Source organism: Thamnophis sirtalis, unplaced genomic scaffold (genome assembly GCF_051295495.1).
Source record: "Thamnophis sirtalis isolate CommonGarterSnake01/CBP01778 unplaced genomic scaffold, rThaSir2_p1.2 scaffold_2, whole genome shotgun sequence".
NCBI classification, from domain to species: domain Eukaryota; kingdom Metazoa; phylum Chordata; class Lepidosauria; order Squamata; family Natricidae; genus Thamnophis; species Thamnophis sirtalis.
In genome coordinates this window covers 4,189,623-4,242,744 of record NW_028261382.1, presented here as the reverse complement: position 1 = coordinate 4,242,744, position 53,122 = coordinate 4,189,623, and the positions used below count along the sequence as shown (strand labels likewise).

The following is a 53,122-nucleotide window of genomic DNA, read 5'->3' as shown; positions in this document are numbered from 1 at the left end:
AAAGAAAGAAAGAGAAAGGGAAGGAAGAAAGAAAAAAGGAAGGAAGGAAAGAAAGAAAACTAGAAAGTCCACTTGTCTCTTGACCTTTGATGAGACTTCAATGGCAAAGAAAGAAAGAAAGAAAGAAAGAAAGAAAGAGAAAGGGAAGGAAGGAGGAAGAAAAAAGGAAGGAAAGAAAGAAAACTAGAAAGTCCAGTTGTCTCTTGACCTTTGAGACTTCAATGTCGTAGAAAGAAAGAAAGAAAGAAAGAAAGAAAGAAAGAAAGAAAGAAAGAAAGAAAGAAAGGAAGGAAGGAAGGAAGGAAGGAAGAACGAAAGAAAGGGAAAGAAAGCACCCCCTTTAGGCTTCCAAGGTTGTGGGGGGAAAACCCCAGGTATTTTTATCAGGGTCTTTCTTTCGCCACTCTAACCCTGGCAATGCTCAGTCATCTACAAAAACGCTTTGCCTCTCCAGAGAATCCCTGATTGAAACACGCCTCGTGTCCCTTCCCCTCCCCTCCCCTCCCCTCCCCACCCACCCCTCATCTTCACTGAGGACACAGCAAGACCTGAAAGAAAAGGCTTAAAAAGCCAGCGAGGTCCATCCGGAGGGGAGACTCGCCAGCGCAGAGACGGCGCCTCCTCTCCTCTCCGTGTGCGGCTCTGGGCCCGGGGGACAGGAGGAGCTCCTCAGGGCCAGGTCGACGGAGGGGGGGACGGGACTTCTCCTGGGGACAGAGGAGCCGCTCGAGGCTGGAGAGCGAGCCCCGCCGAGACCCTCAAAGAGACCAGCTGGTGGAGGGCTCGGCGGTGCTGGGGGTGCCTCTGGAGGAGGTGGGGCTGGGAGAGCTACTGCTTGCCCCGCCACTGGTGCTCTGGGCGTTGGAGCCGGCAAGGAGGTGGACGACGGGCTTTTGAGCAAAGAGGACTCCTGTCGGGTGGGAAGAGAGGAGGAGAGGTTAGTAGACCGCCTGAAGCAGCTCGGCCGAGGGAACCAAACTTTCTCCTTTGGGGAGAATTGCGGAGGAGGAGGAGGACGAGTCCCTAAGGGGCTTTTTCAAAAGGCAACTGAACTTCCTTGGGCGAGTTTTGTTCCTCCTCCTCCCCCTCTTGAAAATCTTTCCCTTCTCATCCATGATGAGACTTTTAGTTCACAGACTTTTTTAGATGTACAATTTGGGATGAAGACCCTTTGAGTGGCGTGGGAGGAGGAAGGGGTTTCCAGAGAAGAAGAAAAATTGCAGACTACAGGAGCCAGGAGCACCACTCAGGTGACCCTGAGGACGCAGGTAAAACTCTTCAAAGTGCCTCAAAGACCCTCTAAAGGTAAAGGTTCCCCTTGCAGATATGTGCTAATCGTTCCAGACTCTAGGGGGCGGTGCTCACCTCCGTTTCAAAGCCAAAGAGCCAGCGCTGCCCGAAGACGTCTCCGTGGTCATGTGGCCGGCATGACTCAACGCCAAAGGCGCACGGAACGCTGTTCCCTTCCCACCAAAGGTGGTTCCTGTTTTTCTACTTGCATTTTTTTAACGTGTTTTCGAACTGCTAGGCTGGCAGAAGCCGGGACAAGTCATGGAGCTCACTCCGTTAGGCAGCGCTGGGGGTTCGAACCGTTGAACTGCCGACCTTTCTGATCGACAAGCTCAGCCTCTTAGCCCCCGAGCCACCCCGCCCCTCAATGACTCTCTAAAAGGATGCGAATGACCAGCTGCCTGCAAGGAGCATAAATCCTTCCCTTCCCCACCGACCAGCCAGAGCCGAAGAAGCTTCTTGGATGAGAAGGGAAACGTCTTTGAAGAAGAAGGAGAAGGAGAAGAAGAAGAAGACAAAGAAGAAGAAAAGAAGAAGAAGAAGAAAAGAAGAAGAAGCAGAAGAAGAAAAGAAGAAGAAGCAGAAGAAGAAAAAGAAAAGGAGAAGGAGAAGAAGAAGAAGAAGAAAAGAAGGAGGAGAAGAAGGAGAAGAAGAAGAAGAAGAGAAGAAGAAGAAAAGAAGTAGAAGGAGAAGAAGGAGAAGAAGAAGAAGCAGAAGAAGAAAAGAAAAAGGAGAAGGAGAAGAAGCGGAAGAAGAAGAAAAGAAGGAGGAGAAGAAGGAGAAGAAGAAGAAGAAGAGAAGAAGAAGAAAAAGAAGTAGAAGGAGAAGAAGGAGAAGAAGAAGAAGCAGAAGAAAGAAAAGAAAAGGAGAAGGAGAAGAAGCGGAAGAAGAAGAAAAGAAGGAGGAGAAGGAGAAGAAGAAGAAGAAGAGAAGAAGAAGAAAAGAAGTAGAAGGAGAAGAAGGAGAAGAAGAAGAAGCAGAAGAAAGAAAAGAAAGGAGAGAAGGAGAAGAAGCGGAAGAAGAAGAAGAAGAAGAAAAAGAAAGAAGGAGAAGGAGAAGGAGAAGAAGAAGAAGAAAAGAAGTAGAAGGAGAAGAAGAAGAAGAAGAAGGAGAAGAAGAAGAAGAAAAAGAAAGAAGGAGAAGGAGAAGAAGGAGAAGGAGAAGAAGAAGAAGGAGAAGGAGAAGAAGAAGAAGAAAAGAAGGAGGAGGAGGAGGAGGAGGAGAAGGAGAGGAGGAGGAGGAGGAGGAGGGAGGAGGAGGAGGAGGAGGAGGAGGAGGGAGGAGGAGGAAGGAAGAAGAGGAAGAGGAAGAAACCTTTGGGACAACCATGAGCTGTCAACTCCAGAGAGGTGGTTTGAGGATGCCTCTCTGCCCCCGCACCTCCCATGTCAGCCCCTGGCCTTACTCCCAAATGCTCTCACCAGCATAGATTGTGCCGTTGATTTCCACTGACATATTGATGCTGCCGAAGCCAGAAGGACTCCAGTTTAATGCTGCGGATGCGGCTGCTGCATCTGATTTATCTTCTGAAGAGAAAAAGAAAAGCAGAAAAATTAAGGAGGCTGTAAAAGCACTATAAAGTGGTATATAAGTCTATTGCTTGCTTGCTTGCTTGTTTCCTTCCTTCCCTCCCTCCCTCTCTCCCTCCCAGTGCTTAGAATGCAGTATTGTAGGCTAACTCTGCCTCACTGTCAGCAGTTTGATCCCGACCAGTTCAAGGTTGAAGGTTGATTCGGCAGATAGAATCTCACCAGGCTCAAGGTTGACTCAGCCTTCCATCCTTCCTCAGTCACTAAAATAAGGACCCAGATTGTTGGGGGCCAAGAGGCTGACTCTGTAAACCGCTGAGAGAGGGCTGGAAAGCACTGTAAGGTGGTATATAAGTCTATTGCTTGCTTGCTTGCTTGCTTGTTTCCTTCTTTCCCTCCCTCCCTCTCTCCCTCCCAGTGCTTAGAATGCAGTATTGTAGGCTAATTCTGCCTCACTGTCAGCAGTTTGATCCCGACCAGTTCAAGGTTGAAGCTTGATTCGGCAGATAGAATCTCACCAGGCTCAAGGTTGACTCAGCCTTCCATCCTTCCTCAGTCACTAAAATAAGGACCCAGATTGTTGGGGGCAAGAGGCTGACTCTGTAAACCGCTGAGAGAGGGCTGGAAGCACTGTAAAGTGGTATATAAGTCTATTGCTTGCTTGCTTGCTTGTTTCCTTCCTTCCCTCCCTCCCTCTCTCCCTCCCTCCCAGTGCTTAGAATGCAGTATTGTAGGCTAACTCTGCCTCATGTCAGCAGTTTGATCCCGACCAGTTCAAGGTTGAAGGTTGATTTGGCAGATAGAATCTCACCAGGCTCAAGGTTGACTCAGCCTTCCGTCCTTCTGAAGTTGGGTAAAATGAGAACCCAGATTGTTGGGGGGCAAGAGGCTGACTCTGTAAACTTGGTACATAAGTCTAATGCTGTGGCTATGATGAAATGGGCGGAGACTCCATGGGGGGGGGGGCGTCCCTGGATTGGGGCCAGTGAGGGGATTAGAGATGGCAACGCTTCCCTAGCCGGCTCACCTCGGCCGTTGATCTTAATCTTCATGGGCAGCTGTCGGGCCATGCTGAAGAGGTTCCTCTGAAAGGCCTGCTGGACGAAGCGCTGCTCTTCCTCCGTCATCCGTGCCATCTTCTCCGCCGGCTCTCCGGATTCCAGCCGTTCTTCAACTGTTCCAAGGTGGCCGTCCTGGTGGCCGCCGCCACGGCTACCGTGGCCTGCTGGTTGGCCAAGCTGACGGGCATGGCGAGGCGATTGGCGCGGAGGCGGTCAAAGACAGGCCATCACCTGCAGCGGGGGGGGGGGGGGGAGAGGTTCTCAGGACCTTCCAGAAGGCATCCTTCCATGGAGAAGCCCCTGGTTCCCTCAAGACACAAGTAGCCACGAAACCAACAGGCCAAGCTTTATCCTAGATACCCTTCAAGGTGCTAGTCGTAACTTATAAAGCCCTTCATGCTATTGGATCTGGGTACTTGAGAGACCGCCTGCTGCCAATTACCTCCCACAGACCCATTAGATCTCACAGGGTTGGCCTCCTCCGGGTGCCATCTACCAGCCAATGCCATCTGGCTACTACCCGGGGAGGGCCTTCTCTGTGGCAGCTCCGGCCCTCTGGAATGAACTCCCCGCAGGGATTCGGACCCTCACCTCTCTCCAGGCCTTCCGAAAAGCCATCAAAACCTGGCTTTGCCGACAGGCCTGGGGGTGATGAGTTCCCCTCCCCTCTCGACTTGTATGGTTGTGAGACTGTTGTCTACTTTTATTATTTGTATTTTGTCTTTTTATGTTCCCCCTTTTTCCCCTTTTGAATTGTTCGCCGCCCTGAGTCCTCCCGGAGAAGGGCGGCATACAAATAATAAAATACAATACAATACAATTATAAAGATGGGCCTGACACGGAAAGCAAAACCAGCCGCAGAGACCGCTGAAGACTCAGGACAGGGACGGCCCACAGGAAGTCTCTAAAATGGCATTCTGCCCATTGGCGGACTTCAACTCCCAGAATTCTCCTGCCAGAATGGAATTCTGGGAGTTGAAGTCCACAAGCCTTAAAGTTGCCAAGGTTAGGCGTGTTCTGACCGAGGCTTCCCGAGAGCATGAAGCAGACTCCTTGTCCCGACAAAAACCCCTTTGATTAATTTGCTGTGAATTCTGTTCATCCACATCTAGCAAAGTCTTTCAAGGGAGGATTTACGGTCACAGACCTTATCTGGCTTGGAGAGCTGCCAGGCCGAGATCTGCAAAACTTGGCAAGGAGTCTCGGAGAGTCACCAACCAATTAAGCGAACTAATTGTCTCCTGCAAACTCCACTCCCCTTTCGCTCCTCTTTTATTCCCCCTGGGAGGGGCCATTCATCGTCCACCTGTGGCCTTACTCCAAGTCGACCCCTGTTCTTTAGCTCTTCCTTTCGTCTGGCAACTCTGCGCATGCGCACACTGGGAACAGGCTCCAGCTGTTCGTCTGTCCACTGATGTCTGAAGGCAGCTGATAACTGTCAGATGGCTCTGGCCCCCTCTCTGCCTCCGACACAGAGCCCTCATCAGAGCCTTCCCTGGACTCCAGGACTGGCCCATCTTCCTCCCCAACCTCCTCACTGTCCGAATCGGCTGCCAGCTCCACTAGCGGGCCACAACAGGATGCCTTTGTTTAGGGTAAACCCCAAGAGAGATATATGTAAGGGGTGCCCAACAGGATAGACTGCTAATAACTACACAGAACAACTACAGGTTTCCTGCCAGGCACCCAAAATCTACTATATTTCCCATGGCAGTTTCTTAAAGGTTTGACTTCTCAGTTTACCATCCTCCCACTTGCCCTAAAATCCTGGATTAACCTCAATCAGAGGCAGTGATGGAGCCTCAAAGGCTCAACCAAGACTGGTTAGCTGCTTTAATAGTCTTAAGAAAATAATAATAGTAATAATAACAACAACAATAATAAGGATGATATTTTAAGCTCATCATCATACATTTTAAGAAGGTACCTGACCGATACCTAGGATGCTGGCAGCAACCCGAATCAACCATCAGTGCCAGTCAATGATATTTGTGATACATTTTTAGATGTTCAGTTGACTGAGTTTCACGTTGAATGAATAACAGAGAGAATAACAACAACAGCAACAACGAAACAACGCTGATAATAACAACAATAACAATAAGGCTGTGCCTGACCTTTCCTGAGAGGGCCCGCCGAAGAGAGGTGTGGGTTGCTAGTTGTGCTGCTGGGGGCGAGGCTAACAAGGGGGAAGCGCATCTTGGTGGGGACACAGGAGCGAAGGCGGTCCCGGGGTGGCGGGGGAGAAGCCGAATAAGGGGAGCTGTAACTGGGCCGCCGGCCTTCCCGCCTGTTGCCGTCGATGGCGGCCTGCAACTCAGCAGGCGAGCTTAAGGACTTCTTCTCACATTCGTAGGCGTAGAGGTACTTCATATACCTGGGGGAAGAGAAACAGGAAAGGCTCAGCTGGGTCAGGAAGTTGCATTTGTGGGCGAGAGAACTAGATGTAGCGGCAACGCATCTTGCTCAATGCAGGACGAGGAGATGGGCAGAGCCTGGGGGGAGGAGTCAAGAGAGGAATCAACCTGGAATCATTACATTGTCACAAACGGTCTAATCCCTTTTGAATTCAGCTAACTCTTAAAGGTAATGGCAAAGGTTCCCCTCGCACACAGGTGCTAGTCGTTCCCGACTCTAGGGGGTGGTGCTCATCGTTTCAAAGCCGAAGAGCCAGCGCTGTCCGAAGACATCTCAGTGGTCATGTGGCCTGACTCAATGCCGAAGATGCACAGATCGCTGTTCCCTTCCCACCAAAGGTGGTGCCTATTTTTCTATTGGCATTTTTTTTAATGTGCTTTCGAACTGCTAGGTTGGCAGAAGCTGGGACAAGTCGCGGGAGCTTACTCCGTTATCTAGCGCTAGGGATTCAAACCGCTGAACTGCCGACCTTTCTGATCGACAAGCTCTGCGTCTAAGATAGCACCAAATAAGTTAACTTATCTGACCAGTTTAATCCCAACTGTTAACTGACGATAGATTTTTGTGTATAGGCCTGAGCAATACATTAGCCTGGCTGAAATTTTAATGTGCTCCTGATCCTTCACACCTGATCATAAATCGGTTCCACCACAAAACCGCGGTAGACGAAAGCGCGCTCGACGAAAGCGCGTACGTGACGTCATCACAGCGCGATGAAAACAGCACGCTGTGAGCGGTAAACTTAAAATTAACACGTAAATCTAAACCTAACCCCCCCAAACCTAACCCTAAACCTAAACCTTAACCTAACCCTAAACCTAACCCTTAACCGAACCCCAAACCTAACCCTAACGCTTAACGTAACCCTAAACCTAACCCTTAACCTAACCCTAAACCTAACCCTTAACCGAACCCCAAACCTAACCCCCTAACGCTTAACGTAACCCTAAACCTAACCCTAACCCTTAACCTAACCCTAACCCGTACCTTTATGTGAATCCGTTTGCTTTAATTTAATTTTAATTTTAATTTAATTTATTTTTAATTTTATTTGTCGCGCTGCTGATGACGTCAGGTACGCGCTTTAATCGGGCGCGCTTTAGTGGACCGCGGTTTTGTCGTGCCACGCATAAATCATTGTTGAACGAGGACTGGCCTAAGGGGTAAACCACGATCCACAAACCACACGCAGACCAGGTGGGACCGAAGGGGCCTGACTCTTCTTCCTGCAATGCCCAGCATCCCACCACCCCCAGCACTTACTGGGTGCGAAGCGTGAATGCTGCACTGGTGATGGAGGTGGGAAGGTTAAGGCCTTTGGTGATCTCCCTCCAGATTTTCTTGTTGATGATCTCCACCAAGCCTCCTTTCTCCGTCACCAGCTTGTAGAGCATGTAAAGGTCCAGGATCTGCTTGGCCATGATGGGGATACGATTGATGGGTGTCCCTGAACGACAACACGGGGGGGGGGGGGGGGGGGAGAAAGAATGAGAAAGACAAGATTAACGAGAGACCTCCTAGTTTTTCTTTAAAAGGTTCTTCATTTTTCTTACTCATGCATGCATACATTTCACAAATATACATTTCTCATAGATATTATTAGTGTTATACATTATCCTTTAACATTTAAAATTCCATTCTTCCCCTAAACGGTTCACTGAGAAATGCGCGATAGACATATGCGCGCCAATAAAACCGTGACGGACAAATGAGCACCGTCAAAATCGCGAATTGATTTTCGACAAAAGCGCGCCGACAAAATCGTGTCATCAACAAACTATAGACAGCCCAGTGAGTGTGCTGGGCCTTTAACATAATGGGACGCGTATACGTACGTTATAACCCTAACCCCAATTTTTTTTCGATTTTATTGTGGTTGTCATCGCGCTTTTGTCGGCACGATTTTGACGTCGCAAATTTGTGGGCGCGATTTTGACGTCGTGTTTTAATTGACGCTATTTTGTGAGCACGCATATGTCTATCGCGCAATTGTCGGGTCACGCCCCCTAAACATATGATAATATATTCGAGATTGCTTTCTTGCCATCCCATACCTCTATCTTATTTTACAATAACTCTAATTCTTCCCTCTCTCTTTCTCCTACCCTCTCTTCTTCTCTACTTCCTTCCTCCTCTCCTTTCTTTCTTCCTTCTTCTCTACTTTCTTCCTCATCTCCTTTCTCTTTCTTCCTTCTTCTCTCCTTTCTTCCTCTCCTTTCTTCCTTCTTCTCTACTTTCTTCCTCCTCTCCTTTCTCTTTCTTCCTTCTTCTCTACTTTCTTCCTCCTTTCTTTCTTCCTTCTTCTCTACTTTCTTCCTCCTTTCTCTTCCTTCCTTCTTCTCTACTTTCTTCCTCCTCTCCTTTCTCTTTCTTCCTTCTTCTCTACTTTCTTCCTCCTCTCCTTTCTCTTTCCTTCTTCCCCTTCCTCTCCCCTACTCCTCCACCCTTCCTTCCCGTCCTACCTTCTAGCTTAAACCTCATCTACAAACCACTGAGAGCTCATTTCCTTCTGTTGGGGCCCGCTGGTGGACAGTGGAGCTGGCAGCAGAGCCAGACAGCGGGGAAGGGTGGGGAGGAACATGGGCCAGTCCTGGGGACTGAGGAAAGCTCAGAAGAGGGCTCTGCATTGGAGGCAGAGAGGGAACCAGGCAGCAGTGAGGCAGAGGAACAGCTGGAGCCTGTTCCCAGTGTGCGCATGTGTAGAGCTGCCAGAAGACAAGAACTACTAAGAAAGCAGAGTCGACTTGGGAGTAATGCATGAAATGACACACCAACAACAGCTTCCTTTGGTCTGAAATAATCCTTGACAACCCAAAGGTTGCCTGTTCCTCTTTCACTAAGCACTACCTATACAACTACCTCCCCATCGATCAAACTCTTTGTCAGGCCTGCAATTATATTCCTTTTAGAATTTGGCCTGCCACTTTTTCTTATTTCATTATGCTGTTTCTCTAGTATAGTTGATGGGAGGGGGAATAGACAGGAGTAGGATTGTGGAATGTATTGTTATCATTCTTTCCTAGAAGACCAAGGTCATCTTTTGTCTCCGCACTTTTACACCTGACCGGAAGCAGCTGGGTGGAGACGCCAGCGTGGAAGAAGAAGATTGGACCATGTGATGGATTGTGGGTGTGGGGACAAGATCATGAACTTTCAACTGGGTGGAATTCTGATGTCATTTCCAGAATTGGGATTAACACAGATGTGCCTAAGATGCCTGCTTTATTAAATTGGAACTTTAAGGATCGTTTGCCTTGGACTCTGATTTAATTCTACACGATACTTGGAACGCTGACACTCTTGAGTTTTCAAAACCAGTTTTCATCGTTGACACAAAATAAATGAGTAGGTTTGATCTGAAGATGTGAGAAACGCGCATCGTCTTCCATGAGACACGCTTTCCTCTGAGAGCCGTTCTTCAAGCAGTAAAGTAGATGATGATGTTGAGGCTTTGGCATTGCGTTAGCATTTTATAAACCATCTAGCCAATGAAAGACATTCTCTGCGGAGAAAAATAGGAAATGCCACAGATAAGAGCTGGCTTGACTGGAAAGGGGGAGAAAACACCAAACTTCTTGCCCACAATACAGATTTCCTGTAAATTGGGCTCAAGGTCCAAAGCAGAAAGCATGGATGTAATGCTCTGCTCGAGATAAAATGGATAACTCTTTATTCTTCTCTAGGATTTTTAAAAAAATGCTTTTCACCACTTTTAATGTCTAAAAGCTTGACAGATTAACATGTAGAATAGAATAGAGCAGTGGTTCCCAACTTGGCAACTTTAAGACTTGTGACTTCAACTCCCAGAATTCTCCAGCTAGCTCTTCTGACTGGAGAACTCTGGGAGTTGAAGTCCACAAGTCTTAAAGTTGCCAAGTTTGGGAACCACTGGAATAGAGAATAGCAGAGTTGGAAGGGACCTTTGAGGTCTTCTAATCCAACCCCCTGCCTAGGCAGGAACCCTACACCACTTCAGACAAAGGGTTGGCCAATTTCTTCTTAAGAACTTCTAGGCTTGGAGCATTCACAATTTCTGGAGGCAAGTAGTTCCACTGATCAATTGTTCTAACTGTTTCTGGGTTACCAATTTCAGAGCTCCTGTTCTCGACCGGAGACTCTGGTAGGTTTGCTGATTCAAAATTCACACACTGTCTCTTTCAAATCTCTTTCAAACTGAGATTTGAAAGAGACACCTATAACAACAGAAAAAGAAAGGGAGAGAGGAGGAGAGAACGAGAGGAAGAGGAGGGAAGGAAGGAAGAAAGGGGGAAGGAGAGGAGGGTGGAAGGGAGAGAAAGAGAAGGAGAGAGGGTAGGAAGGGGAAGAGTAAGAGTAGGGGAGAAGGAAGGGAAGAAGGAAGGGGAAGGAGAGGAGGAAGGAAGTAGAGAAGGGAGAAAAGAAAGGGAAAATAAGGTGGCGTTACAACAGGTGGAAGGGATGGTAATTAAAGCAACCCAAATTGTAAATTATAACCTTTTAAATGGAATAACAAATGCATAAACATACAAGTGTAAAGAAGAATAACAATTATGGGAATGTATACTTAAAATGGTATGCAAGAGAATAATTTTTTTTAAAAAAAATGGCACAAAACCCCCCACCTTCCTATCCTCCCTCCCCCCCCTCTCCTTCCCTCTCTCTCTCTCTCTCTCTTTCTCTCTCCTCCTTTTTATTTTAAAATAAGACTCCAGTGGGAAAAAAAATGGTGAGGAGGAGAAGATGCGGTTCCCTTCTTCTCATTCTGGGGAGGTCTGTGCCCTCAAGAGCTTCACAAGCGAAAGGGAGGAGAAATAAGCACGCGCTCCGCACGCATTAAGTGTGGAAAGGTCCCGTATGGGGTGCCCCTTCTCCCCCCCCCCAACGCCCTCTTTCCCAGGCCCAGGCGCCCACCCCTGCGTGCAAGAGCTCCCGGTCGGAAGAGACTGGTGATAAGTTCTTCCTGGAAGCCTTCCTGGTGCTGAAAAAAAAGGGAGAAAGCTGAAAAACGAGCATCTGGGGATGGAAGGAGGCCCAGCCGATCTTTTCACAGCTGGCTGCAAGGCCTGTCAGGAGCTCATGATGGATGAGTGTCATCTGGCAGGGGTGGGGATTAATGATCTGTGGGTCAGAGGGGAGAATTCCAGCGGGAAAGGTCAGCAACCAGAGCAGAGGCATTAAAAGAATTGTTGCTGGTTTTGATAGAAGGCCCAGGTTTTTTTTTCCTTCTTTTTTTTTTAACTGTACTTTCCAGTCTTTTTTTATTATTAATATTAGAAAGTTCTCTATTTTTCTCTTTCAAATTCATTCACAAAAATACACTCTTATAAATTACTTTTAACATTTATCTATTCATCTTTATCATTACTTTCTTACAAATATATAGATTACAGTTTGGGTCACTTTCTTGGCACCCCATCTCTCCATCTTATTTTGCAACAACCGTGTTCCTTCTCTCTTCTCAACCTCCCTTCTCTGCCTTCTCCTTTCCTCCTCTCCTTCCTCCTTTCTTCTTCCCTTCTCTTTCCCTCGCTCCTCCTCTCGTCCTCCTTCTTTCCTTCTCTCCTTTCCTTATTCCTCTGCTTTACCCTTTCTTCCTTTCCCTCCTCATCCTTCCTCCTTTCTTCTTCCCCTCGTCTTCTCTTCTCCTCCTCCTTACCCTCTCTCCTACTCTTTAATTCCCCTCCTTTACTTCCTCTGCTTTTACCCTTTCTTCCTTTCCCTCCTCCTCCTTCCTTTCTTCTTCCCCTCTATTTCCCCCCTTCCCCTCTCTCCTCCTCCTTCCCCTCCTTTACTTCCTCTGCTTTACCCTTTCTTCCTTTCCCTCCTCATTCTTCCTCCTTTCTTCTTCCCCGCTCTTTCTTCCCCTCATCTGCTGTTCTCCTCCTTCTTACCTTCTCTCCTACTCTTAATTCCCCTCCTTTACTTCATCTGCTTTTATCCTTTCTTCCTTTCCCTCCTCATCCTTCCTTTCTTCTTCCCCTCTATTTCCCTCCTTCCCCTCTCTCCTCCTCCTTCCCCTCTCTCCTCCTCTTAATTCCCCTCCTTTACTTCCTCTGCTTTACCCTTTCTTCCTTTCCAGAGTCTTTCTTTCTCTCCCTATTTCCAAACCTGCGTGGAGGGTGACCTCGAGTTTTGCGACTCTGCAAAAAGTCCACAGTTTGCTTAGAAAGAGAGGTCAGCGCCTCCTTCGCCCTGGGATGTAATCTGTATGTCCCATTCCATTGCTGGATCCTCCCCTCCCCTCGGGCCCTGGTGCCACCAGATCCCAAGCTATGTGGGTAATCAAATTCAGACCGGGTTTAAGGCACACACAAAAAAAACAACACTCGCCCCAAGACTTCGGACGAAAGCCGCTTTTTAACAAAGAACGGCTCGAATCATTTTGCAGCCCAGAAGCACGAGAATGGCTGTTGTTTTCTCTCTCTTTCTCTCCGTAAAAAAAATGACCAAAATACACTATATTGCCAAAAGTATTCGCTCACAACTGCTTCTGATTATGTGGATGGGTGAGCGAATACTTTTGGCAATATAGTGAAACTAAAAGGACATCCTTGAGGCTAAGTGAAACTAGTTAAAGAAACACACTATTTTTTTTTCCCTCTCTCAAATTGTGAAAACTTGAGGTCCCTCCTCAGCGCTAGCTCACCAATTCACCAGCTGGATATCTTTAGAAATGGTTGGGGCAACAATTCCCATCAACTTCACCGAGTCTGAAGTCTACTCAAGATAATAAAAAAAAAACCCAGCTATTCAGTTTTTCCCCCCCAGGGAAAGTTGAGGTTTCTACACCACTTCCTTTCCCCTAAGGTTGTTTCCCTCAATTTCTCCCCAACAATGTTCGCACATGGAGAATGGAGTTAATAAAAAGAGAGGTAGATTATTGATTGATTGATTGATCTTTGATATGAAAGGACCGAGGGCCACAAAGCCAATTTTGGTAGTGTGAAGCCACCAACACACACACACACCCGAGACAGAACAGAATAACGGAGTCGGAAAAGACCTTGGAGATCTTCTAGTCCAACCCTTCTGCTCGAGGAGAGCCTATATCATAGGAGCCCTGAGGGCGCAGCGGTTTGTATGTAACATTGCAGGCTGACTCTGCTCACAGCCAGGAGTTCGATCCTGACTGGCTCAAGGTTGACTCAGCCTTCCATCCTTCCTCAGTTACTAAAATAAGGACCCAGATTGTGGAAGAGGCGGACTCTGTAAACCACTTAGAGAGGGCTGTAAAGCACTATGAAGCATTATATAAATCTAAGTGCTATTGCTAAGTGGGAAGGAAGGAAGGAAGGAAGGAAGGAAGGAAGGAAGGAAGGAAGGAAGGAAGGAAGGAAGGAAGGAAGGGAGGGAGGGAGGATGGATGGACAGTGGTTAGAATGCAATATTACAGGCTAATTCTGCTGACTGCCAGCAGTTCGATCCTGACCAGCTCAAGGTGGGCTCAGCCTTCCATCCTTCCGAGGTGGGTCAAATGAGGACCCAGATTGTTGGGGGCAAGAGGCTGCCTCTGTAAACCACTTAGAGGGGGCTGGAAAGCACTGTGAAGCATTATATAAATCTAAGTGCTATTTGCTAAGTGGGAAGGAAGGAAGGAAGGAAGGAAGGAAGGAAGGAAGGAAGGAAGGAAGGAAGGAAGGAAGGAAGGAAGGGAGGGACAGCAGTTAGAATGCTATATTACAGGTTAATTCTGCTGACTGCCAGCAGTTCGATCCTGACCAGCTCAAGGTGGGCTCAGCCTTCCATCCTTCTGAGGTTGCTCAAATGAGGACCCAGATTGTTGGGGGCAAGAGGCTGACTCTGTAAAGTGCTTAGAGAGTCCTATAAAGCACTGTGAAGCGGTATATAAGTCTAAGGGCTATTTCTATTCTTTTTTTTTTTTGACAAGTGGTTCTCCAGTCTCTTCTTAAAAACCTCCAGTAAGGGAGCACCCACAACTTCGGAAGGAAGGAAGGAAGAAGGAAGGAGGGAGGAAGGAAAGGAAGGAGGGAGAAAAGGAAAGAAAAGGGGAGGAAGGGAGGAAGGAAAGGAAGGAAGGAGGAAAGGAAGGAAGGAGGAAAGAATTTGAAGGCATTAGTCGTGAAGAAATGTTGCTTGCCACTAGCTTCTCTGCCCTTGAAAACAAGTAAGGCAAAAGCTGAGAAGCAGCTTCTGACCCCCCATTTCCCAGGACAGCCAGTTTAATTTACTCTCGTCCCCTGACCACCTTTGTCCACTTCCACAGCAGGTATCTGCACCCCCCCCCAAAAAAAGCAGGGCTCGGTTACCCGATTTCACAAGCCTGCAGACCATCACGCCTGGTTTCCAAAGCCGGAAAGTAATCAATCATGCCTTATTTGACAGGCAGCCGAGAGTTTTATCGGCACCTATGGAAATGCCATCGAGTCCGGGCCAGACTGAGCGATAGATCCCAGCTATTTCGGAACCTGGTTGCCAAGATGAAGGCAGCCTTAACTGACACCCCCCTCCCCCAAAATCTTGCTGCTAAACCTACTTGCTGCCCCATGGAGCTTTCTGGGGAAGTCTTAAGTAGAAGGGGTTCCTGGATCTCTTCAGCCGGAGAAGGATTCCGTCGCTTGACAGCACTCTTGGCCCAGCTGGGTTTAATATCTTTTGCTCTCTTTCAACATCTCTACCAGATGTTCAACTGCTCAGCTACTGCTGGAGTTCTCACCTTCCTGACCCTTGAACCAACTTTCCTCCCCTGGTGAAACTTGGGAGTAGAAATGCAGTTCTTCTGAGAAGGAGGAGGGAGAAGGAGGAGGAGAAAAGGAAGAAGAGGAGGAGGAGGAGGAGGAGGAGGAGGAGGAGGAGAAGAAGAAGAAGAAGGGGAGGAGAAGAAGCAGAAGAAGAGGAAGAAAAGAGGAGAAGAGGAAGAAGAGGAGGAGGAGAAGAAGCAGAGGAAGAAGAAAAAGGAGGAAGAGGAAGAAGCAGCAGAGGAAAAGGAAGAAGAAGAAGAGGAAGAAGAAGAGAAGCAGAGGAAGAAGAGGAAGAAGAGGAAGAAGCAGCAGAGGAAGAGGAAGAGGAAGAAGAGGAGGAGGAGAACAGGCCACCTGGGAAAAGTGAGGTCACGTACAACCTTGGGCAGCAGCAAAGGGATATATATGTATATATACAATCTGAAGCCTTCTTTGAGCCGAGGTGGCGCAGTGGTTAAATGCAGCACTGCAGGCTACTTCAGCTGACTGCAATTCTGCAGTTCAGCGGTTCTAATCTCACCGGCTCAAGGTTGACTCAGCCTTCCATCCTTCCGAGGTGGGTAAAATGAGGACCCGGATTGTTGGGGGCAATATGCTGACTCTGTAAACCGCTTAGAGAGGGCCGAAAGCCCTATAAAGTGGTATATAAGTCTAACTGCTATTGCTATTGCTATTTTGTGTGTGTGTGTGTGTGTGTGTGTGTGATTTTTTTCTGTGGCCGCTCAGGAAATAGTCAGGCACAGGAAGGTTTCTGTGGCTCCCGGTGTTTTCTTGTGTGGGAATTGGGTCCAAATGACTCTATTGAGTGTTTAAGGTTGCCGATGATCTCCGTCTTAGCTCTTGTGAGTTATCACAAAGAAGCACCCAACCAAAGTAAAAGCATAAACACCATAGTTTCTTTTTATGATAAAAGTGGCCCCTGCGTGTGAGCATTCCAGCTACATCAAAGTTTTCTCTCGCCTGAATATTGGTTTTTTTTTTTTTAAACAATCAAGGAGAGGGGATTGATTTTTTTAAAAATCCATTTTTAGTTCAAAGACAGAGGTGTTTGAAAGATAGATAGGCAGGCCATTCGAAGGCATCTCGGCTGACTTCACAACCTTTCAAGCTTTGTGTTCAGCCTTCCACGGGACTTAAAATTGACCTGATTGTGGCAATGTTTCCATCAAGGACGATCTTGATGGCTGGATCCTAAGTAGAATCAGGAGCTCTTCATCCTTGAATGAGGACCACTTTGAAATTCTGTCAGCTGGATTGGAAAATTGAAAAACACCCCAAAGGGCAGAGCAACGGAAAGCAACTTTCATATTATTGTTGCGGGGGGAAAAAACCTACATAAATTAGGTCACCAAACCTGTTGGATTTTACAGGTGTGGTGTCTAATTCCAGCATACAGAACAAGCGGTCACATACCGTATTTTTCAGAGTATAAGATGCATCTCCCCCCCCCAAAAAAAGAGGGTGAAAATCATGGTGCGTCTTATATAAATACAGCATTTTTGGCCTACTAAAACCCCTCCCCCTTTGCAAAAATGGCCATGCATAGCCTTTAGGAGGCTTCCAGAGTGCTCCTGGGGGCTGGGGAGGGCAAAAACAAGCAGAAAACAGGCTGTTTTTGCTCTTTTTTGCCCAGCCCCAGGAGCATACTACAAGCCTCCCAAAGCCTCTACATGCCCCTCCCCCCCTTTTCTTTTGCAAAAAACGAGGCGTGCAGAGGGTTTGGGAGGCCTGCAGAGTGCAAAGTCTTTTTTTTTTTTAAATTAACCTCTTCAAAATCATGGTGCGTCTTATACTCCGATGCGTCTTATAGTCCGAAAAATACAGTATTTATTTCCCTCGTTTCCCCCTAAACACCACTTACCCCTCTTATGCATAAAAATGAAGAGATCGTCCAGGAATTTCTTCCGTTCGGGGTCGCTATCCAATTCATACAACTGTGGAAATGAAGCAAGGACAATTTTAACTTCGCCTGAGAGGGTAGAAAGGGGAAAACAAGATTTCACAGACGTATTTAGTGGGTAGAAAACCACAATTCAATTCAGATTGGAAGTCATATCTCCACCCCCACCCCCCGAACAACAACAATAACAACAGCAGCAGAAAAAGATTTGAAGCTCCTGTTCAATGCAGCCTCGGGTTACAAAATATATATAAAACCAGATTGGTGACGCGGGCAGCTTGCATTCCAGCCACTGATTATATGGCTCTGGAAACCAAGTCCTCGGAGGCTAATGCTGTGGCAGGTATCAATTTTCTAAAATGGATGTGAGGATTGGAGGAAGAGGAGGAGGTAGCTCGAAAGAAAACAAATGTCCTAACTAAACCAGTGTTTCTCAACCTTGGCTTTAAGATGTGTGGACCTCAACTGGGGAACTCTGGGAGTTGAAGTCCACGCATCTTAAAGAGGCCGAGTTTGAGAAACACTTCCCTAAAATATGTCAATTTGTTGCCGAAAAGTCAAATCCAGAAAGCACACACAGATAATCGATCCAGCTGGAGTCACTAACTTCTTTATATACAAAATAACAGACGAATAAATGTACAATACCAATAGTAGATTCTTTTAACGTGGTAGAAGTTATGAGCAGAACACAAGCAGGAGAGAACAGTTTGTTTCATTTCAGAGTTTAGAGCAGATAGAGTAGTTTAGACCATTTTACTTCTCACAGCAGCAGACTGCTAAAGTTTCTGTTTCAATTCTCTGAACACTCAGATCTGTTTGAGCTCCCATTGGCTGACTTACTTGCTGTGCCTATTCATTGGCTGACCTTGTTCCCATGCCTCTCCCAGTCGTGAATATTTTAACAAAATAATCTGAGACAAACCTATCAAACACCAAGACTCTCCTTCGCCACTAAAAAGCTTCATTTTACTAAATCAATCACTGTGGATTTGATCATAGCCCGGGCTATGATTCAGAGGTACTAAAAATTACAACCCAAGAAATCTAGATAAGGGATGATCAGCCCAGACAGATCAGGAGATGTACAGAAGCTGATTTGGAAGGAATCCAAAACTAAGAAACGTCACTTTCCCTTTTGAAAGGTTCATGTTATTGTTTGAAAACTTCTTCTTTTTTCAACCCCCCTTCTCCCCACTTTCAGGTTGCAGAGTCAGCCCAAGCGGTGGAGTTTTCGCGACAGGCACTATTTCTTTTGTCGAAAACAGTTCAACGAGTCGTTTCCGCCCTAAATGCAAACCAAGAATCAAGGCTGGATTGTTGGCACTGACCTTGGCAAAGTCGCGGGAGACCTCTCTCCCTCTGCTGCTGTCGGCTTCTTCGCTCCAAGTTAGGTTCCCGTTCTGAAGAGGGAGAAAAACAAAAGATCACACGAAGTGTTAATAAACCACTTTACAAGGCCTGGGTAAGGCCACACTTGGAATACGGCATCCAGTTTTGGTCACCGTGATATTAAAAAAGATGTGGAGACTCTAGAAAGAGAGCAGAGAAGAGAAACCAGGATGATGAGGGGACTGGAGGTTAAAACACATGGTGAACGGTTGCAGGAACTGGGCATGTCTAGTTTAATGAAAAGAAGGACTAGGGGAGACATGATAGCAGAGTTCCAGTATCTCAGGGGTTGCCACAAAGAAGAGGGAGTCAAGCTATTCTCCAAAGCACCTGAGGGTAGAACAAGAAGCAATGGGTGGAAACTAATCAAGGAGAGAAGCAACTTAGAACTAAGGAGAAATTTCCTGAGTTAGAACAATTAATCAATGGAACAACTTGCCTCCAGAAGTTGTGAATGCTCCAACATTGGAAGTTTTTAACAAGATGTTGGACAACCATTTGTCTGAAGTGGTGTAGGGTTTCCTGCCTAAGCAAGGGGTTGGACTAGAAGACCTCTAAGGTCCCTTCCGTTATTCTATTCTATTCTGTTCTACCCTTCCCTTCCCGGTGGAGAACGATGGCCTTTTTATGACTTGTGGACTTCAACTCCCAGAATTCCTGAGCCAGCCTGGCTGGCTCAGGAATTCTGGGAGTTGAAGACCACAAGTCATGAAGGGGGTCATTGTTCCCCACCTCTGGTTTAAGACAATGGCTCTCAATCTTTTCTTTAGCACAGGCCCCCTTCAAAATACTTTTTGTGGCCACAGACCCTCAAGATTTAATTTAAACCATCACATTTTTTTTCAAGTCTTGCCGGCCCCTGTGATGATATCATGCCCCCTCTCTACCCCTGTGCCCTCAATGGTCCACAGACCCACAGGTCGAGAACTACTGGTTAAAGAGGCTCCACTCTCCCAGGGATTTCTATCACAGCCCAAGGAGGGGCTGCACACAGAGGCTACTGAAGGGTACCCTTGAAGAGTATTCCGAGACTTCAGCTTGTCCAGAATGCAGCCGCGTGAGCGATTGTGGGTGCACCTCGGTACACCCACGTTACACCCATCCTCCGCGAGCTGCACTAAGAGCCGAGGTGGTGCAGTGGTTAAATGCAGCACTGCAGGCTACTTCAGCTGACTGCAGTTCTGCAGTTCAGCTGTTCAAATCTCACTGGCTCAGGGTTGACTCAGCCTTCCATCCTTCCGAGGTGGGTAAAATGAGGACCCGGATTGTTGTTGGGGGCGATATGCTGACTCTGTAAACCGCTTAGAGAGGGCTGAAAGCCCTATGAAGCGGTATATAAGTCTAACTGCTATTGCTATTGCACTGGCTGCCTATTGGTCTCCGGACACACTTCAAGGTGCTAGTCGTTACTTATAAAGCCCTACATGGCATTGGACCTGGGTACCTGAGAGACCGCCTCCTGCCAATTACCTCCCTAAGACCTATCAGATCCCACAGATTAGGCCTCCTCCGAATCCCATCCGCCGGCCAGTGTCGACTGGCAACTCCCCGGGGGAGGGCCTTCTCTGTGGCTGCTCCGGCCCTCTGGAACGATCTCCCCGTTGAGATCCGGACCCTCACCACCCTTCCGGCTTTCCGCAAAGCCACTAAGACCTGGTTGTTCCGGCAGGCCTGGGGCTGATGAATTTCCAGCCCCATTTGAAGTTTGCGACTGTTGTTGTATCTTAATTGTTTGTCTTTTATTTTTCTTATTTGTATCCCCTTCCCCTTCTGGTTGTTAGCCGCCCTGAGTCTCTCGGGAATAGGGCGGCATACAAACTGAATAAACTACTACTACAGCTACTACTTCTGACTTTCTAATGACGGTGGGAATGGAAGGATGGCTACTGCAGCCCCCATCCCAAGCGCAAACATTGCAATGTAAAAATGCCCGGGCAACGGTCAAAAAGCGAAACCCATAAGGTCAAATGCCAGGGGATGTGTGTGTGTGTGTGTGTGTGTGTGTCCCACCATCTAAGCATACAGGATCTTAAAAATTGGATGAAAAGCCGCTGAATTCAGGGAGGGATCTTCAAACAAAAACAAGGTTTTTTTTTTTTTAAATTAGAGCCACTTTAATGTCTGCAGTTTTGTGTCATCTGACACACACACACACACGGAATTAGCAAGATGAGTAGCTCAGGGGCAGTATCTCTCTCTCTCACACACACACACAGACACACATGCACACACAATCTTTTGAATGGCCCAGGTTGCCTTCCCAACCCTACTGGTTTTATTTGAGCCAGCAATTCCGGCTGAAAAGTCAATTATCCAGTGAGGCCCATCAGTCCAAATATATTTAACGGAGGATTATGACCTGCTTCTTGTTGTGTCAGCTGTTTCGTTAACAGCTGCCACCTCTCTTGAACCAACTTCAGAAAGAACTACAGATGCAACGAGGCTTGTCGGGACAAGCTAAACATTCCCCACGCAGCCAAACTGGCCGCTTTTCCATACCGGCTAACCGGCATCCCCAAAATGCAAGTTTAACATCCCGATAGATCAGGGGTGTCCAAACTTGGGGACTTGTAAGACCTGTGGACTTCAACTCCCAGAATTCCCCAGCCAGTCGGCTGGGGAATTCTGGGAGTTGAAGTCCCCAAGTCTTAAAGTCCCCAAGTTTGGACAGCCCTGCAATAGATAGAAGGCACAATTAGTTCCTCGACTTACAACAGTTGCGTTGAGGGACCGTTTGAAGTTACAATGGCACTGAGAAGTGACTTACGACCGTTTTTTCAGAACTGCTGCAGCGTCCCCCATGGTCGCGTGATCAAAATTTTAGACGCCTGGCAAGTGACTCGTATTTACGACGGCTGCAGTGTTCCGGGGCCAGCATCCGTGTTACTGACTTAACAATTGTAGGGATTCACGTAAGCACTGCGGCAAGAAAAGTCGCCAAATGGCGGCAAAACGCACTTAACAACTGTCTCGCTTAGTAACAAGAAATCCATGGTCATAAGTGGAGGACTACCTGAATAGATCCGGTCCCACCCAGCCACCAGATCGTTCAAAGTTAACTACAAGGTACAGAACAATGGGTGAAGCTGCATCCATTGGAGCTGGGAGAGAATTAAAAAAAGAACATTTTCTTATTGGGTATTCTACCAGAGAAATACAGTAAAGAAGACTCATGTCTGATTGTACAAATAATAACAGCAGCTAGAATTGTATTTGCACAAAATTGGAAAGCAGACAAAATCCCATCAGAAGGAGAGATAATAAAGAAGATATTAGATTGCGCAGAAGTGAATAGGTTGACACTGAGAATAAAGGACAAAGAGGAATCAGTGTCCTACAGGAGATGGGGGTGATTTTACGATTGGCTTGAAAAAAGATACAAATAGAAAGAGAAAGGAATAAAGCACAAAACAAATAACTCAGACTACGCATTATTGAATCAGGGGGAGGGGAAATAAGAAAGTATGAAAATGTAAAAAATATACAGGTGGGAAAATGATATGAATTGACAAATGTTAAACAGCAATTATAAGAATGTGTATTTAAGAATGAATTTGGAAGGAAAGGTTCAAGGTTCGTTTTATTTATATGCCGCCCTATTCCCGGCGGGACTCAGGGCGGCGCACAAACCCAAAGGAGGGGAAGGGAAACACAAGAACTACAACAAAAAGATACAAGGGAATTTAAAAGACAATCAACAGTCACACAATTCGAGAGGGGAAGGGAACTCATTGACCCCAGGCCTGCTGACACAGCCAGGTTTTAACGGCTTTTCGGAAGGCCTGGAGAGAGGTGAGGGTCCGAATCTCTGCGGGGAGCTTGTTCCAAAGGGCCGGAGCCGCCACAGAGAAGGCCCTCCCCCCGGGTAGTAGCCAGATGACATTGGCTAGTAGACGGAACCCGGAGGAGGCCTAATCTGTGTGATCTAATGGGTCTTTGGGAGGTAATTGGCAGCAGGCGGTCTCTCAAGTACTTTTTCAAGAAAAAGGCACATTTTCTTCCCGCACTGAGTCCAAAACGTGATTTAATTTCTCCTATTAAAACCACGCAATATGAACATGTACAATTCTGAGATTGTTTTTTTAAATGTGCTCAAGAAAATATTTACCTTTTATTGTGCATAGCTTGCAACTGGTGCACTTATTACAGTAGCAATTTTTTAAAAGAGTTTTATTACTTTTTAATTACAAAAATAAACGTTCCATCTTTCCTGACAGTGTGTCGTCTGGCTGCAAGCATCTCTGTGCCACATCGTTCCTCTTTTGCCACAACTTTCACATTCATATTAACATGATTTCCCTAAGTTTAGTATTATAATGCATTGAGCATTTAAACGTTATGGAACTCTCCGTTTTTCTTCTTAATACCTTCTAGTAATAATACATCGACATTAAACATCATTATTCTCATCGTACATATACTAACAGTTTTTTTAAATGCATCCAAGTCACGGAAAAATATTTATCTTTTATTGTGCATAGCTTGCAGCTGATGCACTTATTATTACAGTAGTAACTTTCGAATGTTTATGATAGGAAATAAACACTCTTGCTGTTGATATCTCAAAACAAGGCAAAAGCATTTCTCCAGTGACCAGAGAAAAATCAGTTCTGCCTTTATCTTCAAGGAAGTGACCATACTTCACATTTTGTGTATATATACAGGAAACCAAGGGTTTTTTTAAAAAAAAACCTATCAATTTTACAATGCCTTCTCTGCCACAGCAAATGAATAGGCTCTGCACTGGGGGACAAAAATGAGAATTGTCTAGTCAGTAACTCTGAATAATTGTCTCAAAGCTCTACCGCGTTTATTTTCAAACCACTCTAAGAGTGACCAGTTGGGAGATTTTTTGTGTGTTAATAATAGAATAAGAGAGTTTTGGAAGTTTGGGCCTTGGAGGTCTTCTAGTCCAACCCCTTGCTCAAGCAAGAGAACCTACTGTATTTTTCTTTCTACGGTATATACTATTCTGGACAAATGGCTGACGAATTCCTTATTAAAAGCGATCCCGTGCCGAAATGGATAAACCAGCTAAAGAAATCCAGGGAAAGGAAGAATCAGAATTCTACCAGATATGGGATAAATAGTATAGGTGGATAGAGGAAAGAAACAAAAATCAATGAAAGAATATAACAAAACTCAAAAAATAATAGTTATGAGTAAAATAAGAGGGTTAAGAATGGTGAAATCTAAATGAAACACAATAGAAGGGGAAATAATATAAGGTGTGCGGTATCGATTGATGATGGCTATTATAAAAAACAGGAAGTTCCTGTTCGCACTGCATTGTATAAATGTGGTGTACGTCTAATTTGTGTGTGTGTGTTTTACATGTTTGTTAATAAAAATCTTTTTTAAAAAAAGCGATCCTAAAATAGGAATGCAGAGGGAACGTTTATTAAAAACTGCCAATTTAAAACAAATCACCCTAATTTTTGAATGATGGTGGGGAATTCCGATGCAGTAAAAATTAAGAGCCGAGGTGGCGCAGTGGTTAAATGCAGCACTGCAGGCTACTTCAGCTGACTGCAGTTGAGCAGTTCAGCTGTTCAAATCTCACCGGCTCAAGGTTGACTCAGCCTTCCATCCTTCCGAGGTGGGTAAAATGAGGACCCGGATTGTTGTTGGGGGCGATATGCTGACTCTGTAAACCGCTTAGAGAGGGCTGAAAGCCCTATGAAGCGGTATATAAGTCTAACTATTGCTATTGCTAACTATTGCTATTTCCTCTTCTCCACAGCTGGCAGGAGACTCGGTTTAGATCTCCTTAGCATCAGTCGATGATAAACATTTCTTTCCTGCCCATCTTTTCGTAGCATTTATTCTGGGTGCTTTTTTCCTTCCCTTAAGCAAAACAAAAAAGAAAAAGGAAGCACGTATTGGAATTCCTTTTCTGGCTTTCCCCACACCTTGTTCCTTGGTAATCTTTTGTCCCCAACTCATCCTGCAGAGCAGGCGTAATCAACCTGGACCGCTTTGAAGACCTGTGGACTTCGACTCCCAGAATCCATGCTGGCTGGGGAATTCTGGGAGTCGAAGTCCACAAGTCTTTAACAAGTTGCCAAAGCTGGACACCAACGCCATAGTATAGTGTTTCTCAACCTTGGCCACTTGAAGATGTCTGGACTTCAACTCCCAGAATTCCCCAGCCAGCATTCGCTGGCTGGGGAATTCTGGGAGTTGAAGTCCAGACATCTTCAAGTGGCCGAGGTTGAGAAACACTGCCATAGTAGACCATTTTTTTGGCGCCAGGAACCAGTCAGTGGCGGGTTGCCAATTATTTTTACTACCGGTTCGGGCAGGTTGTCCTCAACTTAGAATAGAACAAAGCTGGAAGGGGCCTTCGAGGTCTTCTAGTCCAACCCCTGCTCAGGCAGGAGACCCTACGCCACTTCAGAGAGATGGTTGGCCAATCTCTTCTTAAAGACCTCCAGTGTTGGAGCTTCCCACAACTTCTGGAGGCAAGTTGTTCCACCGGTTAATTGTTCTGACTGTCAGGAAATTCCTCCTTAATTCCAGGTTGATTAATTTCCATGTGGTGGGTTGCCAATTTCTTTGCTACTGGCTCGCTCATGCGCGGGATGCCTCTGGGCGGAGGCATCGCTGCTACCACCGGTTCGCCCAATCTGGGCTGAACCGGCAGCAACCTACCTCGTACCGGTTCCATAGAGGTATGATTTTTTGCACATCGGGAAGGGGGTGGGTATGGTTTTACACACCGCCTATACCCCGCGTGGGCTTCACGCGTTGGCGTGGGCTGGTTTCCGGCGTGCTGCGGACCGACCGGTGCCGATCCCCCACTGGATTCGGCGACCGGTCCTACAGACTTTTTACAAGCCGGTTTGCAAGCTGTTTCTCGTAGGCTTCCTGGGAATTTTGAACGGACACCCCAACACAGCACTCATTTTATTCTACTGCCTCTGGGATCAAGACTGGGTAGAATTCACCCGTGCGCGTGTTGTCGCAAGCCGGCATGTGGGGGCATGCAGCCACTTCTGCACTCGGCTCTTAAAAGGACGGACTGGAGCCCAAATAAGGATTTGGAAGTGTTGCTCTTCTACAGGGGAGGGGATTAAGTCCTCCAGGCATCTCCAAAGCTGCCTGCAACAGCCCCCACCCCCTCGCAACTGACACCTACCAGTTAACGATCCCAGCATGTCAGGCCCCCTTCCCCAGAGCGGGCAAGCCTGATTTTTACAGAAGCAATTAAGAGAGGCAGCTATTTTAGGATTACTCTCGAGCCACCTGGAGTATCTTATTAAGAGTGGAATTCAGAGGTCCAAAACAATTGTGGTCTCTCTCTCTCTCTCTCTCCCCTCACCCCAGCCACCACCACCACCATTCCCCCGCTCGCAAAGAGCTAGTCCAAACCTTTCCTTGAGGGCAACACTAGAAATTCCTAACGTGATCGTGAGCCCCCTTCCACTCCTCTGATGATTTTGGAATTCGACAGAAGAAAAATGAAAAACACCCTGCAAATCATTTTAAGGGACTGCTGCTGGAGAAGAGGGTATTTTAGTACTGGCGTGCGTTCGTGTGTGTGTGTCTGTGTGTGTGTGTAAGACAGAAAGAGAGAGAGAGAGAGAGACAGAGGCAGAGAGAGAGAAACACACACACAGAGAAAGAGACAGAAACAGAGAGACAGAGAGATAGATAGAAACACACATACAAACACACAGAGACAGAAACAGAGAGAGAGAGAGAGAGATAGAAACAGAGAGAGGGGGATAGATAGATAGATAGATAGATAGATAGATAGATAGATAGATAGATAGATAGATAGGTAGGTAGGTAGGTAGGTAGGTAGGTAGGTAGGTAGGTAGGTAGAGAAACACAGAGACATAGAGAGATAGAGGCAGAAACAGAGAGAGAGACAGAGAGAGAGAGGGATAGATAGAGAGAGGGAATGGATAGATAGATAGGTAGATAGGTAGGTAGGTAGGTAGGTAGGTAGGTAAGGTAGGTAGGTAGGTAGGTAGGTAGGTAGATAGATAGATAAGACAGACAGACAGACAGACAGATAGCTATCGAGAGGAACAGAGAAAGAGATAGAGAGAGAATCTCATGGCGAATTGTCACCAAATTCAAATTTAATGAATTTATATGCCGCCCAATCCCGAAGGACTCCGGGCGGCCTACAGAAATAAAACACTAAAACAATAAAAATTAAAAATAGAGAAGAAAAGCAGATTAAAAAGAAACACTTCATGCGCTCAATCTAGGCGGGGCTGGACCTCATTCATGAGGTCAACAGCCCCAGGCCTGCCGGAATAACCAGATTTTGGTGGCCTTTCGGAAGGCCAAGAGAGTGGGAAGGGTCCGGATCTCTGGGGGTGACGCCTCCGTCTTTTTTCCATAGGAAGGAGTCATCCAAAGGACTTTATTCTCATTGCAAAATTGGGGCGTGTTTGGGTGGGACAAATATGCAAGACACAAACCAATCAAACGACAACAACAACAAAAACCCACAAGGCTGATGTGTGGAACACCGAAAGGTGGCTTTTTCCCCCTCCCAAGAGGCCAACTGGGTTTTCCTGATGTTCCCTGAAGGGGTTTCGCTTCTCATCCGAGAAGCTTCCCCACTTCTGACTCAGTTGTCGGTCAGAACTGAAAGCTTCCCGGGTGAGAAATCGAAACCTCTTCAAGGCAGAACAAGAAAGTCCCGTTGGGGGAATTGGGGGGGACGGGAGATATCTTTGGGGACAACCGTGACCTGGATGTGACTGAAGATCTCTAAAATTGTGCAGGACAGACTTCTCAATACGACAGGTTGTTACAGAAAGGCAGTCCCCTCCAGTTACAAGGTCTCTGTTGGGTCCCCCCCCCTCCCTTAGCCTCTTATTTCCTATCGCTCTTTAAGGCCTTTGTGGCTTAAATCCGCATGAATTTGGGAAGTGTTTAGAAAGGGAGGAAAGGAACTAAATTGACTTTTCTTTGGAGAGTTTGCCAGCCCTGTGAAAGACAGCCAAGCCTTTCCTCCCCTTTCTCGGTGTTGACAAGATTCTCACCGCCCCTTCGGTCATAAGCCGAGCCGACTCTTTTGTCCTGCGAGGGTGTCCGAACCATTGATTACTTTGTGGAGGGACGACTGAATGGGAGCTCAAAGCCGACAAGCACCCCGAACAGCCTTCTTCCTTTTGAGAGAATTCTTGGCTAACAGAAAACATTCAAGGGGGCTTTGAGATGACTTTTCTACAAAGAAAAGGGCTGGGGTTTTTTTTTAAAGAAAGAAAGAAAACGTGGAAAGTGAAGAGGGAAATACCCCCCCCTCCCAAAAAAAACCGCAGAACAAACAAAACACCAAGGACACCTCTTAGCTCTGAATGCCTCGATTTCAAATAACGTTAGGCAGAAAGACATTTTTAGAATGATCCACCGTGCAAAATGCAAATTTAAGTAGCCCTTAACAGGAGAACATTATTAAGGGCAGGGAAAAAGATTAATCCCCCGTCCCTCCGACACATTAAGGGACACGAGCGCTGTCCGGGGACAAAAAACAGGAGATCTTGTTTCTCTTACAAACTTGAGTGACTGACATCTACCCCGATGTCAATCTTGCCTATTAATAGGCAGCACAGCACAATCCTGGGTTAGGGAAACGAACGGTGGATGGAGAAAGGCCTTTAATGGATGTTCCTCCAAAGCAGTGTTTCTCAACCTTGGCAACTTGAAGAGGTCCGGGACTTCAACTCCCAGAATTCCCCAGCCAGCATTCGCTGGCTGGGGAATTCTGGGAGTTGAAGTCCCGGACCTCTTCAAGTTGCCAAGGTTGAGAAACATTGCTCCAAAGAATCCCTTGGCAAGCAAGAGATTCTCCTTTGGATTAAATAATGAGAACGGATTTCGGCTCTCTGGTTTACAATGCAGAGGCATGTGAACAATGTGTACAGGCAGTCCTCCACTTACGACCAGAACTTTATTTTTAAAAGGTTTTTTTTTTTCATTTTCATAACGAATAACCACATGTAAGGTCCTCTCCTACTCTTGTTATTCTACCTTCTACCAAGCCAATGGAGAAAACCAGCTCCACTTAACAACTGTGCTGGTAAATTTATCACTTAACAAACGTGACAGGAAACATCGTAAAACGGAGCACAAAACTCCCTGAGCAAATTCCTCACTTAGCGACATACATTTCGGGCTCCGTTGTAGTCGTAAGCGGAGGACTACCCCTACTGCAGCTTGCTGCTTTGTTTCCTTCACTTTCCCTTGCTTTGATGATGATGATGAAGAAGAAGAAGAAGAAGAAGGAGAAGGAGAAGAAGAAGGAGAAGAAGAAGAAACAGAAATAGAAGAAGAAACAGAAGAAGAAGGAGAAGGAGAAGAAGAAACAGAAATAGAAGAAGAAACAGAAGAAGAAGAAGAAACAGAAATGGAAGAAACAGAAGACGAAGAAGGAGAAGAAGAAACAGAAGAAGAAGGAGAAGGAGAAGGAAAAGAAGAAGAAACAGAAATAGAAGAAGAAACAGAAGAAGAAGAAGAAGAAGAAGAAGAAGAAGGAGAAGAAGAAACAGAAATAGAAGAAACAGAAGAAGAAGAAACAGAAATAGAAGAAGAAACAGAAGAAGAAGAAGGAGAAGGAAAAGGAGAAGAAGAAACAGAAATAGAAGAAGAAACAGAAGAAGAAGAAGAAGGAGAAGAAGAAACAGAAATAGAAGAAACAGAAGAAGAAGAAACAGAAATAGAAGAAGAAACAGAAGAAGAAGGAGAAGGAAAAGGAGAAGAAGAAACAGAAATAGAAGAAGAAACAGAAGAAGAAGAAGGAGAAGGAGAAACAAATAGAAGAAGAAGAAACAGAAATAGAAGAAGAAACAGAAAAAGAAGAAGAAGGAGAAGAAGAAGAAGAAACAGAAATAGAAGAAGAAACAGAAGAAGAAACAGAAGAAGAAACAGAAGAAGAAACAGAAATAGAAGAAACAGAAGAAGGAGAAGGAGGAGAAGGAGAAGAAGAAGAAGAAGAAAAAGAAGAGTGTCAGAAATATATTAAAATTACCCTCCGTGACTTTTCTTTGAACAAGGCAGTAAACAGTCCTCCAATGCATAGAGAACCTAACTCCTGCGAGCATCTTAAAACCAAAGCCACTTAAAGGAATCGGGATTCCAGGCCAGATCGTTTCTCGGTGTCCTAGGTGTGGAATTCGACACCAGGGCACAACACAGCTTTTCTTTTACAGCGATGGGGACCCCCGAAGAGGAAGGAGTTCCTCATTAAAGGCTAAACTAGAAACATTCTTAGAAACTGCAAACATCCCCCACCCCACCCCACCAGTGGCTTCACGGACTGGACAGAGGAAGGAGGATGGGGACCGATGCAAAAAAACCCCAACTGCAAATATTTTTTAAGGGACAGGAATTGGGTAGATGGAAGGAAGCAATTTCCATCCTTCTTATTCCCAGGCTGGAGGGCCGAGAGAGTTCAGGAAGAGCAGAAAGCCACTCTTTCCATTCAAAATTTTCCAGGAAACCCACCGCTTCTCACAGCACAAGCAAAAAAAGAAGATTATTTCAGGTTAATGGCTGAGGCAGGTAGGTTTCTCCAGGTATAGAGCCAAGGTGGCGCAGTGGTTAAATGCAGCACTGCAGGCTACTGCTAGATCAGCAGTTCAGCGGTTCAAATCCCACCGGCTCAGGGTTGACTCAGCCTTCCATCCTTCCGAGGTGGGTAAAATGAGGACCCAGATTGTTGTTGGGGGCAATATGCTGACTCTCTGTAAACCGCTTAGAGAGGGCTGAAAGCCCTATGAAGCGGTATATAAGTCTACTGCTATAAGTCTACTGCTATTCTGCAGAAGGAATTCTGCGGTTTGTTTAGTGGCACTGAAAAAAGAAAGGGACTTATGACCATTCTTCACGCTTAGAACTGTTACAGCACTCCTGTGGTTAAGTGAGTTACATTCCACCGCTTGACAAATGGTTCATATTTATGACCTGTCCTGGGGTCATGCATTCGATCCCCTTTTTGCGTCCTTCTGAAGAACAAAGTCAATTGGGGGGGAGCAGGATTCACTTAAGAACCGTATTAATGGATTCACTTAACAGCCCTGTTACTAATTTAATGAGTGGGAGGCAGTGGCTCGGTGGCTAACACGCTGAGTTTGTTAATCAGAAAGGTCGACGGTTCGGTGGTTCGAATCCCTACCGCCGCATAACGGAGGGAGCTCCCGTTCCTTCTCCCAGCTTCTGCCAATCTAGCAGTTCGAAAGCACGTAAAAATGCAAGAATAGAGACCACATTGGTGGGAAGGGAGCAGCGTTCTGTGCGCCTTCGGTGTTTAGTCATGCCGGCCACACGACCACGGAGACATCTTCGGGCAGCGCTGGCTCTTCGGCTTTGAAACGGAGATGAGCTATGCCCCCTAGAGTCCGGAACGACTAGCACGTATGTGCGAGAGGAACTATTACCTTACTCATTTAACAACGGCAGCGATTCCCTTAACAACTGCGGCAAGAAAAGTGGTAGAAACGGGGCAAAACTCACTTAACAAATGTTTCACTTAGCAACATAACTTTTGGGCTCAGGCACGGACATAAGGAGCAACTCCTGCTTTTTCGCTTCAGGGAAAGGGTTCAGAATGCAAACCGTTGTGACTAAAGCGGTTTGTTCTCAATGCAGCCTTTCTCCAGTGTAGCCCACACAGTGCACCGTTCATACTCATGGGGTGTAAGTATCCCTTGCGTAAACCTCAATTACGGTAACATGAATAACCTTCCAGCCCTCGGAGCTTATAAGCAAACATGCAAGACGAGAAGGATATTTTGCAATCCACTGGCATTCTCCCCCCCCTTCCGCCCCCCCATCACTGTGCGAAATAACTACGGTACTTTTCGGAGTGTGAGATGCACTTTTTTCCCCTGTAAAAGAGGGTGGAAATGTTGGTGCGTCTTATACACCGAATACGGCCATTTTTGGCCTCCCGAAACCCCACCCTGCAGGTCCGTTTTCGGGGCATGCAAAAGGTTTGGGAGGCCTAGGGAATGCTTCTGGGGGCTGGAGAGAGCCAAAAAAAGGATGTACGGAGACCAAAAACTATTTTTCCCCCCTTGTTTTTCTCTTCAAAATTTTGGTGCGTCTTATACTCCGGTGCGTCTTATAGTGTGAAAAATACGGTAATTCCCGCAACACTGTCAAACAATCTAGGAAGGCAGCATTTCATTAACTCATCGTTATTCTTATGGCTATAACCATTTTTTCCAGGTAGTCCTCAATTTACGAACACAACGGAGCCCCAAATTTATGTCGCTAAATGAGCAATTTTGGCTCCATGAGTTTTGCTCCCTTTTACGACTTTTCCTGACATATTTGTTAAAAGCATCGCTGCGGTTCTGAAATGCGTAACGAGGTTGTTAAGTGAATCTGGTTTCCCCCCACTGGCTTGGCAGAAAGTAGAACGCTAACAGAGCTTGAAGGGGCCTTGTAGGTCATCTAGTCCAACCCCCTCGCTCAAGCAGGAGTCCCTATATACAAAAGGGGATCACGTGACACACACACACACCCCTGGGACACCGCAGTTGTTAAATGGGCTGCAAGGTTGTTAAGTGAATCTGCATTCCCCATTGACTCTGCTGGTCAGGTGGTCGCAAAAGGGGAATATTCTACAACCGTCACAAATGTGAGTCAGCCATCAAGCATCCGGATGTAATCATGGGGAGGCTTCCATGACTGTAAGTGTGCGCATTTCCCCCCTGCTTAATTCACGGTGGCAGCCAGGAGCCTCCGAAGGTTTTTCCCTTCGGTCTTTTTCAGTGCCGTAGTAACTTTGGATGGTTACCAAATTAACTATTGTTAAATGGAGGAATTGCCTGCACTTTTAAGGCAACTTCTTTCTTTCTTTTTTAAAATAGGTACAGAATTTTTTTTTAAAAAAAAACAACCACCTTGCACTTCGAAATTAATTTTTAAAGGCCTGCTTGGAAAAATGGGTCTTTTATAGATTTCTGAAAAGGGGGGGGGGGGGTAAGAGCAGAGGCTTAGCCCCCATTCCTGAGGGGCTGCATTCCTGAGCCCGAACGCAGAGCAGAAATGTAATGCAAAGGCGAGGGGCCAAAATATCCTGGGGAAATAAAAAGGATGATTGAATCACCTGCTCTCAAAAGGACCAGTGCGCTCAGCGTCTGAGAGGCTGCGGCGTAAAACGGGGGTATTGAAATACGGTGGGAAAATAAGCGGGAGGAGAAAGCAGCCGAGTTACTTTTCGGGGAAATGAGCGGCGAAAGTTTTCTTAGATTCAAGTTATTTTGTTTTCTGAAAATGAACTGTGAGTCTTCCTAGATTCTCTCACCTGTTTGCCATTGGTTGCCAACTCAGTTGTGTTTCCCAATATAATAGCTTATTTAACAATAGCTTCCTTAGGTACTTAAGGCTCACAACTGCCCGAAGAGTCACCCACAACAGCACTAAACACCGCAAGCAGCATTACACAACACCCCTAAAAAAGCGGATGCAATTACGCACTCCAAATGTCAGGAAAAGTGCTGGGTTTTTAAAAAAATAAATTTGCTGTAAGAATCCGACACAATTACCCCTCAACCCTTGCACATGGCAACGTTTGTGCAGCGTGCAGCACCCCAGAAATGGTAAACATAATCAATGGTGCCACTTGCTTGCTCAAGATTCAGCGGGCCAAAAGGCCTACTTGCACCAAGGGAGAGTAAAATACTCCCAGGTTGCATCAGCCGGCCTGCTTTTTAATTGCAACACTTCAAAGTGTTCTTTGGCCACCGAAAGCACAAGGGCCCCGTTATTATTCTCAAGGCCGGGGGCCGTCCTGAAGCTGTTGGTGTGAACTGCAAACACAACTTGTGAGGGGAAACGGGAGAGGCTTCCCAGGGTCTGTATAAATAGGAAGCCTACTGTCTTTCTTTTCTTTTTTTCTATGCGCACTTCCCCCTTGCTTAATTCACGGTGGCAGTCAGGAGCCTCCGAAGGTTTTTCCTTTTGGCTTCTGCTCGTAAAAAAATAAGGAAACGTGCAAAGGAGCTGCTCCTAAAGGGGGGGGGGACAGAACGGGAGGGGGGGAAGAGGAGGAAGAGAAGGAGGAGGAAGAGAAGGAGGAAGAAGAGGAAGAAGAGAAGGAGGAGGAAGAGAAGGAGGAAGAGAGGGAGGAGGAAGAGAAGAGGAAGAGGAAGAAAAGGAGGAGGAAGAGAAGGAGGAAAAGGAGAAGGAAGAGGGGGAGGAAGAGGAGCAGGATGAAGAGGGAGAGAAGGAGAAAGAGGAAGAAGAGGGGGAGAAAGAAGAGGAGGAGGAGGGAGGAGGAAGAGAAGGAGAAAGAGGAAGAAGAGAAGGAGGAAAAGGATAAGGAAGAGGGGGAGGAAGAGGAGCAGGAGGAGAAAGAGGAAGAGAAGGAGGAGAAAGAGGTAGAAGAGGAAGAGGCGGATGAGGAAGAGGGGGAGGAAGAGGAGCAGGATGAAGATGGAGAGAAGGAGAAAGAGGAAGAAGAGGAGGAGAAGGAAGAGGAGGAGGAACAGAAGGAGAAAGAGGAAGAAGAGAAGGAGGAAAAGGATAAGGAAGAGGGGGAGGAAGAGGAGCAGGAGGAGAAAGAGGAGGAGGAGAGAAAGAGGAAGAAGAGGAAGAGGCAGACGAGGAAGAGGGGGAGGAAGAGGACCAGGATGAAGAGGGAGAGAAGGAGAAAGAGGAAGAAGAGAAGGAGGAAAAGGAGAAGGAAGAGGGGGAGGAACAGGAGGAGAAAGAGGAGGAGAAGGAGGAGAGAAAGAGGAAGAAGAGGAAGAGGCGGACGAGGAAGAGGGGGAGGAAGAGGAGCAGGATGAAGAGGGAGAGAAGGAGAAAGAGGAAGAACAGGAGGAGGAGGAAGAGGCAGAGGAGATGGCTTAAGAAACAAAATTGCTCATTTCCCAGAGTTCACAATGATCAAAGGCTCGGCTGCAGTCAAAGGCTGATTTATTCAAGGTTTCTGAGCCAGATTCCTGGGGGTTTTTTTTTGCTTCCTCAAAAGATCCCATCAAATATCTTCTGACCCAACTACCTCACAGGGGCCTGGCTAAAAAAAATAACATAAACCGAAGGGACCAACAACAATCCTCGTCTTATAGCCATCCCAACAGTTACAACGGCACTTGGGAACCATTTTTTCCACACTTATGACCGTGGCTGTAACCCCCCCATGGTCAGCTGATCCAAAAGGTGGATGCCAGGCAATTGGGTTCATAGTTACGACGGTGGCGGGGCCTTGGGGGTGATGGGATCACATTTTTTTTGGGGGGGGGGAACGGGACTTTCTGGCAAGCGAAACCCAAGGGGAAGCTGGACTCGCCGAACAATCGTGTTGCTAATTGAACAACGGCGGCCATTCCTTTAAGGACGGCGGCACGGAAGTCTGTAAAACGGGGCAAAAGTTAGCAATTAGCAATTAGACTTATATACCGCTTCATAGGGCTTTCAGCCCTCTCTAAGCGGTTTACAGAGCCAGCATATTGCCCCCAACAACAATCTGGGTCCTCATTTTACCCACCTCGGAAGGATGGAAGGCTGAGTCAACCCTGAACCGGTGAGATTTGAACAGCCGAACTGCAGAACTGCAGTCAGCTGAAGTAGCCTGCAGTGCTGCATTTAACCACTGCACCACCTCGGCTCTTCACCGCGGTCTCGCTTAGCCACAGAGACGCCGGGCTCGATTCCGGTCGCAAGGCGAGGGCGGTAAGTAAAAAGGGAACTAACGCCCAACTACGGCGCGCGGCTGTCCCTGCGCAGCAAAGAAGAGGCACACTAACACAAACGCCACGCAACCCACAAGCTTCCGACGGCATCCTGTGTGTGTATGTGTGTGTGTGTGTGCAAAACCATTAGACTGACCTGTTTGTGCTGCTCCTCCAGCCTCCACGCCTGTCTCCCAGTTGGAGCCCCGGAAAAGAGGACGTTGGGGGCTTCCTTCCCCGCTTGGTCCTTTCCCTGGGGATTGCGCTGGGCGGTTCCCCCGAGAACCGGCAGAGGCTTAGAGGAAGGAGTCACTCTTTGGTTGTGGGAAACCGCTTTGGAAGCGTGAAAGTATTGGAGAGCCGATCGCGCCTCCTGGCCAGTCCTGGGGGCGCTGTTGTCCTCCAGGTCGCCGTCTTCTGAATCTTCTTCCTCCTCCTCCTCCTCCTCTTCCTCCTCCTCCTCTTCCTCCTCCGAGTTCAGAGCGCTCTGGTCAAATGTCCGAGACGCCCCCAGGACGGGGGGCATCCTAGCGGAAGGTCCAAGGACGGGCCCACCGGAAACTTTGCCGGGGGTGGCAGCCAGGCCGGCTTGCTGGAGGGTCATCTGTGGAGGGAACTGCAACGGAGGGTCCCTCATCAGCCTCGGGGGTCGGTCTCGGGGTTCCATCGGGGGAGGAGGCACCTGCTGCTGCTGTTGCTGCTTCTGCAGCTGCTCCACGACGGCCTCCAGCTTCATCCTGGGCTTAGCATGGCTGGGCGGACAAAGGAGTTCGGAAGGACGTGGCTCCAGACGAAGCCGTCGCAGGAGATCTGAAAGACAAATATTGGGCCTGGGTGAATTACTTCTTCCTCCACCGGGCCACAAGGAGTAGTAGTTGTAGTTAAGTTTATTTATAGGCCGCCCTTTTCCCTGAGGGGACTCAGGGCGGCTTACAACTTGTATAGGAAGGGGAAACATACAAAGACATATAGGACAATACATAATTAAAAGAGTAAAGCAACATTCATTCAACATTCGGGTGGGGACAGATTACACTCTTTATCCCCAGGCCTGACGGGATAGCCAGGTCTTGAGGGCTATGCGGAAGGTCTGGAGGGTGGTGAGGGTACGAATCTCCACGGGGAGATCGTTCCAAAGGGTCAGAGCTACTACTGAAAAGGCTCTCCTCCGCGTAGTTGCCAGTCGACACTGACTGGCAGATGGAACTCGGAGGAGGCCTAATCTATGCGATCTAATGGGTCGTGAGGAGGTGATTGGCAGGAGGCGGTCTCTCAAGTACCTAGATCCACTACCATGAAGGGCTTTATAGGTGGTAAGTAGCACCTTGAAGCGCACCTGGAGATCAACAGGTAGCCAGCGCAGCTCGCGGAGGATAGGTGTTATGTGGGCGAACCGAGGTGCACCCACAATCACTCGCGCGGCCGCATTCTGGACTAGCTGAAGTCGCCGGATGCTCTTCAAGGGCAGCCCCATGTAGAGCACATTGCAGTATTCCAGCCTAGAAGTCACAAAACAAAAGCAGACTGGGGAAAGCCCACATACAATCCCGCCTTTATGGAATTCCAGATTTCCCTGCAAAGCAATGACTTCCTTGTAGTTTAAAAACCCAAATCTGCATCAGAAATGACTTTATCATATGGGGGGGGGGGCACTTTCTCGTCTGCCATATTTTCTTTGGAAACATCTGTCACTTTCTCTTAAAATGGTAAAGCTTCCCCTCTTCCAAACGTGCTTAAGTTGCAGTTAGTCCTTGACTTATTGGCCATTTGTTGAGTGACCGTTTGAAGTTATGATGGTGTTTGGGGGGGGGGGAATCACAGCTGGTCCTCACACTTAAAACCACGGCAGTATCTCCTTGGGCAGAAAACATGAAGCGGCTGTAAATCCAAGCGGATTAAAGGTAAAGGTTCCCTTTGCACATATGTGCTAGTCGTTCCTGACTCTAGGGGGCGGTGCTCATCTCCGTTTCAAAGCCGAAGAGCCAGCGCTGTCCGAAGACGCCTCCGTGGTCACGTGGCCGGCATGACTCAACGCCGAAGGCGCATGGAAACGCTGTTCCCTTCCCACCAAAGGTGGTCCCTATCTTTCTACTTGCATTTTTTACCGTGCTTTCGAACTGCTAGGTTGGCGGACGCTGGGAGAAGTCACGGGAGCTCACTCGGTTACGCGGCGCTAGGGATTCGAACCCCCAAACTGCCAACCTTCCTGATCGACAAGCTCAGCGTCTTAGCCACTGAGCCACCCCATTTCTCTTAATGCTATGCATAATGGGAGCAAAATAGGATTTACAACCCCGTGGAAGGGGAGAGGAAGGAAAAAAGAAACCTCCACCAATTGTTGTTTTGACATTACAGTTTAAGAAAGGCATGCAGAAAGTTCTTTATTCTGAAATGTACACAGTCAATTTTCTTCCTCGGTTGCTATATATGCTGCTTTAATTCCAGGGTTAGGATAAAAATGGAGGCGGGGGCCTGAATGCAAACACAACATTCGGCAGTCCAAATTCAAGGGGCCAAGGCAACTGAAAGACGAACTTACAACCTAGTCCTCAACTTGCAACAGTCCGTTTTAGTGACTGTTCAAAAAGTTACGACGGCACTGGAAAGAGTTCCCACACTTACGTCTGTGGCAGCCGCCCCGTGGACGGGTCCGCACGATCAAAATTGGCAACTGCCCCACATTTATGACCGCTGTGGTGTCTGGGAACCATAGGATTCCCCTTTTTGCGACCGACTCACAAGCAAAAGGACGTTGTTAAGGGAATCACGGCTGCCTGTTCAGTTACTTAACACTGTCGTTAAACAAAATCTGGCTTCCTCACTGACTTTGCTGGCCAGGTGGTCACAAAAGAGGATCGTGTGACAACACCCCCCCGCCCCCCGGGGGGACTCAGCAACCGCCATATAAACACATGCCAGTTGCCAAACGCCTGGATTTTGATCACGTGGAGGCCGCAACAGTGCAAAACAGCCATAAGTCAATTCCCCCTCCCTCCAGTGCCCTTGTTAACTTCACTCACTATAAACGAATGGTTGTAAGTCAAGGACTGTAGTAAATTCGGCAGCTGGCAAGAAGCAACACGAAAACTCTTTGCAGCTAGCAATTATGAGTTCAAGTGTCCGTCGGTTGTCATCCTCTCCTCCGCACCCCTCAAGAAAGCAATTGTGACTTTCAGATGTAATTAACAAGAGTGGATGGATAACCTGCTATTTAAAGTTAAATATAAGCCTCCGTATCCCAAACCCTCTGCCGTGACTGGGCTCTGGGGCACCCATTTCCCTTTGTTAGTCCCTTCTGCCCTTCCAGGGAAGTTTATTTTATTTCCCCAACCTGCGTCCAATTTTAATTTAGAAACACCACGGGGGCACGTGAAGTGCCATCTACAGGGAGATAATGAATAAGGGGGGGGACGACAATAAATAATGAATGAGCCGATGGTCAAAAGGATGAAAGGCAACAGCCACATAATCATTAAAGGGCGGAAATACATTGGGGCGGGGAGGGAAGAATCATTATTGGAGGAGAATTTCTTGATGTGGTGAGAAACCAAATTGGGAAGGAGAATGGGAGAACAATTGCTCTTTGTTGTGCCGTGTTTTGCTTTAGCGACTCCTCCGCCAGCACTTAAGCTTGGCCCAGATAAGATGCATAACTTTAGCAAAACAGGCGCTTCCCCGAAGGAGCCAATAGGATGTTTGGCTAAAATTAAATATGCCATCCCCGCCGGCAATAAAATCACTCCCCCCTCTGCTATTTTAAGAGAGACCGAATCATCAAGAATTCCCCGTGACTCTCTTGAATGTTCTGTGAAATCAGATTGGAAGGTCATCAGCAGCCCTGTGTTAACAACACTCAGACTTGTGACCGATTGATAGTTGTTGTCTTTTCACTTACAAAGACAATTCGATGCCTGCATGCAGGAACTGGAGTATCGGGTTCTAACAGCCACAATGGCAGGAGCTAAAATGCGGTAGGTCTGCAACACCCTTTCAAACGTGCTTAAGTTGCAGTTAGTCCTTGACTTGTTGGCCATTTGTTGAGTGACCGTTTGAAGTTATGATGGTGTTTGGGGGGGGGGGGAAATCACAGCTGGTCCTCACACTTGAAACCACGGCAGTATCCCCTTGGGCAGAAAACATGAAGTGCTTGTAAATGCAAGCGGATTAAAGGTAAAGGTTCCCTTTGCACATATGTGCTAGTCGTTCCTGACTCTAGGGGGCGCTGCTCATCTCCGTTTCAAAGCCAAAGAGCCAGCGCTGTCCGAAGACGTCTCCGTGGTCATGTGTGGCCGGCATGACTCAATGCCGAAGGCGCACGGAACGCTGTTCCCTTCCCACCAAAGGTGGCGCCTATTTTTCTACTTGCATTTTTAACCTGCTTTCGAACTGCTAGGTTGGCAGAAGCTGGGACAAGTCACGGGAGCTCACTCCGTTACGCGGTGCTAAGGATTCAAACCGCCGGAACTGCCGACTTTTCTGATCGACCAGCTCAGCATCTTAGCCGCTGAGCCACCCCGTCCCTCCAAGTACAAGTGGATTACCATGTGATCATCGTGCAAAGTTGCAACAGTCCCTCCACTCCAAAATGTAGGTATGACCAGATTTTGAAGTTCTGATGGTTGCAAATCCCTACACACACACACACACACACACACACACACACAATGGCAGCCATCAGAATTTCAAAATCTGGTCATAACTACTTTAGGGCGGGCAGGCTGTTACTTTGCCCAATTGCTAAGTCGAGGATTGACTTACGTTCCTGCATTCCAGATGCAAGCTTAAAATACATCGCGACATAAAATAAAAATAATTTCTAAAGAACGCTTTCAAACATCTTCTCATTACACTGCAGGCAGCCTAAAACTGAGCTTCCTGGCCTGGCAACCTCAGTTGTGCAAGAGTCGTGCATTTGCATATTAATAGGATTACGATAACTTATCCCCCTCCCGGGCTGCTAATACTTTCTTTGTGCATAATGATATAACCCCACAGCTGAGTGACATGATACAGGCTGGCTTTGAAAAAAAATCTCAAAGGCCCAAATTAGCCACTAGATTCTAAGTATGGACAGAACTCAAAAGCAGCAGTTAAAAGTCAGAACCCCAAAGGCAGCGCATACTTTCAACTCAAGAGTTGCAGGGAGAGCAACATGAAACTCGGAGGCTTGGCTAGTCCCAGCTTTTGTATTGGCAACGCACAGCTTTTCGGCAGCGGTCCGTTTTTTTCATTATAGCAAGTTTATAAAGTTTAGCAAGTTTATAGCAAGTTTCTGACGGATCTAAGAGTATTTTCTTCTCTGTTTTGCACCTTTGGCAACTGAAAGGGATTTCATTAAGAGTCACACAGTCCTTATTCAAGCAGCACTCAAAGTTTACTCCCCAAAAGACTGGGCAGGATCAGAAGGCAATGATCTTCACCACGTAAACCATGAGTAAAAGCGCCGGACAACAGAAGCACAAGGTTTGCTGTCCTCACCAATTGTGGCCTATTAGTTTGATGCAGGTTAGAAACTGAAAGATGGTGAGTTCTAGTTCCGCTTTAGGCATTAAGGCCAATTGGGTGGCTTTGAGCCCATCACCAGGAGATGGGGAGTTCTAGTCCCGCCTTAGGCATGAAAGCCAATTGGGTGACTTTGAGCCCATCACCAGGAGATGGGGAGTTCTAGTCCCGTCTTAGGCACGAAAGCCAATTGGGTGGCTTTGAGCCAATCACCAGGAGATGGGGAGTTCTAGTCCCGCCTTAGGCACAAAAGCCAATTGGGTGCTTTGAGCCAATCACCAGGAGACAGGGAATTCTAGCCCCGCCTTAGCACGAAAGCCAATTGAGTGACTTTGAGCCAATCACCAGGAGATGGGGAATTCTAGCCCCGCCTTAGCACGAAAGCCAATTGGGTGACTTTGAGCCCATCACCAGGAGAAGGGGAGTTCTAGTCCCGTCTTAGGCACGAAAGCCAATTGGGTGACTTTGAGCCCATCACCAGGAGATGGGGAGTTCTAGTCCCGTCTTAGGCACGAAAGCCAATTGGGTGGCTTTGAGCCAATCACCAGGAGATGGGGAATTCTAGCCCCGCCTTAGCACGAAAGCCAATTGGGTGACTTTGAGCCAATCACCAGGAGATGGGGAGTTCTAGTCCCACCTTAGTCCTGAAAGCCAGCTGGGTGACTTTGGGCCAGTTCCTCCCTCTCAGCCCAGCTGGAAACCCATGCAATAACTCTGGGGGCACCAGGTTGGGGATAGCTGCAGAACCACCACCGCACCACAATCCTGGACTACAACTCCCATCATCTTCACATCATCCCAAGGAGAGGAGTCAAGCCAGAAGCACCAGCACCCATTACAGTATCTCTGGCTGGGCGCCAAGTCGGGGACATTGCAGACCCCTTGCCCCAAAGGTGGGGTTACATAAGGCTCTGGATTACAACTCCCATCATCTTCCTCGCTTACTTGGCAAGGATGGGGAGGGGGCATGCTGAGGGAGGGACGGGAAAAGCGGGAGCCCCTTGCAACAGCTCAGGCGGGCACCAGGTTGGAAACAACTGGTCATCCCCCCCACCCCTGCCAAATCTAAGCCTATCTAGGGCTCTGGACTACAACTCCCATCACCTTCTGCACTTGCTTGGTGGGGGGGGGGGCTGCTAAGGGTGATGGAGGGGGGGGGAAAGAGCGGGAGCCCATTGCAAAGCACATTTGGTGGGCGCCAGGTTGGAAACAGCTGATCCCTTCCCCTCCCAAATCTGGGGCTATCTGGACTACAACTCCCATCATCTTCTGTACTTACTTGGCAAGGATGAGATGGGGGGGGGATCTGCTGAGAGTGGAGGAGGGAAGAGCGGGCCCCTTGCAACCCCCCCCCGGCGGGCGCCAGATTGGGGACAGTGAATCACCCCCCACCCCCCCAAAACCTGGACTACAACTCCCATCATCTTCCCCACTTGCTTTGCAAGGATGAGACGGGGGGGGAGGGGGTTGCTAAGAGTGGGGGAGGGAAGAGCGGAAGCCCCTTGCAACTCCTCCGGTGGGCGCCAGGTTGGGGGAATAAGGCGGGAGAGCGACCCCCGCGACCCCCCTCAGCTTCCCGCCCGGCAGCTCCGCGTTCCCCCCCCTCCGAAAGACCCCCCCCCGACCCAGTCCCCCCCCCAACTGGAAGAGGGGGGGCTGTCCCCGGGGGAGGGGGGCGGGTGCGTCGAGGGGGGCGTCGGCCCAGCAGCCCCCTTACCTCCTCCTCCTCCGGCGGGGTCTCCTTCGCCACAGGCGCAGCGCCCGCAACAGCAACAGCCGCCTCAGCCGCGCCCCCAGCCCCCTCCCCCACCGGGCCGGAAAGAGGGGCCGCAGGAGGGGACTCTATGGGCCACGCGCCGGAAGAGGCGGCGACCAGCGCGGCCTGGCCACAGGAGAATGGCAGGAGGCGGGGCCGCTTCGCCACTTCCGGTTTGGGGGCGTGTTCCGAAAGCTCAGCCTGGGGAGGGTGGATTTTATTTATTTATTTATTTACTTACTTATTGATTAACTACTTAATGATTTATGTATTTATTTATTATTTATTTACTTACTTACTTATGGATTAGCTACTTACTGATTTATATATTTATTATTTATTTACTTACTTATTGATTGATTAGTTACTCATTGATTTACTTATTTATTTATTTATTAGTTACTTATTGGTTTATTATTTATTTACTTATTGATTAATTACTTATTGATTTATTAGTTGCTTCTTTGCTTATTTATTTTATCTTTCCCTACTTTTAACTTTTTATCTTTTTAGTCTTGTATTTTGTAAGCCGCCCGGAGTCCTACGGGATTGGGCGGCATATAAATTTATTAAATTACAATTACAATTATTTATTTATTATTTACTTGTTAGTTAGTTGCTTATTTATTTATTTATTAGTTATTTCGTTACTATTTAATGAGTTAGTTTGTCACTCATGTACAAGATAACAGGAATAAGAATAAAATATTGCTTGTGCCTTTTTTAAAAAAAAATGTTTATTTTTCACACTGAACTAAATGGAAAGAAGAGAGAGAAAGCATTCCCACAATTGTTTTTTTTTCCTGGAAGAGAAGGGGGGAAAATATTGAAAGTAACAAAAACATATAAGAAGGCATATATTCACAGACATATATTCATGTAGAGAGTATTTGTAGGTGCAAGAAACCAAGCTCAGAGGTGCTAGCACCCTGGACCATACGTACGTTTATATTTATATTATATTTATTATATATTGCACATATTGTAAATTTTTAAGGAACAAAAAGTATGTGTGTAATTTGTTACACTCATCTATGCTTCATTTAGATCAGTGGTTCTCAACCTATTTTTGGCCATGCTCCACCTAAGCATCTCTGCCATTTCAGAATAAGACCATTTTATTCACATTACTATTTACACACATTACAGGTAGTTCTTGACTGACAACAATTCATTTAGTGATTGTTTGAACTTACAATGGCACTGTAAAAAGTGTCTTATGGCTGTTTTTCACACTTATGACCACTGCAGATCCCAAGCTCATGTGATCCATTTTTTGCAACCTTCTGACAAGCAAAGTCAATGGGGATGCTAGATTAATTTAACCACTGTGGCAAGACTGGTCGTAACATGGTGTGTGTGTGCGTGTGTGCAAAACTGACTTTAAAAATGTCTCCCTTAGCGACAGAAATTTTGGGACTCAATTGTGGTCTTAAGTCAAGGACTGCCTGTACTTTTATTCAAAGTAGTGACTGATCCTTATTCTCTCATTTGTAATGGCTGATTTACAGCTCTCCAAAGCAGCAATTCAGAGTTAGGATAGTAAAACTACCCTTTTTTATTTTCCAAAAATTCCATTCGTTTAAATGCCATGGACATCCGAATAGGACTGTATTGTACAGGCACAAGTGGTGCCACTCTATCCCTTATCATCTCGATGCCCTTTTTCCATAGAGGTGTCAAAGATAGAGCGACGTTGTATTTTGCCTCCGTGGAGGAGGAAAAATTGTTCAGGCCGGAAGTCTAGTTTTATATTTGTTGTTTTATATTGTTTAATCTCTCGTTTGCGGGACAGGAGGAACAAAAGTGAGACATAACTAAGAGGAGAAAACAAGGAAGGGAGAGGAAAGAAAAACCACAGCAGGAGCAATGCTAGGGAAGCCATTCTTTGAACGGTTACTATGGCAACCGCAAAGCGGCAGGCCGGAAAGAAGGGTGGAGCAAAAAGAGCGCCGTATTCTTCCGTTCCAGAAAAGGGCAGGTCTTCCATAGAGGACAGCCAATGGGAGGGCGGAGGAAATATAAATGCCTCCTGGCGGGAGAATATTGCAATTACGTCGGAAAAGAACAAGGAAACCCTGACGATGGCGCATGCGCAGAGCAGCCCAGGTGCCTGCGTCTGGTGGAAACCCAAATTTTGGGAAGTAGTTTGCTTAGAAATACTATGTGGTCAATTGCATTTTTAGCCAACGCATTCAGACCAACGTTTCTTAAATCAGAATTTAGTCTTAATGCATTGTTGCATTGCTTCCCATGGCAATTAGTTTTCAAATCAGCTGTAATGAGTTGTAATCTTATGTGCTTAGGAAATAAAGCATAAAAGTACATTTGAAATATTGAAAGGATGGTGGAGAAAAACGGTTAGGAAGACAGAGCCTTTCATCCTGCACAGATCAACCCCTCCCTCCCTTCCTGTTTTGGAGAAACTGCAAACACTTGATTTTAATAAATGTTTTATTTATTTCCCCCAAAGAAATTAATCTTCATCCATCCATTTCGCATCTCTCTCTCTCATCTATTCTCTCTCTCTTCTCTCTCCTTTCTCTCTCTCTCTCTCATCTATCTTCTCTTTCTCATCTCTCCTTTCTCTCCCTCTCTCTCATCTACTCTCTCTCTCTTTCCCTCCTTCCCCCTCTCTGATTTAGGATATGTTTAGGCTATGTTCCTTCTTGCGTCAAATGCTCTACTATCAACCCAATGCTAAAGAAATCGTCCATCAAGAACTGAATTACTATAGACTGCTTGTTCTAACATCTGCAGTTAGGAAGAATAGCAATAGCAGTTAGACTTATATACCGCTTCATAGGGCTTTCAGCCCTCTCTAAGCAGTTTACAGAGTCAGCATATTGCCCCCACAGTCTGGGTCTTCATTTCACCCACCTCGGAAGGATGGAAGGCTGAGTCAACCTTGAGCCGGTGAGATTAGAACCACTGAACTGCAGATAGCAGTCAGCTGAAGTGGCCTGCAGTACTGCACCCTAACCACTGCGCCACCTCGGCTCAGCTAGCCTCTTTGAAAGGCTAGTGCTCGGCCACCTGAGAACCACCACGGACCCACTGTTAGACTTCTTTGCAATTTGCCTACCGAGCAAATACATTGACAGAAGATGCTGTTAATATGACTCTGCAACTACATCCTACAACATCTTGAATCTCCAAAGACCTACGCGAGAGTCGTCTTTGTAGACTTCGGCTCAGCATTCAATGCCATCATTCCAGATGTTTTTCTAACTAAACTAAACCAGCTAGCTGTACCTGACCATACTTGTAAATGGATCATAAGCTTCCTAACAGAAAGGAAGCAGCAGGTGAAGCTAAGCAAATTCACATCAGGAGCCACATTTATTTATTTATTTATTTGTCTTGTATGCCGCCCACTCCCGGAGGACTCCGGGCGGCTCACAAAAGACAAGGGAAAGGGGGGAACAAGACAAAGACAACATATTAAAAACAAAACCAACATTCACAATTTCTATGGAGGTAGATGCTTCTCAGCATCAATTGGCACAGAAGCCCCCCAGGGCTGTGTGCTCTCTCCACTTCTCTCTTTACACCAATGATTGCATCTCATCATTTTTATTCTTGATGAATATATTTTTATTCTCCTTACGTACACTGAGAGCTTATGCACCCAAGACAAATTCCTTGTGTGTCCCATCACACTTGGCCAATAAAGAATTCTATTCTATTCTATTCTATTCTATTCTACATTCTTCCTATTCCATTCCATTCTATATTCTATTCTATTCTATTCTACATTCCATCTATTCCATTCCATTCTATATTCTATTCTATTCTATTCTCTCCCCACCCCTCTCTCTCTTGATTAGTTTAAGAGCCAAATCTCTGACATCCCATTGTTTACAGTATGCCAGTCTCTGAAACTGAGTAAGCACCAGGAAATGTTCTTGAAATATATACACAGAAGGATTTTTGGAATACATCCAAAGATATATGGCTGATAAAGGCTGCTGTTTACCCTTATTTGGTTATACAGTTATAGCTATGTTTTAATGACATATACATCTTGCACAAGCGGCCCATATTCACAGCTGTTCTCAGATAAGTATAGGATCAAAGGGCAAAACGAGCAGGAAATTAACAAATGCCAGTGGGGGGGGGGAAATCAAAGGGAAGGAAAGGATTTGATCCTCGCTGAGACTTTGTGGAATTAATTGCCGAGCTAACCACCCTATCTTGGGGGTAAGTATGGACTTGATTTAAACCATCACTACCCCTAAATGTTCTGCCCATATTGGTTTGAATGGGGTTGCCAGAAGCGGCTGGAGAGAAGGTGAGTTTTAAGAGGAAGTTAGATGGAAAGACCAAGAAATCTGAAGTTTGCGTTCAAAGCTAGCTCAGAACCTGCTGGCTTCGGTGGTAGACCATCCCCTCTACGTTCAAAACGTTCTAGGGTTTGAACTCTGCCCCTTGTGAACAGCATCTAGAATGAGCCAAAAACAAGAATATGGAACGAAGAACAGGTTGGATGGGTAGCAGAGCCAAAACGGAACCAGACCAAAATGAGAACTGAATGCTTAAGGAAGACCCTGTAGTCCAACTAATGTTCCCTTAAAATAGAAGGTATTTTAGGAGAGCTCTTTTTAATGGTCATCTAGAAGATTTTTAAAGTGGACGTGATGGCTCAGGGGGTAAAATGCTGAGCTTGTCGATCAGAAAGGACAGCAGTTCGACGGTTCGAATCCCCAGCGCCGCGTAACGGAGTGAGCCCCCGTGACTTGTCCCAGCTTCTGCCAACCTAGCAGTTCGAAAGCACGTTAAAAATGCAAGTAGAAAAATAGGGACCAGCTTTGGTGGGAAGGTAACAGCGTTCCGTGTGCCTTCGGCGTTGAGTCATGCCAGCCATATGACCCCGGAGACGTCTTTGGACAGCGCTGGCTCTTCGGCTTTGAAACAGGGATGAGCAACGCCCGCTAGAGTCAGGAACGACTAGCACATATGCTGCTGCAGGAAAAGTATTCCTGATTCCATTGGACCTTCTGGCTACCGACTAAGTCAACTGAATCAATTGCTTCCAGCCCCTTGTCTCTAAAAGTGCAAGTTATTCAGCTCTTAACTCTGTATTTTCCCCCCTCATTTTAATATGGGATAAGGGAATGGTACAAAAGGAGATAGGTTGTTGTAGTGATTTCAAACTTTTTGGTTTGTCCTGTCAAAAATGTGCAGAATGCCTAACTCGACTCTGCTGTTCTAACTGTCAGGAAATTTTTCCTCAGTTCTAAGTTGCTTTTCTCCTTGATTAGTTTCCACCCATTGCTTCTTGTTCTACGCTCAGGTGCCTTGGAGAATAGTTTGACTCCCTCTTCTTTGGGGCAGCCCCTGAGATATTGGAAGACTGCTATCATGTCTCCCCTGGTCCTTCTTTTCATTAAACTAGACATACCCAGTTCCTGCAACCGTTCTTCATATGTTTCAGCCTCCAGTCCCCTAATCCTCTTTGTTGCTCTTCTCTGCACTCTTTCCAGAGTCTCCACATCTTTTCTACATCGTGGCGACCAAAACTGAATGCAGTATTCCAAGTGTGGCCTTCCCAAGGCCTTATAAAGTGGTATTAACCCTTCACGTGATCTTGATTCTATCCCTCTGTTGATGCAGCCTAGAACTGTGTTGGCTTTTTTAGCAGCTGCTGCCCACGGCTGGCTCCTATTTAAATGGCTGTCCATTAGGACTCCAAGATCCCTCTCACAGTTACTCCTATTGAGCAAGGCACCAATTGCATCAAACAATTGCAGGTGAAATAGAAATAAAACACCACTCCCTTCGAGCACTGATAACATTAGGTTTGAAGTTTGAAGTTTTGTTTTATTTATATGCCGCCCTATTCCCTGCAGGGACTCAGGGCGGCGAACAACTCAAACGGGGAAGGGAACATACAAATACAAGACAGGTATATTTAAAAATAACCAACAACCACACCTGTCGAGAGGGGAAGGGAGCTCATCAACACCAGGCCTGCCGACACAGCCAGGTTTTAACGGCTTTTCGGAAGGCCGGGAGAGAGGTGAGGGTCCGAATCTCCGCGGGGAGGTCGTTCCAAAGGGCCGGAGCTGCAACAGAGAAGGCCCTCCCCCGGGTCATAGCCAGATGGCATTGGCTGGTAGACGGGACCCGGAGGAGGCCGACCCTGTGCAATCTAATGGGTCTTTGGGAGGTAATTGGGTGGCTGGGTGAGTAATGAAACCAACCCCATGCTCTACATGGGGCAGCCCTTGAAGAGCATTCGGAGACTTCAGCTTGTCCAGAATGCAGCCGCGCGAGCGATCGTGCGTGCACCTCGGTTCACCCACGTAACACCTATCCTCCGCGAGCTGCATTGGCTGCCTATTGGTCTCCGGATACGCTTCAAGGCGCTAGTCGTCACTTATAAAGCCCTTCATGGTATTGGACCTGGGTACTTGAGAGACCGCCTGCTGCCAATCACCTCCGCTAGACCGATTAGATCCCACAGATTAGGCCTCCTCCAAATTCCATCCGCCGGCCAGTGTCGACTGGCGACTACCCGGAGGAGAGTCTTCTCTGTGGCTGCTCCGACCCTCTGGAATGAACTCCCCGTGGAGATTCGAACCCTCACCACCCTCCAGGCCTTCCGCAAAGCCCTTAAAACCTGGCTGTTCCGACAGGCCTGGGGCTAAAGAGCTTTTGCCCCCGTCTGGAATGGTATGACTGTTGTGTGTTTTTAAATTATGTATTGTTATGTATCGTTTATTTTTTATTTTTTTGTTTGTACCCCCCCTTTCCCTGATTTGATTTGTTAGCCACCCTGAGTCCCCTTCGGGGGAAAAGGGCAGCATAATAAATATAATAAATGAAAAAATGAAATGAAATGAAACCCCATAATGAAGTTGAATTTGTCTCTGCCAGATTCTCTCCTAGGTTTACCTACCAATGGCCAACGAAGAGATCGCAGCCCTTGTGGTGGACAATGCCACCAGAAACTGCAGAGCAGGAGTGGCGGGAGAGGAATTCCCCAGAACGGTACTTCCTCCCATCATTGGCAAGCCCAAGGGGCAGAGTGCAGCGGAAGACACCGCCAGGAAGTCCTACTATGTGGGTAGGGATGCCCAGAGCAGGACCCTGAGGCACCCCATTGAAAATGGCTTTATTATCAACTGGGATGACATGGAGAAAATCTGGCACCACGTTTTCTACGAGGAGTTGCAGGTGGACCCGGAGGAACACCCCATCTTGCTGTCCGAGCGTCCCGTGAACGGGTGGTACGATCGGGAGAAGATGACCCAGATTATGTTCGAGAGCTTCAACGCCTCCGCCTTCTACTTGGAAATCCAAGCCGTTCTCTCCCTCTACGCTTCTGGACGGGTTACCGGAGTGGTTCTGGATATCAAGAACAACCGGATGGATCCTGTCCCCGTTTACGAAGGCCATGCTGTCCGCCCTGCTCTCTTCCGCATGGACCTGGGCGGGGAAGACCTGACCGACTTCCTTCGGCGGATGCTGAGCGAAAGAGGCTACCACATCAACCCAGAAGAGAAAGAGATGGTGGAGGACATCAAGGAGAAGTTTTGCTACGTGGCCCTGGACTTTGAGAAAGAAATGGCGGCCGCTACGCCCTCCTCTTTGGAGAAGCAGTACGAGCTACCCGATGGGCAAACGATCACCCTTGACACCGAGCGCTTCAGGTGTCCCGAAGGCCTCTTCCAAGCCGGATACGTGGGTAAAGAATGTTGCGGCATCCACGAGACTGTTTTCAACGCCGTCATGAAGTGCGATAGGGATCTCCGCAGCACCATGTTTAAAAACGTCGTGCTGGCAGGTGGCACCTCCATGTTCTCCGGCTTGGCTGAAAGGTTGCAGCCGGAGGTGGCAGCGCTGGCTCCCCAAAATGCAGAAGTCCGCATCGTTGCCCCCCCGAATCGCACGTGCTCAGCCTGGGTTGGGGGCTCCCTCTTAGCGTCTCTTCCTCACTTTCAGCAAATGTGCATCAGCAAACAGGAGTATGAGGAGTTTGGCCCGACTCTCGTACGCCGGAAGTGCTTTTGAGTGTTTTTTTTGTTTTGCTGCTTCTCCTGCCACACGTCGAAGTAGTATTAGAAGCAGAATAACAGAATAAGCGAGTTGGAAGGGACCTTGGAGGTCTTCTAGTCCAACCCCCCCCTTGCTCAGGCAGGAAACCCTGTACCATTTCAGCCTCTGAAATGAGATCTACCCTTTGGGCAATTTGGCAGTTTGAATCTCAGCAGGCTCAAGGTCGACTCAACCTTCCCTCCTTCCGAGGTGGGTAAAATGAGGACCCAGATTGTTGGGGGTAAAGAGGCCGACTCTGTAAACCGCTTAGAGAGGGCTGTAAAAACACTGTGAAGTGCTATATAAGTGTAAGCGCTATTGCTATCTTCCTTCCTCCCCCCTCCCCCCTCCCTCCTTTCTTTCCTTCTCTCCCTCCCAGTAGTTAGAATACAGCATTACAGGCTAACTCTGCTCACTGCCAGCAGTTCAATTCCCACCAGGCTCAAGATTGACTCAGCCTTCCCTCCTTCCGAGGTGGGTAAAATGAGGACCCAGATTGTTGGGGACAAAGAGGCCGACTCTGTAAACCGCTTAGAGAGGGCTGTAAAAGCACTGTGAAGTGGTATATAAGTGTAAGCACTATTGCTATCTTCCTTCCTTCCTTCCTTCCTTCCTCCCTCCCTCCCTCCCTCCTTCCCTCCCTCCCTTCTTTCCTTTTCTCCCTCTCAGTGGTTAGAATGCAGCATTGCAGGCTAACTCTGCCCACTGCCAGCAGTTCAATTCTCACCAGGCTCAAGGTTGACTCAACCTTCCCTTCTTCCGAGGTGGGTAAAATGAGGACCCAGATTGTTGGGGTCAAAGAGGCTGACTCTCTAAACCGCTTAGAGAGGTTTGTAAAGCACTGTAAAGTGGTATATAAGTCTAAGTGCTGTTGCTATTGGTACCCTTTTTTATGGAATTGGCAACCTAAAGTAATGGTTGTTTTAAGTGGTCCCAGTTTGTAAATCACATGGAATATTGACTCTGTGGTGCTAAGGCACTAAGGATGGAAACTTAAAAAAAAAGTGTAATCATCATACTTGTAATATGAAACTTTAACCAATATCGCTAGAATATTATCGACTTTTCCCCTCTTATCTGTATACTTCTAAGGCACCTTATTATTAACTAATGCTCTATTATTAGAGTATTAGGAATCTAAATATATTCTATCAATGCCTTGAAAAAAACACACCAAAATTGAGAAAACCGAGCAATAGGGTCTAAATAAATAAATAAATGAATTGAGCTTTATGGAGATATGTTTTAGTTTATTTGAATGTCATTTAATTACTACTCCTTGATTTTATTAGCCCTGTGACAGTTATAGTTACCCTTCCCTCTATTTTCTGATTGCTATATGCTACCAATACTATTTTTTTTTAAGAAAAGCTAAAGAAAAGACAAACAATCCTTTCTTGCATCTACACGTTTGGCGTAATATGGGTTTCTCTACTGTGGAATTTTAATATTTGTAAGCCTACCAGAGTCACTGTTAAATTTATTAAATACATTTAATAAACGAATAATTGGTTCAGCCATGATGGTCTTAAAAGTATCTTTGTCATACTTGTGTGATTAAAAAAAAAATAACTGGAAGAGTCCACAGGCTTAGATATATGCTTTGTGACTTGGTTTATTTCTACAAGTTGTCAACATAAATAAAACTGGCCGTTTTTAAAATTAAAAGGAAAAGTCCTTTCTTATACCAAATATCTCGCCTGAAAACACATAAAGGATGTCCCTGGCCTGCTCTAGCACTTTTGAATTCCGCGCGCCCCCGGAATCCCGCGAGCCCATTGGCCGCCTCTTGCCCCCTTCTCTCTCTTGATTGGCGAGGACGCGGAAGGCCGCGACGCCACAATGCGACTCCCAAAGCCTCAGGACTGCAGCTCCCAGCATCCTTCACGGGGCGGGCGGAGGGGGCGGGGCGGGGCTTCCGTCGCGGTTTTTCGCCCCTGGCTCGTTAGCGGAGGACTCTCTTCTTCTTTTCTCAGCCGGCCGCCTACAAACCCCGGCATGCCTCGCGCGGGCTCGGGCAAGCGTTTCCGGTTGGAGCAGTCAGCTGGCCGTAAACAGCCAGGTAAGGGGGAATAAAAGGGAGGGGAGGTTGGAGGGGTGGGTGGGGGTGATAGGGAGGGTCTGTTTGGGGGGGGGGTCCCTTTTCTCTTCCCACCCCCTTTTTCCTCCCGTCCCAGAAAGCACAGCAGCGAATCTGCGGGGCCATTCCTCGCCTGGGCCACTATTATTATTGTGAAGGAAGGCATTACTGCCCAATGGGTAGAGCTGAAGAGTATGGCAATTTTTTTGAGGGGGGGGAAGAGGGAGACCCAACCCCTATCGTTGGTTTTTTTTAATATAAAGTTTTTTTTATTTTTTCATTTTCATAACATATAATCCACATGTATACTATTACATAGCCAACATCGTATTGTATTATTAAATGTTGACATGAATTTGCCTTACCATCAACTCCCAAAAACAATTATTGGCTCTTCTGCTCTCCATACACTTTCTTCTCCCTCTCTCCTCCTGCTCCTCCCTACCTCCTTTCTTCCCTCTGTCTTTCCCTTCCTCTCTCCTTCTCCTCTCTCCTCTTTCCACTCCTCCTTTCTCTCCTCCTCTTCCCTACCTCCTTTCTTCCCTCTGTCCTCCTTCCCTTCTCTTTTTCCCCTTCTTCTCTCCTTCTCCTCTCTCTCCTTTCCTCTCCTCCTTTATCTCCTCCTCTTGAGTTTGAGTTTAATTTTATTTATAGGCTGCCCAATCCCGGAGGACTCCGGGCGGCTTACAGCAAGGGGGGAAAAAAGCAGTAAAAGAAAATAAGAATAAAAATAGACAAGTTAAAAAAACCAACACAGATACATTCGTTTTAGTCTGACTCTCTGTAAACCGCTTAGAGAGGCCTGAAAGGCCTATGAAGC

The 53,122-nt window shown here is 47.0% G+C and overlaps 3 protein-coding genes across 3 annotated transcripts in view; 2 read left to right on the top strand and 1 right to left on the bottom strand.

The window, feature by feature from the left end:
* Nucleotides 1-506: 506 nt before the first annotated feature.
* ARID3B (AT-rich interaction domain 3B) lies at nucleotides 507-35,727 on the bottom strand. The gene is given in 12 exon segments (XM_087704046.1): nucleotides 507-910; nucleotides 2,712-2,816; nucleotides 3,847-3,990; nucleotides 3,993-4,079; nucleotides 4,082-4,111; nucleotides 5,999-6,089; nucleotides 6,091-6,140; nucleotides 6,143-6,258; nucleotides 7,563-7,746; nucleotides 16,839-16,911; nucleotides 18,209-18,280; nucleotides 35,079-35,727. Coding segments are annotated over 12 exon segments (1,683 nt in total). The 5' UTR covers nucleotides 35,658-35,727; the 3' UTR covers nucleotides 507-758.
* Nucleotides 35,728-46,302: 10,575 nt separating this feature from the next.
* On the top strand, nucleotides 46,303-51,547 carry LOC106549413 (actin, cytoplasmic type 5). The gene is made up of 2 exons (XM_087704042.1): nucleotides 46,303-46,382; nucleotides 49,062-51,547. Exon 2 carries the CDS (start codon nucleotides 49,086-49,088, stop codon nucleotides 50,196-50,198), a length of 1,113 nt encoding a protein of 370 aa, XP_087560168.1. The 5' UTR covers nucleotides 46,303-46,382; nucleotides 49,062-49,085; the 3' UTR covers nucleotides 50,199-51,547.
* A 632-nt stretch (nucleotides 51,548-52,179) lies between these two features.
* UBL7 (ubiquitin like 7) overlaps nucleotides 52,180-53,122 on the top strand; it is an 11,206-nt gene continuing 10,263 nt past the window's right edge. The window contains exon 1 of the mRNA XM_087704051.1: nucleotides 52,180-52,284. Coding sequence (XP_087560177.1) covers nucleotides 52,221-52,284 — 64 coding nt within the window. The 5' untranslated portion in view covers nucleotides 52,180-52,220. The remainder of the gene's footprint in view (nucleotides 52,285-53,122) is intronic.

What these genes read in the sequence shown, in the direction of transcription:
- LOC106549413 (XM_087704042.1), top strand. Translation starts at nt 49,086, where the DNA reads ATGGCCAACGAAGAGATCGCAGCCCTTGTGGTGGACAATGCCACCAGA.